The following is a 53401-nucleotide window of genomic DNA, read 5'->3' as shown; positions in this document are numbered from 1 at the left end:
ATGTGAAATAGGTGCCTCCTCGGAGCGGCTGGTGCTGGTTTCGTGTTTTTCGGCTTTTTTTTCTTTTTTTTTTTTTTTTCCCAGAACCGAAAATTGCTGTCAAAACAATTCCAAGTATTTTCACTGTCTCCTACACGTGGTTGGGTAGTGCAGGATGATTTGTAGCAAGAAAGCTCTCGCCACACCTTGGGTGCCAAATATGCTTAGGTGAGTTTTGCTGGAGCCAGAGTCCGGTTTAGATCAACATTATTTAAGAATGCAACAGCGTTAATAAGCAACGGTGTGGGGAAAGGCTAGCACCTCGCTGATGCTCATTGATGTATAAAGTAAATGTAAGAAAGTTACCTCCAACACTGCCAAACCTTCCACTTCACTTGGAGAGAAGCGACCTCATTCCAAATCAGGGGAGGTTCAAAGGAAGGCTATGGACAAATGAAAGGAGCATAACAGAAAAGGTGATATCATTGAGCTGTCTGTATCCCCACCCCTTGCTGTCCTCAATATCAGAACAAGGAAGTGGCAGGTTGGAATGAAAAATGCAAATATTTGCCTGCCAGGATTAAGATATGGCTCCAAGAAGACAGCCCAAAGGAATATGTTAAGCCAGTGAAGATCAGCATAGACAGGGATGAGTGAGCACAGATCAGAAAGAATAATTAAAACATGGAGCACCTCCACTTTGGTATCCATCAGAACCAGGAAAAGAATGTAGTTTTTGGGGATTATGATGCACAAAAGGTATTTGATGGCAGTGCCAGAAGCATGGTTCTAGAGAGGACCACAGCTGTAGAAACACAGACTGTCTATAGTACTTTTGTTTGTTTATTTGTTATTTTTCTCCTTGGCAGGGTTCAGTTTTGCTTGCCAAGACGAGGAATCAAACACAGCAAGACTTTAGCATCACAGAGAATACATTTCTGAAATAAAGAGGAAAATAGTGTATATGGCTGAAAAGGGAAGGGATGATATGCCAGAAGAGGGGGATGTGATCCTTCTCCTTTACTCTGTACTGCTCAAGCCACACCTGGAGGGCTGAGTCCAGTTCTGGGCTTCCCAGTACAAGAGAGACATGGAAAAAGCCCATCAAATGGTCACTAATATTTTTTAGAGACTAGAGCACCTCCCCTGTGAGGAGAGACAGAGAGCTAGGACTGTTCAGCCCAAAGAAGAGAAGGCTCAGAGACATCTTACCAATTCATAAAAATATTTGAAAGGAGAGGGTGAAAGGAGGACAAAGCTAGTATCTTTCAGTGGAATCCAGTGACAGGAACAGAGGCAGGGGGAACAGACTGAAATACAGGAGGTTCCCTCTGAACATCAGGGAAATTTTTGCTGTGAGAGTGAGTGAACGCTGTCAGAGGTTGTCTGTGGAGGCTGTGGAGTCTCCACCCTTGAAGGTACTCCATGGCCATCTAGATGTGATCCTGGGAATGTGGTTGTAGGCAGCCATGCTTGAGCAGAGAGATTGGACAAGTGACCCCCAAAGCTACCTTGCCAACCTCAGCCATGGCGTGATTATGCTGAAAAGCCAATCACACCACCCCTCCTCAATTAAAAAAACAAAACCCACAAAATAACCAAACCCAACCCCAAAACACCCACCCATTTTCATGAGTCTATCAGCGAAGCTTCCTTATATCACCTAAAGAAGTAAGTACTCATTCTGTGCCAGCTGAAGGTAATACAACCCTTTTGGTTTTTTCTAATCTGCTTTGGGCAGTCTGCCATTACTTGTAGGCAGCTTCATGAATGCCTTTAATTAACCTCAGCTTGTCTGCAAGGATCTCAGGGTCTCTCTCATTGCCGATCCTGCTGTGGAGCTGTGTGAGGTGGCTGTCCCTGGTCAGCACCTCTGACCAGCACAGCCTGACAGGGCAGGGAGGTGGCTGGGCAGGTGTGCAACTCGCAGGGCCGCAAACTTCAAACCAGTAAATTCTGGAAATTATTAACAGGCAATGCCAGCCAACAAGCGCAGCCGTTGTGGCGCTTCCTTTGGAGGGCACTTTAATGGATTTAACAGCGAGTGAATTGCATCATGTACACTTTTCCAGGGCTTTTAAAGATGAAATCCATAAAGCCTGGTCTGCTAGCAATATAATCTCAAAAAGTAGCAAAGGCATTCTCATAGAGAGTGGGAGAGCCTTCCCCAAACATGTTCAAATGCCAAACACTAAGTACTAGCAGCTTTTGGAAACACTAAGTACCAAGAAAAGCCAGGAATTCAGTTTCACAGTTTCCCTCCCCAGGCTGTCTGCACTTTGCAGCAAATTTGCGCCTTGGGGCTGATTTAAATTTTTGTTTTGTCTTTCTTTACAACAGAAATAACAATTCTTAATTGTTATTAATTATCCATTACATAGTATTAGACCATGCTGGCATTCTAATTAACTTGTAAAATTCAGTCCAGAATACTCAAGCAAGTAATTTAATAGGATTCACAAAACACACACCACAGACTCGTAAGGAGATCATTCCTTCCATTCCAGTGTAATGCAGCCAATGACGATTTTCTTCCTATGCAGTTTAAAGAAAATATGGTAATCTGCCTACTTATTTCAGCTTACAAACCCATCACAAAGTTTAACATTCTGCTGCTAATGCACTTGGCATCAGGTACAGAAGTGCTATTATCCCCAGCAGGCAAGTCAGGAAATAGAGACAGAGACGCTGAAATTAAATTCACAAAGGAAGCATGTGGCAAAGCAGGGAATTTGGACTCCATGTCTCCAGACCAGCATATTAATCACAAAATTAATGCTAGTTTTTTTTACTCTCATCTCTCCCTTTGAGACCAGAGTAAAATGCAGTTTTAAGTAGACATATGCTTTTGATGTTCTGTTTCCTGACTACTTTACATTTTCCATCACTGTTGAAATACCAAACTTACTGCAGCTGGCAGTGACACTTAAGTGACATGGACTCAGCAGTGCCAGGTTAACAACTGGACTCTTTGATCTTTGAGGTCTTCTTCAACCTAAATGATTCTGTCACTCTAAAGTGACAGCACAGAGCCTTTACCTATTCAGAGCTAAATTCATGATCAGCTTTGCTGACATTGAACAAGCATTATTGGCCATTATTGTAGGCCTGGGGAAGAAGTGAGAAAGGAAGGGTTATTGAGGACAGATGATAAGGCAGCTGCTTGGTCAAAGAATTTGACTGCCTGTCTCCAATCACAAATATCAGCATCTTTACATCAAGTTCTTTTTCTGGAAATGAAAAAGTATTTTGTAAGTAACTTCTGAGTATGGTATTTGCTCGAGCTTTTGCTTTCTTCCAACTTCACGCAACTGCAGATGGTAGATTCATAAAATAGTTTGTGTGGTAAGGGACCTTAAAGATCATGTAGTTCCAACCCCCCTGCCACAGGCAGGGATGTCCTGTACTAGACCAGGTTACTGAGAGCCCCATCCGACCTGGCTTTGAATGCTTCAAGGGATGGGACATCCACAGCTTTTCTGGGCAACTGTTCCAGGGCCTCACCACCCTCACAGTAAAGAATTTATTTCTAATATCCAATCTAAGCCTATTCTGACTCTGAGAGCCTGTTAGCAGAGCAGCCCCATGATTGTTTACCTTAATATAATCAATGGATTTAAATTGTAAACTGTGTCAGTGTGCATGTCACACCTCCAAAGCTATGAAGCTAAAGCAACAGGGAAGGAAACTTTGACCATGTAAGTAGGAATAATTTTTAAACATGGTGTGTCTAGCTAAATATTCTTAGCAAAGCTGTTAATGGATTAATGGGTGAAAAATTATGTTTCACATATTTGTTCATTATTAACTCCACTAATCAATTCAATAAATAAGTTTTGACCACTATTTGATATCACTAAAAGACATTGCTATTATTCATAAAAATATGTCGTTTGCTCAGAACATCAGAAGACATCTTAGTGATCATTCTGACATCCATATAAAAGAAGTCAGATTTTTGCTTCATGCATTTTAGACACACCTAGTATATTTGGCATCACTTTTTCTTGGAAGACGGAAGGAGACTGCAAAACCAAGGATATAAATTTTATTGATCAATCTCAAACTTCTGGAAAATTGATCAATAAAATTCCATATTTAGCAGCATAAATTTCTGCTTCATGACAAGATCAGTACTTGTGCAGACACAGAAATGGCCAAAGTAGAAACTTACAGCAGCACCACAAAACAAGTACTTTAAGAAATAATGACTCTCGGAGATCATGGTATTACTCTCACATTTTTTATAGTAAAAGTGTGTAATTTTTCTATTTCAAGATTTTGTCACTGCAATTCCCATCTTTCCCAGAATGTTATAAACTTATCCTTAGCTTTTCTGCATTTTCTGAAAATCCTCTTCCTGCAAGATTTCCACTACCCCCCACCACTGCAATCAACTGGTTTAACCAGTTTCCAAGAGAAAGGCTGGTGGGTAGTCAGGGCAGGGACAGAGAGCTGCCACGTCAACAACAGGAATTGTTTAGGGTTTTATCACCACCATCTGCTTTTCTCCCTGTTGCAGAGGCTGCAGCCCTCTGCCCCTGGAGCAGAGGGAGCACCCACCTGGTCCCTTGCAAAGGTGGGCAGCTTCACCTGGAGTGCTACAGCTGCAGGTTTAAGCCAATGCTGTGACTGGATGTGAGAGGAGCATTAACTACTCTGTATAAATATGTGGATGTTAAAGCCAAAATGATGCGACTGGCCTTCTCCCTTGGCAAGGGTAATGCTGAGCATCAGCAACTTAACTCCACAAAGGGGAGTAATAACAGTAACAGCATTTGGGTAGAAGCCTTTTTCTGAAGCTCTGTAATGGCTTCTATGCTTTTTATTTTTGAGATGCTCTGCATGCTGCAAAGGGCAAGAGAGCCAAGAGCTAATATGTACCTCCCCTCCGGAAACAGCCTGAGTGTTCTCAGAACAAGCTTCGATTTTCAGGCACTGAAACAATAAACCCCACTTAAATCCTCTGCTCGTACAGAGCTGCTATCCAGTGTCTATCAATTTAAAACACTTTCAAAGGCTGCTCTGGGAGGACTGGGACTGTGCCCATGCCCAAAAGAGCACACTGTTTTTGACACTGATTACATTTACCTTGGATTCTTAAGAAGCCTTTGGGCTGACAGCATTAAAAAAAAAAAAAAAAAATTGCCAATACCAAGGCATGCTGATTTGTTGGAGCAGCAACTGATCATTTCCATACTTGTTTTACTATTCTCAATCTTCACTATTCAATCCAGCCTGAATCCTCAGAATGAGCCTGAGAAACACAGGACCGGAAGCAAAGGCAAGATGTTTCTGAATCTAAGATGCATCTTCTCATCCTTTCAGAACCATATGATAAATTTTAATCAAATTCATTTAAAAAGTGGTCAGGTTATTATTTCCCTTTCCCATAGCATATATAAACTTATGTGAAAGCTGTTATGTGAAAGTTGACTGCAGGTATCAGGCTCTCTTTTTTGACCCTTATATCCATTTATTATGTTTTCTTTTCACAGCTTATGATCCCCTCTCTGACCACGTATTTGTGTAAGAAGCATGGTCTAAGAAAAATGGTTGGCAAGAAAATAAAGACACCAAACTCTTGCTTTAATCAAACCAAGCATCTCTTCATCCACTGAGCTTGTAATCTTTGCACTAGGACAATTATGCAGATAAAGAAAAATTATCACAGCCTATTAGGGAAGAGGTAATGATGGCCATTTGAAAGTTGAGTGCAATTAGAAATGCGTGCTGATTTGTAAGGTAGTTAGTCCTCAAACACACTAAGTGCAATCCTGCTAACAAGGCCATTAACAGCTTCTGCAACCCTCCTCTCCTTCATGTCTAATATTGTCAGATTGCTGGTGACAATCTAGTAACACATTTGAAGTCATTTATATGAGCTTTTAAATTTTTTTTTTAAAAAACCCTAGAACAAACCAATTTCTTTTCTGTTCACCCAGAAGAATCCATTGCTGTAGTTGCCTTCCAAAGTACAGGCTGTGTATACTACATCAGATCCATAAAATCTCTTCAGTACAATGGTAGGCAGTCCTTGTTTTCTACCTTGCACCTGAGTACCATTTTCTCAGGTAAGAACAGGCATTTATGGAAAAAAAAGTCACTCTGTTGAGTAAAGGTGAATTTTATTGAAGTGATGGCCACATGAAAAGGCCACCAAAACCATATTTCCAAACAAAATACTTATCTATCCAGACTAGCAATTCTGAAATTACTACAACAAATATATGTTTATCTCTTCATACATTTGGTTTCTCAGCTTGTGAGTGGAGACTGCTATTTGTAAGACTTCTAAGTGAGATATTTTCACAGTACCAACAATAGTACAACTAGCAGGCAGTTTAGGAGGTATTGGTGCACTGGGTGAAGCTAAGGCATAAGCCAAATGAAGCATGTATGTTTAATCTGGCTTCAAAGTCACTTAGTACAAAGTAAGGAGAATTTTTAGGCATTCCTCCACAATTTCATAATAGATTATCTCTTATCACAGCAAATAGATGGAGGGAGATAGATAAAGAAGATTTAAATCTAGAAAATAATATAAGCCTGTATTCTCACAGTTCTACTTTGGGGAAGGAGAGTCATGAAAGAAAAAAAGCAACCTTACTCTCCAGTGTATAATTTTTAACATGGTTCCCTTTGGCTATCCTGAACCCCACATTCAACTGGCCACATCTATACAACAGCCTGACAAGTTCTGATGTTCCTGTCTTTCATCTTTCAGATGAGTCTCCCTTCCGGATAAAGGCAAAATGAAAGACATAAAACCCATTTCTAAGTCAGCATTAGAGAGCTGAAAATTCAGCCACAGTGCAGGTTTGGGAACGCTGAATCACTCCCATTTTTGGTTTTTACTTAATATATAATCTGTATAGTGACAGCAGAATTACTATTATTATTATTATTATTTTTATTATTATGCTCTCCTAATGCTTGGGCTGAAGGAAGGCTGTTAAAAGATAAAAAATGGTCCTAAGCTCATAAAGATTTTGGGCAAGGCTGATATTTTCTGTGAAACATTCTAATAAATGTGGCACTGTAAAGAAAACAAAAGGAACCAGAAAGCAAAGTCAGCACAGTGCTCTTCCAAAAAAGAGCACCACAGTATATCAAGAAGCAGCAGTACTAGTTAAAACTTTAAACTGTTTTTTGAAAGCAAATCACAGCTACAATGCTGTACATTAAAATGCATATATCTGACATATAAAAAGTTCTCTATGCAAAAAAATCCTGTTTCCAGTTCACATGCTTCTATGCCATTTACTCAACTGTCTTTTAAACTTTATTTTCTTACAGTCAGTTTACTGCCATATAGGTAAGTTCTGGCAATCTTAGCTACAGAAAACAGTTTAGTAACAATTATTAAAATATTTTTATACTAATTAAGATCTCTCTTTCATTGTAAAAAATATATTAATGCAAGTTGTTCACTCCATTCGTAAGTACGGTACTCAAGTTTTACTAAAAACAGTGAGCATGCAGCTCAGACTTGAAAGAAGTGAATAAGCAACTGGTATTTCATACAGCCAGTGATACATGTTACTTGCACACCTTTATTCACAGCTTACAATGTTCAATAATTTACAGTTCTGAAATATGTGCATTTTAAGAGGAACTTGTCACAACTCTTAAGCAATAGCAGAGACTAAATCAGGTCAGCAGCAAACGGAGTGTGAACTGAGACAAAGCCATTCCCTTCTACTCATGTGCTTCCATTGTTAAAGTCACAGCAGGAAGATGACTAGCACTTATTTTTATACATGTTTTAAATCTCTCCTGTTGCTGTTTTGGCATTCTTCTGAGTGACATTACCAAATCCAGCTGAATAAGGAGCTGGAATCCAGCATCCAAGATCTGGTCCAAATCATTCCAAAGGCAAATGCAAGAAAGCCTAAACACAGCCTCCTGCTTGCTACCTACAGACACCTGAAAGACTTGTCCCTCACACTACTGTTGATCAGTTCTATGTTCTGAAAGTTCCCAGAGGATGCTTTCCCCAGCAGCACAAACCATAAAGGTTCCAGTTAAAATATATATTGGAAGGGAAGAAAATAGAAGTGCCTAAAACAGTGGAAAGGAATTAAAATACCTAAATAAAGCCTGTTTGCTTTGTTGATTGTGTACTGAAATATATGCAACAAGCAAAAAATTAAACCAAAAGCAAACTCACTGAACAGTTTATTCTCAACATGTTGTTGCCATTCAGCTGTTCATATGTTCAGATTAATCTCAGTCTGAAATAAGGCAATATTAAAGGAACAAGCATCTTTTCCTCAGAGCTAAGGTAGATAGGAAAGGAAGAGCCCTATTTAGTATTTGTATGGGTACCAGGGAAAGACTCTCTGTAAAACAACAGAGAATATGAAAATATGAGTGAAAAAGAGAGAAAAACTCTGGTTTAAACATAAGCAGGATTCAAACATGTGTATGCTTTTTAAAACCTTACAAATAAATTAAGATGGAGAAAGGCATTATGGACTATATAAGGGAACAGACAACTGAAGGTAAAAAGAGGCGCTGTGTTGATAATAGAAGAAGAGATGGTAGAAATTTATTTTTCTTGGGAAAAACCTATAACATTCTGTTGAGTAACCTGGAACAGAGACCATCTCATCTGTGCAAATATCTGCGCAAACAATGTACACACACAGGTAATGGAGAGAGTAAGATCTTCAATCATTAGAACATTTGAAAAATGCATCTATTGACAAAAGCTTCATTCTTTTCCCTCAGAAGTTGATGTTATGACCTGTGGGCTCAGATGCATTCTTTAGTGTCTTCACTATGACTAAGTCAGTGTGAGTAGTCTTGTCATCCAATTAGAGACATTGTTACAGTAATGGAACATTTTTTCCTGGTCTTTTCCACAAACTTCCAAGCTCAGATTAAAATGCCCTAGCTCAAGCCCTTTCTCATAAAGCTTCAGCTCACTTAGGACCTCTAAGTCTTGGAGTACTATCCTAAGGCCTCCATAGACGCCATTAATCTCTGTTATAGTACCATGCCCAAGTGTGACAAGCACTGTATTTCATACAGATTTTTGCACCCTCTACATTTTGTGAACGGTTGCCTTCATGTTCTGCAAAAGCAAAATAATTTAAGAAAGACAACAACTTTAAAGCAGAAAATGCCCTGTTTCTTAAATATCTTACATTTTGTAGCCTTCACAAGAGAGGAAATAATTTTAAATTTCTTAAATGTGCAGAGAGTAACACTAACCATATAGATTAGCTAGCTGACAGTGATATGTGAAAGCAACTGTAAACACTTTTAAATGCTTAAAATCTAAACTCTAGTTATTCCAGTTAATATAAGGTCAAACTTTTTAACTGATATCAAAAGAACTATCACAGGTTGACAAATTCTGTTTCCAAACTATTTGCAATGAATTTGTCACTTCTCATAGTTCTTATTATCTGTTTTAATATTTTCAAGAAAAATAGTTCACTGTTGCCAGAGCATAACATAGGACCATCTTTCAGAGCTACTGCAGGCTTCTTTCTTAGTGGAGCCTAAAAAGCTGAAAAAAACCACACAAAAATAAAACCCTGTAGTTCAATGATACAACACCAACAGATCTACAGTAAGATTTCTCAGTTTTGCAGTTGTGGAATGTTTTTAAAGATGCAGTGTTTCCACTGTTTTATCGAAGTCCTGACCAGCTGTGGAGGTACGAAGCCCACCCAGAAGGCCGTGAGGTACTCTCTTCTTCACCTGCAGGAGGAAGAAAAACATACTTTATATTATGTTAGACATTTATTATGTCAGACAGTACATCATTTAGTTACACATCCTTGCCCCCTTTCCTTGCCTTCATCCTTTTTCAAATGCTGCCCTCAAGCTTGGTGAGAAAGGAATTCACTCTTGGGCTGCCATAGACATGGATTGTACCACCAAATCCACTTGACTTTGAGTACTTAAGAATGTCTGAAAAAGGTAATTTATCACTGTTCTCCAGAAAAATCCAATCAGTCTTCATTAGAGGGCCAGAACAACATCAACATGCTTTTAACTTAACTTACATCTTGTTTTTCCAAATGCACAGCCTATCATGGGATGCAATACTTGAACACTTCCCTTTTTAATGTGATTTTGTTCACAAGTTTTAAGTTCTGATATGTACATGCGTTGCTTACTGTTTATATTAATTCTAAGATAAGGTATAGGTCAGTTGCTAATGAAGTACAAGAAGCTACAGTTACTGTCATTGAGAAGTGACAAACAATACCTTAAAGAGCATTTAAGAGAAAAAATGCTGCTGAAAGTGTCTGAAGCAGAAACAGAACACTACTGTACACACAAATCCAGTGTTTATTTCTTGCAAATGCCTATTTTATGTCCTTCCCTAATTCCTTTATTTCTTCAATGAAGAGCATATTTTAAGATATTTTTAAATGTATTATATTGAAACTAATAATATATCTGCAGTACTGCCTTGAGAGGACCACTTTAGTTATCTGTTTAGAACATCTGCAAAGAAAATAATTCAACTATATAAACCTCTATTTTGAGAATTTTTTTAAACTCTATTCAAAACATGAACACATTAAAATTTTCAACTTACCACTGTCTTCCTAAATGTGAATGTTTCAGAAGAAATTATATTTTATGTCAATTTTATGGTACTTGTTCTGTTTATTGAAAACTGAATAGTAACTTCCTGACAAAGAGAATGGTTTTATGACTGGTTCATTGGCATTATGATACTAAGTTTTGTTTTTTCTCAAAGGTCTACGCAACAGACAGCACAGAACTATATCTTTCCCTTTTCACTTTTCCTCTTTTATGTGACAATATTTTGAACATCACCTACCTTGGGCAATTGCAACCAACTTCCCCTTCTCTTCAGGGCTGAGCTGCAACATGGTGTCTATAACTGGGAGCAGCCGTTCCTTCTCGCTTCCTGATTTCAGAAATATGAACTGCAGTAGAACATTCTTCAAGTATTCTAGATTAGCCACAGACTTCTCTCTCTCTTGATTTCTTTCCAATCTTCTTATTTCATTCTTAAGAAGCTGCAGATGAGAAAAAAAAAAAGTAATAGTGCTTGCCTCACTTAATGAGTAATTGAACAAAGGTCTTTTAAAAAGCTAAAAAATGAATTGTGCAGCTTGCTTCAAAAAGAATAATGCATGTTTAGCAACATATTCAGGACAAAAATTCAGTGAAAATAAAATATGTGATAATGTTGTAAGAAATAACTTATTGACTAAAAATACCCTTTTGGGATAAAGTTTGTGCAGTATAGAGATACAGTATCAGTGATAAAATAGTAGTAACAATGGAACCATTGAATAACTCAGAAATCTGATTATATTAATTTAAAAGCATATTACAAAAGAAAGCTTAGTACATATACAAATGTCTTCAGAAAGCTCACTCATACATTAGTTCATGTGTCTTCTTTTAACTTAAGACAGCTAAACAGGCTACAAGAACAGGAACCAGACAATGCTTTACTTGGGAATTTCTGCTTTTATCTAAGAGAAAATAGTACAGACCCTTTACTTCCCAACTCAAGAAGTTTTTTGTAGAAGCTTTTACTCCTACACACTTCTCTCCCACTTCCCCTCAGCCAACTAGAAACTGTGGTGGAAAAAACCCCAAAAAACTGAAGTATACTCTAGAAGCACTAATTAGACCTGTGGAATAAAAGGCCCTCTCAAATTAAATTATACATCACCAAATTTTATACACTGGGATTTTCTGACAGATATTTGGTCTAAGAAAGAGACCATGGAAATTAGAGCTGTCCTCACACCTCTTGTGTGTCTGCTAACCTTTATTTGTTCCATTAGGATTGCATTGGTTGCTTCTGATTCACGGAGTAATTCATTCAAGTGATCAGCACTCTTAGTTGTTGTGTTTAGTTTCTGAATCAGCTCATCCTTGCTGAGATCTGCTTGCCACTGAGATGGTTCTGCAATTAATTGGAAAAGAAAACTAAGAGAAGGAAAAAGCACTTGCATCGACTTCATACTAACTTAACACAACTTGATTAATGCAGTTTCTTATGAACAGAATTCATGCAAAGTCAGAGTGCAGACTTAACAGGCACCAGTGCTGCTGCTGCATGCTTATTTTCTGATCTATTTCTGTTTATATATTAGAAGGAGGCTGGTAAAATAGTGCTAGAGTACCTTGAGATATCTGGTTTAAACTTATTCCTTATTTTCTACCCATAAATGGAGATTTTCAATATTTATCCATGAAGTATTCAGCAGACTTTTAAAATATGATTATATGCTACCATGTATTTTTCCAGTTTTTGAGGACTCCTAAAACATTATTTTTCATGCTGGATTTCACTTTCCTAGGAAAAAAAAACTTATGAATAAAGTACTGTTCTAATAAGCCTCATTAAGATAAAGAGAAATTTTATCCTTTCACTAACAGGGTCAAATCAGCACTTAACTGTCCCTAGTAGAGACTTATCCAGAATACAAAAATTTCTGTAACAATTCACTGACTTGCTCACCAGTCTTTTCCCTTTAAAAGCACAGAAATTCGACATCTTTAAATCTCTAAAACCTGTAGAAATGTCCTACTGTAAGTCCTTAATCAATGACAAAACTCCTACAAAAGTTCAGGACAGTGTAAACTCAGTGGCACTTGACTAGGCTTGTCTTGCACCTACAATCATGAGAACACAATGATCTAAAAGATTTTGAGGTCATGAGCTTCTGCCACCTATGTAGGCAAGCACTCCTGACAGCCACGTCCTACCTACCAGGCTTTGCTTCTGGTGAGTTCAGCAGTTGCTCCAAGGACTGCACATAGGTGCTGGCTGAGGACACAGACTCTGTGTCTGTTGTTTCCATACCTTCTCCCTCTTCCCTAGCCACAGTGTGCACATCGAGCACAGGAAGGTCAGTGCTCCGCCGCTCTCTCAAGGTCTTCGTTGCTGGATTTGAAACAGCTGGACCTGAAAGATACTTACTGATGTTCATATCAGAATGAAATTGAGAGGGCTATTTCCTAGGTGTGACTGTCAGGGATTGAGAGTGGTACATAAAATAGTCTTCAAAATGCCTGGGAAGGTGAAGCCAAAAGAAAAAGCCAGCTATGCACATAACATTTGTAATAGTAAAATACAGCCTTTCACCTCTGAATGGCCATTCCAATCAAAGTCTAGTTCTAAACTTGACTAGCAATTTTTATTTCACTGACTGTGAAACCTTCATGCACATCTGCCTGAAGATGTGTTTTAGTTACTGTAAGAGTAACAAGTATCTTTAATGGAAAACAATTTGCTTTTGTTTCAACCAGTCCTGTGGGAAGTGTAAATTCTTCTGTTTTATTACTGTGTGCATGACCCCTCTACTTCAGTAATAACAGAGCAACTTCTTAAACTGCTACTGCTGCTTGGCAAATGCCCAACTACATCCTGATTAGTGACTATACAGATACGAAAACAGCACTTGAGATTAAAGATAGTAAAATCTTAAACTGGAAGAAGGATCAAATAGCAAGTATAATAAAGAGCATGTATACAAATAAAATTCTTAAAACAGCTTCCAAAACACTTTTCTTTAGCTTTACACTTCATACTTGAGGCAGATGTCCAGCATGCTCCAAAACCTGAAACATGACAAGAATACCAAATATTTTCAAAGTAGTTTCCCTCCATGTGTCTGATACTGCAGAACAGGTATCAGCAGTGCAGATTCTAGAACAGAATTAGTTCCAGTTGGAAGTGACCTACAACAAGTATCTAGTCCAACTGCCTGACCGTGTCAAAAGTTTAAACATTATCAAAGGCATTGTCAAAATGCCTCTGTTTCAGGCATCAATCAAATCAATCAATGGGAAGCCTGTTCCAGAGGATGACCACCCTCTCAGTAAGAAAATGCTTCCTAATGCCCAGTCTGAACCTCCCCATGGCAGCTCTGAACCAATCCCACATGTCCTACCACTGAATACCAGGGAGAAGAGCTCAGCACTTCCCTCCTCACTTCCCCCACTCAGGAATCTGTAAGACAGCCATGAGGTTGCCCTCAGCCTGCTTTCCTCTAAATTAGACCAACCCAGAGTCCTCAGCTGCTCCTCATAGGACACTCCTTCCTGCCCTTAACACCACATTTGTTGACCTCCTCTGGATGTATTTAAGGACCTTAGGATTCTGAAGCAACAGTAAATAATAACAAAGATGTATTCCTGACTTGGTATCTGTGGACTGATAGGACATGCTGCAGATTTCCCAGAAAAAGTCGCTGGTGATTTCACAGAAGCAAACACTGTAGGCACATTTTAGTTTCAGACTGAGGTACACAAATTGGTAACTAACCCATGAAAACCTGGTATTCTGCCGGGAAGTTACCTCTAGTGCTTGGTTCACTCTTGAGTTGGAAGAGCTGAGCTTCTACTCTGGAGAGTTGCTGCTGAAGTGTCTCTACTGTCTTCCTGTGTTCTTCTTGCAGGTTCCTGACCTGATCTCTGAAGTTGTTCCGGAGAGCTTCATTCTGGGCTGTCAGCTGACTCAACGCCTGGGCGTGCTCTGTTTTGATGACCATGTTCTCAGACTGTATTGTGCAGAGCCTGGAAACAGTGCATGCACAAACAGTAAGACACAAGCAGCAAAACACAGTAAGTTTTACATTTCAAAATTTTTACAGTTTGAGGCAGTTTTCAATTTTCATGCATATGGTTATCTTAGAACGACTATGTGTGCAACTTTTTTTCATTTAAAGTCCTCTTTTTAAAGGGAAAATCTGAGACTGAAAAACCTACACATTACTTATTATATGAATGCACTGTGCTATATCAACTTGACTTCTATTTCAGAACAAAAAATTCAGACATCTTTGGGAAATAATGAAAGAATTAAGAGACACTGTGGTCTAAACATTCTTAAATTTTAAAACTGCATCATGACTGTTTATAGTATCATACAGGGCATGTCACTTATACTCCACTTCCTACAACATTTATTTACCAAGCACTTGGGACTTCTAAAAACACAGGTTTCTAAGGAGGTAAGTTTATTTTTTCTAAACCTCAACTTTTAGTGCAGAGGAGTGTAACTGTTAGCAAGAAAAATGTCAGTAACTCATCAGTTGTACTTGGTTTGGAGGCACTCCAGAAGCAAACCAAGATTGTCACAGGCAAGTAAATACATTAAATAAATAATAATATACAATATAGACATGATATATACTAATATAGTAAATAAAGTCACAAGCAATTAAATTTATGGAAAAACTAAGCCCAGGACTTACCCTTATAAGCATACAGACTTAAACAGAGCCAGAGCCGTGTTTAGGTATAAAGGGAACCTATTGTGAAATGGGTTGTTTCCAGAAAAATGCAGAACATAATTTGGTTGACTACAATGAATTGTTATGTAGCTATCAGGAACAGATAAAACTGTACAAAGACAGTGACAAGTCAACAGTTCCTAACATCAATCAGTAATTTCTAATCAATACTTCATGTGACAATCTCTGTACCCTAAATAGAGAAGACAATGATAGACTCTTTTTTTGGAGCTCAAGTATTAGGTACTCATGTGATTTTACAAGGAGTGATACAGATTAAACAGATTCCATTCATTTTGAAAGAAAAATTGGGCAAATTAAGCCTCTGGCGAGCATAAACCTAAAGTACAGTACTTTCTGTAAGAAAGGGGCTTGGTGGACAAGAAGTGGGTATTTTGTCAGTGAACTTGTTTGCTTTCCATATAATTACCTTATTTTTTTAAATAGGAAACATCCATAAAATTTAGTAAAGTGGTACAACACAAATGTGGTGCTGGGCATTAGACTTAAAAATAGTCAGTGTGCTTAAAAAATGTTAATTTTTAGGTCTGATAGTTAAGAGGTAGAAGGTTTGCAGAAAGCTCAAATTCCCCTATCAGCTACTATCTCACTGTCATTGTGGAAGCTTCTGATGGCTTGTGAAAAACAGCAAACAATCCTTTTGAAATCCCTTTAACTTTCTCAACAACATGCCTATTTTTTGTGAAGTACAGTTATAGGCTTCTGCATGTTAAGACCTCAAAATTCAAACAAAATAAAATATCTCTATCTTTTCATCAGCAGACCATACTTTTCACGGAGTTCTGCTTCTTTTGCAACAGTCTCTTGCAGCATCTTATTGTGCCTTTCCAGCAGGGTGTCGTGTTCAGACTGCAATGCCTGGAGTTCAGAGGCATTCATCTGTGAATTATGCTGAGCATCTTGCAGCTTAACTTTAAGCTGATCTATCACCATTTCCAACTGTTCCCTGCATGTGGAAGAAAAAGGAATACACAATATGCATTTAAAATAATTATTTCAGAACTTATATGATATCCACAACATTTTGGATAGCTCATCCAATTTGCATATTTATTAATAAATCAACACAGCACTAAGACCAAAATAATTTCAGAATGTGGCTACAGCAGAAACAATCAGATTTTGTTTCAACATAGATACAAATAAGTTTGCCACATCCCATCTGAACTGCTGGGAATGCAACTATTAGGGTAGGAAGCATGACTGATAGCACTTTCTACTTCAAGGAGGGACAAGACAGAAGGAAAATAATATATGGGGATCAAATGGGAGGAAAAATTTCTTCTTGAAAGTGGTGAGGCTTTTTTTTCATTTGTTTAGTAAATGCACATCAGTTCAATAAGACCAAATACAGGGGACAAATGGTTGGAGTAGATTTTGAGCAAATTACTAGAAAGCAACATCAAGTCCATAACACATAAACTCAGCTGGTCAGAAACAATTCAAAATCAGAAATATCAGGAAGAAAAAAAATCTTAAGTCACATGCATTCTTTTTCTACTGATTTCTGTGTTTATATATGCAGACCCCTCCATTATCTAATGAACTGTATATCTCACTAATCCTTAGGGTTGACACTTGTAAATAATTTCTTTGGGAACCGTTTGTCATCTGTTTATTGTTTATCCAATTTGTTTTCAAGATGATTCTCTCTCACAAAAAAAATTATCAATACCAGAACTTCTTAAAATTCTGCAAATAAGAGAGTCAAAGAAATGCAGCTCTTACAGTTTGGATGCTTCAAAAGCAAGAATGTTTCAAAAACCCCAAACCAGCCCTAAATCCGAGTCCTCCAACCAGGCACCAGTCGCCCTCTGGTGGATGTTTGGCCGCAATTGCCGGCACCGAATGCGGGTCTGTGTCAGAAACGAATCCTGGCATTGCACACATGAACGCCCAGTCTGTCACCAAGGGCAGCCATGGGTGACTAATAAAAATAACCTGCACAAATTGATTGACTTCTGCAGTGAGTTGAGACATTTTCTGAAGGGAATATGAATCTACCTGGCTTATGACTGTACTTAAAGGATTTTCAGGGAACTTCTGGAAGTGTAATTCTTTCCTTCCAAGTCTTTCCTTGTATGATACAATATATAGGATTTCATAAATATGCAGTAAATGATGACTGAATTGGCTTTACCTACAGCTAACCACTCACTCCTGAAAAAGTTCAACGCGAGCTCAGCTGAACTAAACCAATCTGCTCTTTACCTCTTTGGTGCAAATGGCACTTGGCTACTTCACATTAGAGAAAACCATGTGCCAAGTCTACACAGAATGTGCAAGCTAACTTCTGCTCATGAGAGTCATAAAAAACTTCCTAAGATCTTACTTCTCCTTCCAACTGTAACAATAGGTGATCTACACAAAAATAATGGCTAAAAAGACAAATCCAGCTATTAGAAACTAATATAGCACCATTACAGTAGGAACTGACAATACTTCTTCTGTTCAGTCAGGCAGTGCCACAGTCAGATTACAGATCAAGTACAAATATTAGTTTTACCTTTCTTGTTTGGCTCCTTCAGATTCTGTCCGAGCAGTAGATTTACTCTTTTGCTGTTTTAGCACATTATGAACACGAACTTTGTAGCTTTCAAATTCAGATGTAACAGATGCTTGTTCAGCCTATCACACAGAAAACATAGCTATAAGTTATACTATTGACTATTGCTCCCTTACTTCTCTATAATGAAATGCATCTTACAGGGAAAAAAATTCAAACCACCTGCTTAATTTCCTTCTTTAAAATAGATAATTAAAACAGCGACCACCATAACAAGTTTCTTTAGATTTTAACTGAGTATTATGTAATGTGAAACTTGAGACACTGATTTTCAACATATCAGTATTAAAAGAAAGAATACTTGAAAATTCAAAAACTGCATTCAACTGAGAGATTCATAAGCCAGGGGATCTATGAACAGCTTTGAATGAAAGCAAAGGTGACAGAAAATACAAGAGGTGTAATTCTGTTTCTCTCCAATACTACAAGGGTGACAAAAATTCTAACGTGCCATAAAGTTATGCATAATTCTGAGGAGTTAAGTCAGTCTTGCAATGGTATTACACAGCACCAGATATAATATTCTAGTTGACTGTAAAGGTGTTTGGTCTGTGTTTTCGTCTAAATTCAGCTATTGCCTGAGTTTCTGTGGACATACAGAAAGCTGCCTCACATCACAGTAGCTTCATCCTTGACTGTACACTATACAGCAAAGATTATTGCCACCCTTCCAGTACTCATGTTGCATATTCCTCTTAAAAAACAAAACAAAACAGCACTGGCACAGATTTTCTTTCCTGGATCTAAGGACAAGCTCATGGATTCATTAATTACTCCCATTTACAGGTAACTAAAATGTTCTCATCTCCAAGAGGAGGATTTTGGAAACTCCCTTCAGCTGAAGTGGTGACTGAAATTCTACAGAACTGAATCTGAATAGCCACTGGTCCAGATTTTCAGTCTGTACATTTTGTAGCCACTTTTTTTAGATTAATCCTTTGCTTTTCTTCCTGTCAAACTGTGTGAATATTCCTCAGGTACACATCCTTAAATGTCAGCATGATTTCTGTTTTGTACTACCTGCTTTGATATCCACATTGCCTTTAGAGGGAATTTTCCTTTGCTAATAACCTTGGAATAATATCTATTTTCCATATGTAGGGCATCTAAATAGGAAAGCTAATCCTCCAAGAGGTTCAAGCCATGCCAATATGGAAGATCTACAACTTTGCTGATTTCACAGCATCACAGAGCAAACCATCCCAGACAGGTATTGTAAGCACCCAGGTATGAAGAATACATTTGTGAAACCATGGTCCATGTGTACCAGCACAACTAAGGCAAACCTCCTGTAGCAGCAATCACAAAGTTTGTCCATTTCAGTTCAGCTTTTTAAAATGTAGAAGTTCTTTTGAGAGGCTGCATTCAGCTGTTGCTTACCTGCAGGATGCACCAACCACCACACCTACCATACAACAGTGCCACAGAGTAGTGCAGTAATCCCCATAAGGGTGGTTTGAGCATAAGAGTCCTACTATATTTTGAATCTCTTTGTCTCCAATGCAAACATTGCATTCCAGGACCAAACAGGGTTATATGAGCAAAAAATTCCCAGAAATAATAATAATAAACTTCAGCAACAGTGTCAGTTTTCCATGAACTTCAGCTGCCAATTAAGAAACTGCTCATATTTCAGCATATTAAAAGGTGCTTGTAAATATATTTTTCACAGCTTTTTTTTTCGTTACAGTGGTATCTGTGTTAACTGGTTATATATGAAGCAAGATATATTCATTTTTTTCCTTTTTCCTCTTTTCTTTAAAGACTCTTCCCTGAGTGTACACTTACTGAGCATCTTAAATAAACCCTGGGTCCCCACTACCACAAGTTTTTCCCTACTGTAAATAGCAGTATGCAAGTCCAGATGTTCCACCCCAAGTGATACACATCAACCAGGACAGTCTGGCCTGTCCTTCACACCACCACTCAATACTGGGGTAATTCACAATTCCTGACAGACAAAACGAGAAGAGTGAAAAATCTGCAAAATTTTTTTGAAGAAGCAAAGAGCGCAGGTAATCTCCCTTCTTACACCTCTAGGATTAATTCTTCCACTGGAATACCTGGGCTGCTCTGCACTCCTCTTGCAGGGTTGCAATTTTTTGCTGGCAAGCACTCATTGTCCGCTGGTGCTGCTCCGAGGATGTTCTCAGCTGCTCCTGAACTTTGTGCTTTTCTGATGTCAGCACAGCCACTTGAATCTGAAAAAGTCAGTTGCAAATTTCACTATCATGAAAACTTTTCTTACTTCTCCAAGGGAACTGAGAACCTAGGACTCTACTACAGTAATTCCTGCACTGGTAAATACAAAATTAAAATCCAATAAAAATAGAATAAAAAAAATAGACATGGGTTACCATGTAATAATTTTTAAAAAGTGATGCTGTTTAAATAGAGAATTGAAGACATAATTACAATGCTGGGGTGGAAGCATTTAAGAAAGCCAACCTCTCTCCCTTGTCTGCTTCTTTCATTACATTCTAATCCATTTCTGTTCTGTATACAGATGGACAACACTTAAGATTTTTGCTGACAATGTTGTGCTCTTCTGTTCTTAAACTGAGAAACTTCCACTTTTAAAGAAACATTAAAAAATATATTCCAGTTACAAGCTTCAAACTCCACAGTCCTCTCCTTTGGTGGAAAGGGAAACCAGAAAAAGACAAGGTAAATCTACTTAATAAAAATCATAGGAAAAAATATTTGGGGAAAGCAGCAAACAGACAAAACTCATTTACGAAAAAGAACCAGTAACCTAAAAGTAAAACCAGCACCTCTTTATTCTTCAGCCTATATTCCATGTGCCCACTACAAATCACACTCTCACTACTTAAATGAGAAGACTCATACTAACAAAAAGTGAAGTTTCTTGCCTTATAAGCTTCCACTTGCTGTTGGCTTGCTTCCAGTTCCCCTTTCAATGATGCCTGCAACATTAGGTGGTCATTTTCCTGCAAGACAAAATTACCTGGAGATTAAAAAAACCCCTCCAAACCTCAGTAACCTAAAAATTCAGCTACCAGCTGTTTTTTAAAATCTAGTTTAAAAATAGAATACAGTCATTAGCATATGGACTTACAGCTTGTTTTGAATCAGCCAGCTCTTTTTTGGTTTTCACCAGGAGTTGTTTTATCTTGGCATTTCTTTCCTCATCCTGTTGCATAGTTGACTGAAGTGACTCTAAGGCAGAGAAAAACAATTATATGCAAAGGAAACTTCCCCTGTTATATTTCCATAAAAATGCTGGAAAATATTTTTAAAAATTCCAACAGATTCCTTAAGAGCTGTGGACAAGTAATTTACACTAACTTTAGTAAACTTTTCCTAAGTTATCACAAAGACCTTATAATAAGTGAAATGTTTTTACATTTGAGCATAGGAAGAAATGGAATTTTCACATGGTAATCAGTAAAGTTTTATGAGTGTGGTATATCTGAATGAAACCCTTGTCAGTCATCAATATTTAGAACTTATGAATAACTTTATCAGGTAATCAGTCATCAATATTTAGAACTTATTCATAACTTTATCAGGTAATAAACACAGTAGGACAGGCAGGTAAATTGGCTTTTAAGTGCTGAACACTGGATTAAGTGATTGATAACCTAGTAAAGGTTCCTCTAAGACAAAATTGCTTTCCTAATGCAACTGTTTAGTATTCCCTGCAAAGTTTACCCTCACTTGCTGACTTGAGAAGTTGTCTCTGAATTGTATCTTTTACCACTGCTATCTATACCATAGTGACTCTTCTGTTTATAGTTTACTTACTTATTTCTTCCTGTAGGGTCTCTTGTTTCTGTTTCTGAATCCCTGTTTCTTGCTCAAGATCTTCTATTCTGTTGTCTTTATCAGTAATCTTCTGATTAAGTTCTTTTACTAGCCTTTCATAATCAGCTATTTCCATATCCATCAGTGTACTCTTTTGAGCATCCTGCAAGGCACACAAAATGAAGTTAGAGCTTACAATTTGCCTTGCCTGCTAAGACGTTTGTAATTCTGTAAAAAACTACATTGCCCATCAGACAAAGATTTTGTCTCTACCCATATCCACAAACATCATCTATCCACTGGGTTTCCACATCCTCAGTAAATAATCTGTTTTCAAACAAGAATCGAAAGCTTTGAAACCTGTGGCTAGTTCTATCATTAGGTATTTTGTATGTATTAGTTTTTGTCATCTTCAGTCCTTACAACCAAGGCAATTTCTTAACAGTGCACTATACATGTACTCCAGACATCTGAATTCTATTCTTATTTCTACTCATTAAAGGCCACATAACCCAAGCTAAACAAACAAAAAATAAAACCAAAACCAATTCCAAAAGTACATTTCAGCTCTTCAAGCACACAACCAGGGGCAAAAGCCCTTACATTCTCTCTTTTGCAAACCTCCAGCTTTAAAAACCTCAGAACAGAAAGGGAGGCATTCAACACAGCCAGATGGGCCCAAATCTTTGGTAGCCCATTAATCACTAACATGGATAGCAACTCTACCTTTCTGGCCAGCTCTAGTTCTTGCATAGTTTTCTGCAGATGTTTCTTTTCCTTCTGAAGTTGCATCTGAAGCTCCTCCATTTCTCGGAGAGCACCACTATGTTCCTGAAATTTAAGCAGTTGTCAATTATGCAGTCCAGTTTCAAAATAGATGCCAACTTTCTATACTTAGACACACACACACACACACACTTGTGTTGTACAAAGATAGCTGATCCCTTTCTTAGAAAATCACTGTGAACCAGAGAAAAACCAACAATACTATGAAGTGGTTTTCATATTCTGTATAACTACCCCTAACCTGAACTGACAGCCTTGCAAAGTTCTTTCAATGAACAGACCAAGTTTTCGAAAACGTCAAGTAACACAGAGGGAAAATGCAGAACCTGGTCTATGCAAACACAGTTTACAAAGGTTTAACAGAAATCACATCCATTGAAAGTATTGCTTCAGCCCATTTACCATCTCTATGAAGTACTACCTTTGTTTTCTGCTCTCTTAGAAGTTTTTCAGCCTCTAGTTCTTTGTCAGCCTTTGCTTTGGCCCTTTGTATCTCCAGTATCTGAGTTTCCAGCAGCTTAGCATTATTTTGCACTGTTTCAACACGAGCCAGGAGGTCTTCATTAGCAGAACATAACTGATCATGCTGAAATTAGCACAGTAGAACGGTAAAAACATAAGCTGAATTTATGTGCAATGTTAACAGATAAAATGTTTTCTGTATTTAAAAAAAATACCCAACACTGATTTCTATCCAAATCCCTTACAAACAACACTCCTACAGATGAGTCTTGTCCAGCTTAATTCTTTTAAACCACATTAATAAACAGGTGAAATTAAAGCCATTAGCACATTTTGGTTATTTTGTTCAGTTAATTTGCCCAGCTTTCTATAAAATGGCAAGAATCAAAATAAATATGAAAAAAATACTCAAAAACTTATGCTTTCTGCATTATCACCTTCTCCTTGCAACAATACAGTATTTCAAATACACACTTTAAATAGAGCTGCTGTATTTATAAACAAATTATCATACTATTAACTCCTAAAAGAGGCTGAACTGCAAACTTTGAACCACCAAGTCTTCCACCAGAACAGAGTGAGAACTCTACTGCATCAGGCATACTTTTGCAATGCCTTTAACAGATTTAATTTTGACATTTTCAGTGATGTATCCTATTCTTTATTTTGCCTCTTAAGAATGAGGTAAAAGTGAAAGATGTCAACTACCTAAACAGTGTTTTATTTACAAATTCTTTACAACAAACTTGAAAAATGCAAAGCCTACATAATCAGCAGAATATATACGATTATTTCTTACTTCTTCCTATTTAGTAGGAAGAAATTTACTACTGCTTTTTACTACTGGCTTGTGTTTATAAGGAAACAGTGGCCTAGGTGGATCTCTGGTGTATGGAGCCTGGGAGTTTAAATCCTAAATACCAAACCCATTGCAGTTAGCTTTGGAAAAATGTGTCTCACAGCCCCTTAATTACTATTTTAGACTCTTCTGAATGCCACTATAGTACTCTACAATGCATCTTAAAGTCTAATCCTTGTGAAAAATATGAAATTCATAACAAATTTAGTATATTTAAACGTTTTGTTGAGTAAATAAAAAAATAAAAAACCCAAAGCCAAATTTTGTTGAAGAAATAGAAGAAAAAATGTCTCAGTTAAAGGTTACTGCACTTTATGAGAAGTGTAGGTGTGCAGTCAGGAGAAACACTGCAAGTTTGATACTTGCAGCAGAGCTGTAGGTCCAAAATCAATCCAGAGATGATCTGCTCTTTTCTGTGAGTTCACCTGGGATAAATTAAACTCTTTCTATTGAAAAAGTCAGACATTCTAGATATAGTTATCTATGTCATGGCCCAGATGTTGAAAAGGAACAAACAAACCACTCTGAATTTCAAGTTACTACTTAAAACACATGTAGGCTATGAAACTAGAGTAACAACCACATGATTAGGACTTGCCCCCAGTAGGCAGAATTAATTTTTATACAAATTATCAACTTATCAACTGATCAGACCCAAATACAGAACTGACCTGCTCAGATGACACCTGTAGCTGTCTTGTGAGGTCCTCTATCTGACGTTCAAGGTTATTTGCTCTGCCTTTTTCAGAATCCAGCTGCTCTCCTTGCTTGTCGTACTCCATCAGAAGATTCTTAACACAAACACAAAGGCAAAATTTTTCACAAGATGTATTGCATAAGCACATTCTATACCTCTGAGGTGTGTTTACCTAGTATTACATTACATGAGTTGTCTTACTGCAACATCAGAAATATCAGAATGAAATTAAAGCTATCATTCCATTACAGGCTCTGGGAGAAAACCCTTTGAGTTCATGACATTCTAGAATAATTCAGGTTGGAAGACAGCTCAGCAGGTGTCACCCTCCTGCTTAAAGAAAGGTCAGCAGTGAGATGAGGCCAGGATGCTCAGAGCTTTGTCCAATCATGTCTTTCCAAGGACCTGCCTCCAAGATTGGAGATGGCTACTCCACTAAGCAATCTATTCCAAAGCTTAACCATTCTCATAGCATGAAAATGTTTATTCATATAAACAGTTGGAATCTCTCCTTTCAATTGAGGACTACTGTCTTATCTTGCACCACCATTAATAACCTGACCCTCTTCCCTTCATAATGCCTTTGTAGGTACTGGAAGACTCCTATCAGGCTCCCTCAAAGTTTTCTGCAGGCTCAGCAGCTTCTCATCACTTATTCCAGTCTCTTGACCAACCTGTCATCCTTCCACTGAAATCACTTCAAGTTATCAATGTCTTTCTTGTACTTGGGGAGAGAAGGAGGAACAAGAGTCGATGTAATACTCTCAATGATGTCACAGAATAATTTAGATGGGAGATGACCTTTAAGATCATTGAATCCAACTGTAAACCCAGCACTGCCAAATCCACCACTAACATATGTCCTTAAGTGCTGTGTTTACTTCATATACTTGTATATAAAGTGCTTGCTGTGTTTACTTATCGTACCTTAAATATCATCAGGGAGGGTGTCTCCTTTTCTTCTGACAACAGCTGCACGGTTCCCTTAGGAGAACCTTACACTTCTTGATTCTGGTACTCAAATGCACTGACACAATTTCTTTTGCCAAACATAATTGTGCAAGTAAATAGCAATGTATATCCAGGCTAGGCTTCAAACAAAGTATTTTCTGGTTTCTTTATTATCTGGTTCTGACAGATTACTGTCTTTTGTGAATGCAGCACTTATAGCTTTCTTACCTTATAGCTTTCAGCTCCTTGAATGACATCTTTCATTGAAGCAGACAATTGATCTTTTTCTGATCGAACCAACTCCAACTCTTCCTTCAGAGTCTGCACCTTATTAGAAAGAAATGTGTGCCATTAAAACAAAGCCCCCCCATGCAAAATCTTCTTCATATTAGGAATTAGTCAGGGTACCTCTTTTCGGCTGGCATCTAATTCTTTCTTGGCTTTCACAGCAACCACTTTAATTTTATTTAGCTTCTCTCCTTTTTCAGCAGATTCTTTTTCGAGCATCCCTAAAAGAAATACATAAGGAAGTTAAAAATTACACCCTTCCATTTCTTCCCAAGAAATGAAATTAAATGAAATTCAATCAAAACACAAACATCAGCATGGCTTTAAAACCAAACAAAATATAAAGCATGGGATGGTGTTGAAGTGTTTCATTCAGTCAAACATTTAATTTGAAGCTAAAACATCCAGACATAGAGAGAACTTAGGGGCAATTTTCCCTGGACAATCTTTCCCTGTTTCAGAAGCTTCCATCACAGTTAGGAGTGATATTCCTGTCTACTTCTACATAAATTTAACAACTCAGAAGCATTTTCCTGCTCTTGTGTTGGGATAACTGCAATAAAACAACAGAAGATTTGGCACTGTTGCTTCCCTTTCCTTCTGGTAGCCTTGGGGATTCTTACTGATAAATTTCCCACATTAAAAAATAAAGATTAAATCCACTACACTGTTTATAGACAGAAAAAGAAAAAGCCTTAAAATATCAAATCATATCCAACTTAAAAATTCTAACATTTTAAATTCCCAATGGAAGGAATAGTGTAGGAAGATGCATTAATATCCACTTCCCCATCTTCCTTGACTTGTGGAAATACAAGGCAATCATGCAAAGAAAGAAAAAGTAACAATCCAAAGAAGCCAGATCATTTATATAAAAGAAAAAAAGTGAGAAAGATACCAATTTTCTCTTGAAGCTCTGCTACTGAAGATTGCTCATCAGTTTTCTCAGTCATTGTTTCCATTAAATTCTGTATTATAAACAAAGATATAAGAAGTATTACAAACATTTCTTTGTGCTAGCTGTTTTGTCCCTAACAAGCCACCAGAAGTTTCAGCTACAGCTCAAACTGTCCATGTTCTTACATGGAAGAACATGGACCAGGAAAGCCTTTGTGAGCAGCTTTGTATCAGCTTGATGAAAGTACAGCTATGCTGAAAGCAGAACATTCCAATCTTTTAAGAGCTGCTTTCCATCCTGTCCAATGATAAAAAAGGGGAGACACCCTCATTCTGCAACTGTCAGCTTTACAAAACCAGCAATTCCCAAGACCTGAAGCTAATGCAGATGAAGAAGTTTTGTTTGAGATGGAACCACAGAAAGCTAGAGGTGAAAGATTATGAGGTTAGGTAGTCCATCTAGTCAGTTGATTTTTTCAAGGGATATTGATAGGAATAAAGGTTCAAGTACAAGCAACTTTTGTCAAAAAAGCATTATGATTGGTTTTGTTCCATTTTTTTTTTCCTGGGGGGAAGAAGGGAATTCTGAGGTGCTAGAAAACTCAGAAATATGTGCTTTCTACAAGGGAGACTCACTTTCAGGCCAAGGGAAAAAAAAGGAAAAAAAAAAAACAGAAAAGAGAGAATTGAAAGTATTTTTTGAACCTTAATTTTGAAGACTTTAGAGGTTTAGTCTTTATACTTCAATAACAAAATATAACCTTTAGAGAACTCAGTTCGTCTTTCACATTTCTAAGCTCAGTTTCCTTTTGTTCCAGAATGAAATTTAAGTCGTCTTGCTTTTCAGATCCTTTTTGCTGTTCTTGTATTTGATTTTCATAAAGAGCAAGTTTTTGACTCATCTCTTCAGTATTAGCTAAAAGATCTTGATTTTCAATCCTTGTTTTTTCACTGGCATTTCTCAACTCCTGGATATCACGTTGAAGTGCTTCTTTTTCAGACAACACTCCTTCCAGCTCTTCTCTCAAAAGATTCTTTTCTTTTTCAAAATCCTGAATCAGGGATCTATGTTCTCTATGTTGAGCCGCATTTTCTTCCTCTAGTCTCTCAACTTCTCGCTGCAAACTAATTACTTCCTCCTCTTTTTCATGAGCAAGGCACTGCTCTTCTTTAATTTTTGACAAGCATTCATTTGCAATTTTTAACAAGTTAAGAGAATCATTTTCTTCATTAGAATCTGAAATGCTGAACCCCACTTGCTCAAGTAAGTGGTATAGCTGAGTTCTTACAAGGGATGTGTGCACTTGTTCATTTTCAAGTAATGTTGATATATGGTCTTTTTCTGCAGTCATCATTTGTAGTTTCTTTTCTAAGTTTTCAGACTGCTCTTTCAATAGTGAACAACTATCTTTTTCAGACGTAGTCTTTCCCAGCTCTTCACTTAATTCACCTTTTTCCTGAATGAGTTTCTTATTTTCCTCATGCAGAGTGTGCACTTCAGATGAAAGCTGCTCTTTTTCACGCACCAGAGATTCAATCTGTTTTTCTAATTGTTCTAGCATTTGAGCATTTTCACCCTTAGAAATGAAAGCTTCACTCAGTCTCTCTGTTAATTCCTCTACCTTTTGCTTCAGGTCATTATTGTCCTGGTTAGCACAATCTACTTCTTGCTGAAGTTCCTGCATTTTAACTTGGTTTTGCTTGCATGTTTCCTGAAGGGTTTCTCTCTCTTCACTCAAGCACTTTACATCATTTAAAATATCCCTGTTTTGATCAGTAAGAGCAGTGATTTTCTCTTCCAGTTTTCTTACAGTAATCTCTTTTTGGTCAACGGAGCTTGCCATTGCACTATTGTCCTCCTGAAGACTAACGATTTTACATTTAAGTTCTTCTGTCTCTTCTGAAAATTTTTTTACTTTTTCCTGGAGGTGATTTACATTTTCAAGAAGAACATCCCTTTCACTGAAAGCAGCCCGGAGTTTCTGTTGCAGTTGACTGACATCAGAAGCTTGCTGTTGTTTCATTGATTCCAACTCCTGGCTGATCTTTCCAGCAGATTCACCTAGCTCAGCCTGTAGAGTTTCCATTGTTTCTCTCAGGCTGTTGTAATTGGACACTGCTTCTTCTTTCTCCTGAGTTACCTTCTCAAGTTGTTCTCTAAGTTCCTGCATTTCAAAAACTAATGCCATCTGTTCTTTTTCGGAACCAGATAATAAAGTTTCATTTAGTTCAGAAATTTCTCTCTGGTGCTGATCTTTCAGAGTCTGAACCTCTAATTTGTGCTCTTTTGCAGCAGTTTCATAGTGCTGTCCTGCTGCTTGAAGCTCCAATTTCAGTTTTTCAATTACACAGCAGTAATCTTCTTTAGTAAGCTGCAATTCATTGATCTTAAAATCCAAGTCTTCCCGCTCATGAAAGTACTCATCCTTCATACGATGGATTTCCTCTTCCAGTTTTGTCTTGACATTGCTCATATAAGTCAACTCATCTTTTAATATACTATGTTGGGACTGGAGTTCTTCTAAACTATGCTCCAGGTACCTAACTTTTTCCTCCATTTTTGCTTTTACACAAGGTTCTTCTTGTGTATCTGCAACATCTATTTTGTTTTCTAAATTTTTATGTAGCACTTCTCTCAGCTGCTCCAAGTCATATTCACGCTGGTCAGTCTGAGCATGCATTTCATCCTTGGCATTTTTCTCTGCCAAATTATGCTGCAACTGATTGATTTGATTTTGCTTTTCTTCATTTTCTTTAGATGATATTTCAATCCGATGCATTAGTTCTGACACCTCTTCCTGATGAGCAGTTTTTAATTTTTTAAGCTCTTCATTCAGATTTTTTATTTCATTATGGTAACACTGAGAGGTGCTTTTAATAGTTTCTTGCAGATTTGTCACTTCTTTGTTTTTGTCTTCATTCACAGCTTCCAACTGCTTGTTCAGACACAAAATTTGCTCTTCATAAGTAGATTTAATTCTTTGGACATCATCTTGTAATCTTTTAACTTCTTTTTGACTATCATTGTAACATTCAACCTGTTCCACCAGCTCCATTTGTTTCTTCACTTGTTCATCTAATTCCATCTTCAGCTTTTTTAAATCCTCATTGTGCTTGCATTGTGCATTTGCTAATTCACTCTTCAGAGCTTTTATTTCTTCCAGAGAGTCAATTCTTGATTGTTCCAGTTGCTTCTCTAATTCTTCTGTTTTAGCCACTGCAGCCTAAAGAAACAAGGAAATTATTAAAAACTGGTAATTTAGCACACAATATTTGCAAGTAAACTGTTTACAATGATGAATTAGAAAATGTAGTAGTCCACAGTTTAAAAAACTATTATAGCTTTTAAATATCTAACTGTATCAGGACAACTCAATTCAGAAGACACTACACATGAGAACATTTGCAAAATGAGAAAGGAAAACTAAGTCCTAGATCATGTTTACCAGCATAATTTCACAAAATGGTCACGACACACTTCAGCTTTAGCAACTATTCTGATAATGCATTAAAGATCAGATTAATTTTAGAGCATCAAATCCAGGTATCTGGAATATAACAATATCCATCAATTGCAAGCAATTCAGTCTTCACTTTATCATTAATTGAGATTATTGATATAATCTCAATATAATATAGGTGCCTTGGCTGACAGGCCCTTTCTTATGAATATCTAAAGGTAAGCCTCACATGAATATCTAAAGGTTTACCTTGTAAAGGTAAACTCGTGCTCCCATGGAAAGACAGAGCTGACTGACTGAAGCCTATGTAGGCTTTTAATGCACAGACTGAATTCTTCTTGCAGCTGTGGATCTAGACAGCAGATACAAGATTTTTTTAATTTATTACTATAAACTAGGGGGTACAGAGAAAATATGCTTTAATATATACAGCCTTTAGATTTTTAAAGACTTTTTAAAGATACAGAACACAGGTAAGTGAAGAAAAAGATTAAAATTTGATACACAACAAGCAAATGTAGAAAATAAATAAAATTCTGAAATATTTCAGTAATGTTCTATGGCTCATTTCAGTACCTCTGCTTCTTGCTTTATTTGAACATTTTCTTTTTTCAGAGCTATGCACTGCTGCTGACTTTCAGCTTTTTCCAGAAGCACCACATCCAGCCTTTCTGTGAGAGCCTAATATTAAATGAAAAAGAACACTGAAAGAAGGGTTTCTTAATGATGGAAACAGTGTAGAAACTCACATATAGATTATGACACTTTTTGTAAAATAAACACATCAGTCAGCAATTTAAAAATTGCTTTCAGCCCAAATAAAACTGATATGAAATAGGGAGACTAAAACAATGATTTTGGGTTCTTTTAAAAATTGTACTTGTGATCAGCAAACTTTTTATTACCAGGTGATGGTGGTGAAGTTTCCTTTCTGTATAAAAGAAATCTCCATCCACATTATTCAAAACAATTCTCCAATTGAGAAATTCCTCCTCACTACCAATTTTTCCTCTGATATGCTATGACCCTTATTTTGAGAAAAACAGATCCTAAAAGTATTTCTTGTGACATACAACTGGAATTATGTGTTTCTAATCTCATCAAAAAATTGATTCAGAACTTTTCTAAATGGCTAAAGTCTTTCTGCAATGGTCACTCCAAAATAAACAAAAGCTGGTCTAACCAGCCAAACAAGGAAAAGTCTTGCTGGGGACATTTGCAGAGTCACACAATAGTTTGGGTGGGTGGGGACCTTTAAAGGCCATCTAGTCTAACCCCCCTGCAGTGATCAGGGACATCTTCCACTCCATCAGGTGGCTCAGAACCCCATTCAACCTGATCTTGAATACTTCCAAGGGTGGGGAATCTACCACCTCTCTGAGCAACCTCTTCCAATGTTTCACTGCCCTCTCTGTAAAAAAATAAAATCTTACTTATATCTGATCTAAATCAACCCTCTTTTTGTTTAAAACCCCTTTATCCCTTGTTCTGTTGTAACAGGCCCTTCTGAAGTTTGTCCACATCTTATAAGCTCCCTTCAAGTACTGTAGTGCTGTGGTAAGCTCTGTCTGGAAAGTGTACTTTGTACTATTCCTCACAAAATCAAGAGTGTTTGCTGGCAAGTGGAGTAAGGATGTGAAGGGAGAAGGGAAAAAAAAGGTTTTAGGAAGTGTCTTGGACTCTTGCAGATTGATTCCATTCAATTTGAATAATGGTTTTCAAGCTATTGACTTTTTACCTAATTATTTCTGTGGATTTATTTCAGCTAACTTTACATAATACAATAGAAAAAAATCACATATTCCTACCTGAATAATATCATCACCTCCTGCAGTGGCTGCTTTAGATCTGAGTTCTTCAATTTCTTTCTCCAGTTCTTAAAATGTAAAGAAACATTACAGTATGAATTGATGCTGCATCACAGTAGCAAATTTTAGTAAATCCTGTGCCTGACAACACTTCTATTCAAAACAAAGAAGTCTTCTACTTCACCAATTTTTGTTTGTTACTCAGTGATAGACAGGACAAACAGAGAGAGAACAAATATTCAGTTCTACTTCTCCAGTCCTGACACCGAGCAGGGTTTCCTGAGGAAGCAAAACTTCCTGGCTTGGATAGAGGGACAACAGATAGAAATTCTTCTGAAGATCATCCATCTTACCTTCTATTTCATAATCAATTTAAATCAGAGGAAAGATACTCAGTTTCTACTGTTTCTCGAAAAATAGGCAGCAAGCAGAAGAACAAGATCTTATGAATAACCACACTGAGGAAAAGCCTGGTACAGCCCATTCTGTATCCTTATTGTTTTCAGAGGGCAGCTACCAGCAGTCAGCATAACTGTCATTCCAAACAAGGGGAAGTGACACCAGTCCAAGTAGTGGGCCACTGGAGGAAAAGAGACTGCAGAGTGGGCAAGGACAGCACATGAGAGCACAGACTTACAGGTACTTTTAGATGTTAAGCATAAAAATTTGATATATTTTACAATATCTTGTAAAAGCAATAAATGATATAAAGTAGCAATCTATCAAAGAAGTCATTGTACTCTACAACAAAGTAAACTCTATTAATTATGCAAAAAAATTACCAGACATTCCTCCTCCCATTTGCTTCCTGAAAATCAACCTGCACCGATACGGGGAAGAGACAATGACAAATCCCACTTCAACTTTTCCACAAGCTACACTGTCATGCCATACTGTCAGACCAAAATTAATTTAATACCTGACAAAAGCAATGCTTCTTTTCTCTTTCTTAATCAAATTACTTTGGTCCTTATCCTCCCACCATAAAAAGCAAAATTGAAGAAAAATAAAATCTTGTATTTTTGCCTAGAATTTAAATCTACTTATCAAAATCACACTGTGATATTTGAAAAGGTCAGGTAGTGCCAAGCATTAAGGCAGAAATTGCACTCTCCAGTAAGATACCTGCACATCTTGACTTCACTTTCTGTATAAGCATCATTTGCTTTTTTGCAAACTTGATGAGGTCTTCCTTGGGCAATGTGTCCAGCTGTAAAGAAAGTATAGATCAGAGAAACCAGTTTCCTCCAACCCAGAGGGAAATAGAAACAAGGTCTTTTATCATAAGACTTCCAAAAAGCTGAATTTTAGGACAAGAAACTCTTAACATACATTTGCAAGAAGTGTAACATTTCAAAGAAGAATAACAGTCCAAGCTACTGATGCTCTGTTATCCAATTCTGTTATTTCAATTACAGTAACAGAAACTACTCCTCATTCTGTACTTTTCTGAAACAATTCTGAAGCACACAATTGGGCAGCACTGGTTAGGAAAACTCAGTTAGGAAGGATTATAGTTCAGTAATACAATTTGAACAATATTTTGAAAAGTGCATGCTGACCTAACATTATCATTGTTTAAATTTACTTCCACGGTATGCAAAGATGTCTGTGTCCATTATGAAAAAGACTGCTGCCAAAACTGGATGCTATTAATAATTTATCAAATATAACAGGAAGCGAACATATAAAAAAGAGACTTTTTTTCCTCATGGTTTCCAAAACACTTTATCTTAATGTTTATAAGTTAATTTTTCCTGTCTAGAAGAAATGTTAAAAATATCTTTGTCTTCCTATTAGTCACAGCTTGCATGCTAACCCTTGCAACTACTGCTGTCCAAGTAAATTAGGTTTGTGAGGACTGATTACCTTTGATTTGCCTGATCCTGGTGTGCCAGAAGATGCCACCATCTCCTGCCCAGCATCTTGAACCTACAACAAAATAAAGTTCAATCTGCAGTAACAGACTTTTTGGTGTAAAACTACCAAAAGAACTAATTGAAAGTCTCCAAACAGAGAGGAACTGAATATAGTGAAAGCACAAGAAAAAAAGCAAAACAAAATTTTTAAAACAAAATGTTTTAAAAATTTTGTTTTGTTGTTTAAAACAACACTCATGTAGGATGAGTCAGAAACATAGCGGAAAAAGATCTACTGTCATTATTAGAACAGCAGAATGGAAAGCTCCCAATGTCCAAACCATGATTTTATGATTCCATTACTGAATGGACATCTAGAGCTCATATAGTATTGCAAATTAATTTTATTTACAAGCAGTTTCAAAAGCATGACTCACTATCTTGTCCTTAAAAGAGCCATTAAAAAAAAAAAAGAAAGAACAAAAACAACACGACCAAAACAAAAAAACAAACAAAACACCCAACCCCCCCAGCAACAATAAAAAAAACCACCCAAAAAAACTTGTAGAGGAGTTGCAGTTCAATCAAACCTTGAGAACTTTTGAACCAGATAAGCTCCTAATATTTTTTAGTTTCCTTCTTAAACACACTGGTTTATCTCTACAATTGTTAGCCTATCAAATATATTCCAAAAGATTCAGCAAAGTCAGGGCTCATTTGGACAAACTATAACCCTTCTCTTCCTTTTTTTTTAAAACATGCAAGTCCTCACTAGGATTGCTGGCATGACAAACATATCTGAAAAGGCTTTGCAAATTCTGGGCTCTCTATCTGTAAAATAAACGCAAAATGCCTTCTGCTGTAAACTTTCACAGATCTAATCTGTGAATTGCTTTACAGTGGTTTAGATGGGATATGCTTATGTATAATCAGGAACACAAAGAAATGTATGCAGCCACAATGCTGCAAAGGAAACGGGAACAGACACTTCCAAAATATCAGGAATAGCATTTCCAAGCCTTCACCTTTACCCTACTTTTTTCTTCATACCATATGTGCATGAGTATAAGAGTGAAGAGGTAAATATATAAATATTTGTACTTTTATATATCTAGATGTTTGTGTGTGTGTGTGTGTGTGTGTGTGTGTGTGTGTGTGTATACACACCTACCCTCACTTTCATTCTGCTACTTTCTTCATTCTGCCAAAAAAATCAAAACCCTTATGGTAGAAACTAAGGAAGAACCAAACTGGATCTGAGCACTACGAGTGAGAATGGACAATCACTAATAATTTGGACAGAACAGGTGATACAGATAACAAAAAGCATCACCTTTAGAAATATGAGTTCAAGTACAGACCAAGGACAAAGGCAGTTATAGTAATCTATGTCACATATGCTACATGTTTGAGTTTTTTTTTTTCAAGACGGCAAAAAGAAACTTATTAGGAAAAAATGTGCTGTACAGCATTAGGGAAAAAAGCTATGAAGTTTCAGATTTTCTTAGGATGTAACTTTGTCAACATTTACACTCCTAATATTTTAGCACTTGGACTGCATAATGAATTATAACAAAACTGCATGTACTGTTCAGAAAATGACAGCTCACCACTCTCCATACTACAGCAAGGTCAGATGGATTTTCTTCTCACAATACTTTTACTCCTTTAAGCTAATACATACAGAAGCAGAATCGCACACTGCGTAAAACAATGCATCCAGTTTTGCTGTTCTGGTAACTCAACCCAGAGGCAGCTCATGTAGAGGGCTTCACCCCCTTGAGTTAGAAGAAAAATTATGAAGATGAGCTACCAAAAAACCCTGAACGTTTCACTGATTAGCTGCATCCGAGCTGTGAGCCAGCAGCTACTAAGTATGCTTTTAAGTCCAATACAATCCTGCATGGTTTCTGGTCCACCATTCTGATTTCTGGATGCTTCCACAGTTTACTGAGATACACACACACACACACACACACACACATTCTTTTTTTAGATTTTATTTAAAGCCTACTTTACCCCCTACACCAAGGGGTTTCCACGCCACATTTCAAGATGTTCTTGGTATTTTAACTGGTATCTATCCCTTACTCTTGCTTAGAAAGCCTAACCAATGCATAAATGCAATATACCAGCCTTTTCTGTGAACTGTGGCAGTAGTGGTCATCATGAACAACAATTTTCTGAGCAGCGTGCAAGTATTAGACATCACCAACCCTAAGTGTACCAAGTCACATCAAAACTCATTTTGACTTGTGATTGCTTCAACCAACAGTGGCATTGAACCTCTATCAGAATGTGGCACACGAGCAGCACAGACACTACTAGGAGAGTTAATTTAATGTGTGAACTTAAAATTCGTCAATGTTGCCTTTGCGTTTGCCTTGGTTTTTATAAAAGCTACACTAGATACAGACGCCTCAGTGCTTTTATTTGTTTGCGTTGGTAGGTGTTTCACAGCGGACGTCCTGTTAACACGTCGATCGCGTCATCTCAGTGGAGAAGGAACCCTTGTTCGCCCGTGGGTGCTGTCATACAGTAACCACGCGAAGCCCTGGCCGTGTGTCCGTCACCCGAGTGTCGCTGCCCTGCAGTCAGCGCTGCCCGCTCTCCCCAGCCCGTGCCCACAGGGCGACGTCCTCACCTCCCAAGCACGAGGGGCACTGAACGAGCCCCTCGCAGCCCGCACCGGCGCTGGCATTTCCGCAGGGCAGGGACAGCGGCAGAGGCAGGGCCCCCTTCCCACCCCCGGCCTCCCTCACAGCTGCGCCACCCGCGGGGGCTGCGAGGCGCCGGCCAAGGGCGCCCAGTGCCCCACGGGCTTCACCGCCCGTCACCGCAGGAAGGGACAGGAACCCGCGGCGTAGGAGGGGCCGGTCCGCACCTCCCCGCTCCGCCGCGCTCCGTGCCAAGGTCACGCACCGCCCCCTCCGCACCCGCCCCGGCTGCGCTGACCCCGAGGGCTCCGCAGCCCCTCTGCCCAAGCCCGCCGCGTTACCTCCATGGCGGGGCCGGCCGGCTGCAGGGGCGGGGAGATCGCGGCGCCACAGCCGCTGCCAGCGCCGCTACATCCTCCCCGAGCCGCTTCCGCCTCCGTCATCCCGGCACGCCGGGCTCGGCCTGTCCGTCACGGAGCACCGCCCCGGGGCCGGGCGGGGCTGAACCAAGCTGAACTGAGAGCCCGCGGGCTCGGCGGGTGAGCCCACCTGGGACGGGCTGTGGGTCGGGGAGTCGGTGTTGCTGCCGACCTCGTGTTGTCCGCCTTATGAAAAGGGGAAGGGGTACGGCTGCAACACGAGTGCAGCCCGCTATTCCCTGTTCCTGAAGGGCGCCGAAGGGCAAAGCAGTGCTGCAGGCGCGTCTCTCACTGCCGCCATAAGGAGAGTGTGAGGTGAAGGGTGACGTGCTCGGGCAGAAACGGAGCGATTTAAGACCCCGTTTTTAATACCTTGATGGGAGCACAAATTGATTTAAATTATTTATCAAATAAATGCGGCCTGTGCCAGTAGGATGGTGCCAGACTTTGCGTCAGCATCCAGCGACAGGACAAGGAGTAGTAGCCTTAAATAAAACCACAAGAAGTTTCACCTCAACATGAGAAAGAATTTCCTTACTTAAGGGTGGCAGAGCACTGGCACAGCTGCCCAGGGCTCTTGTGGAGTCTCCCTCTGGAGACATTCAAACCCCACCTGGACCCATTCTTTGGCACCTGCTCTAGGTGACCCTGCCTTGGCTCGGGGGTTGGATGAGATGATCACCAGAGCTCCCTTCCAACCCTAACAATTCCATGATTCTGCAAATTCAGAAATGGATGTGAAGGACTACCAGAGCAAATAGCAGAACCTAGGTGTTACGGCTTGTGATTGCATGTTCTTAAAGAGACTTTTTATGCCTGTTTGTTTGAGGGCTACAATGCCTACTTTAAAGGGCACACATTTTTCATTGTAACCATGCATGCACTTTGGTAGTGCCTGAATAATTTTTCACATTTCATGATAAGTAATTGATTTTTAATGAAAAGTTGCCTGGGAAAAACAATTTAAGCATATTATTCAGTTTGTGGTTCACTGGGTGAATACTGAATATCACCGAATTAATTATATTGTCATGAGAGAATATGTAGTTTAATAAAAAGGAGAGTAGTTTGTTGAAATGCTTGTCTCAGAAGAATAATTGTGTTTTTCCAAGTCTGCTTACTGTCCTTCTTGTAAAATTCAAATGGCAAATAGTGACAAAAAGCAGAAAGCTTCTTCACATATACCTAAGAAAGTGTTTTTTTTCCCACCTCCAAGGCATTCACTGTCCATTACATATATTAATATATATCTACTTATGCAGCTACACAACAGTAGCAGAAGCACATGGTTCCATGCTCACAGAGGTTGCTGGCAAGAAGCACATGTCCCTAACCGAAAAGCATGACAGTGTTTTTTCATTACTTCTATTATTATACTTTTTAGAAGCTTCAGAGGAAATTAAACAGATTTATTCTTTCCTTCCCCTTTCATAGTGGGGTACTCTGAACTGGTTACCTATGCCTGTGTTGCTCTGGTCTAAGGTGGGGATTTCATACAATTTCAATAAGAGCTTTTTGAGATAGAGACCTTCCAACACCATTCCAGAGCAGAAGCTTTTCACCCCAAACTATGCCATACTGCACAGCTCAGTGCTTTGAGGTCAGCCTCCAACTGAATTTGAATATTTGGGAAGAACGCTGTAGGAAACTAACCTTCTCTTTTGAGAAACCACAGAGAGAACAATGTTTCATGCACATTTGTTCCTTCTGCCTATCTTCAGATGGTATGTATTGTGTACCAACTCTTGGGTCATCTCATTATTTAACCTACAAGGGAATTGATTTTGGAGCTCATCCAAGGCAGACACAAAAGAGTTTTCAGAGGTGTTAGTACTGAAGACAGTGAGGTAGAGGTACCAGCTCACTCATTGCAGGCTTTCTGTAGCTGATTCTTGCTAGGGACCACTCAGCCCTCCCTCCATTTTATGTAACAGAGTTTAGGCATATTATACATTTGAGATTGTCTTAACAGTCTTTCATTCTGGTCCTGAATTGCAACAGCAATTGCAAAGAATCCTGGTTAGGGAGTGGTAGAAGAATTTTAAAATTTTCTAGAATAACTAAAAAAGGTTGAGGATTTTGTCTCTTGATTGTTTCAGTTTCTTACAATAAAGTGCAAGTTGCTCTGAATTTTTCAGGGGAAAATGTTGATTCGTACCTGCAATAGTCTGATAAAATTTTCCTAAACAATTTAAGAATTGTGTCTTGCCTATCTAGAAGGAGACAGTAAGCTGATAGATAATAATAAATGCATCTAACTCGAGACAAGATACGTGAGAAAAACAAGAATAATTTACATAGTCCATATATCTCATGATTTTATTATCTTTGTAAAAGATAATTAATTCATATTTTTAAATAGCATTGTCTATGTAAAACAAGATTGCCAAGAGATTTATGGGATGTGTTGAGGCAAAGCATAACAAATTTTCAATTCTGCTTTCATTGAGAAGCCAGGTCTCACAGGGCTGTAATTAGTCTTTACATCAAGGTAGGGTACAAATGATTGTTCACTATCATTGGAATTATTAGACCTGCAAGAATTATCTAAAGAGCACAGAATGAGAAAATACCTGTAATTTTACTACTGGAGAATGTGTTTTCAGCATAAAGGAGCAGATGCTTTAAACACTTGCCACTGTATTTTGCAGCAAGTTCTGAGGATTGCAGACTCTTAGTTTTGACCCATGCTGGGCCAGTCAGAGTTCTTGCTTTGAGCTGCTTCTATGCCTTTTTTACATGCCAGGTTAATATAAAGGAAAATAACACATGCATTTATAGTATGTTAAGTATTCTCCTCTGTTTGGAAACTTAAAGCACACCCCCCTGTGCAGATGAACTGCAAATTATTTGGCTGACTATGGCCATTTTGTTGGGTTGAGGTTCAGTAGTCTCCCACAGGAGTGGAAGGGTACAGTGAAAAAAGAATTATTTATCTCAGTACTATTTTGTGTATGAAGGATTTGGTTAGATGTTAAAAAATTAGACTGTATATACAGTCCTTAATTCTAGTCTTAAAATGTCATAAGAAACAGAGGTGGGTAGTTTGTTGTTCTCACGAGCAAAAGCCAGCAAGCCTTCTGATAGATTCATGTAAAACTCACACAAGGAAACATTTTTTTCACACCTGGTATGAGACCTGGCTACAAAAGTCTGTTCTATTGTTAACAGCACATGGAGGACATTTAATTGCACACAGAGATAGTAGCAAATGTTGCTGAGTGATATTGGTACAATAACAAATTACTGTGAATCAAAAGACCCAACTTTAACAAATAAAAAAAATCAGTTACCTTAATTTTTAGGTGCCTGACCTAAGATTCTACCTGTATTTATATTGCCTGTACCAGAGCAGGACCCAGGGTAGCTTGCTTTTGACATGATGCCTCTGTCTCCACAGTGATGGTAGATGGATATGATTCTACTGGGAGCCTTCAGTTCAGAAGGCACTCAGCTCACACAGCTGATAGATACCAAGTGCCCTTGCAGCAGCCAATGCCAAAGCCCTTCTGCAAAAGAATCCATGAGTAATTTGCTTCTTTCCCATTAACCACAGGGTGCTGCTGAATGATTGCTTTCCTGATCTACCTACACAGTGCTTGGTCTGGAGGGCAGGCAGAGCCTTGTTTTTTATCCAGCCTAAGCCCATTACTTTCAGTCTGGTAGCACAGTTTGGCTGCATCTTAGAAGTATGAAAGGCTTAGCTCTCACTCTCTGTGTGCCTCTAGGCTCACCTTCAGCCTACACTGAGACCTTGCAGCATTCACTGAGAATGTGAGGGAAATGAAACCTTCAGTCTAGGCTTAAAATATGTTAATGCACTTCTGAAAAATGCCATAATTAATAATTAACCTTGTTGTCAGGGTAAAACACTTTATGAACATGTTGATGTAAACCATTAATATAAAGTATGATTCCATATCCAGTATGGATAGGGCAAATTACATAAAATCTTCTTCCTCTTCATGGTCTGTTTTCCTAACCAGAGAAACAGAGACTTTCAGTTCAAGTGTGAAGCAGATCATCTATAGTTAGATTACTGGGAAGCCAAGCACTGTCCCTCTGTCTTTGAATGCTAGCTAGGATGATCGAACAGCTCACTTGTCTGTTTCTTTCTGTAATTTTTTGGAGCTCTGTGCTTCTTTCATTCTTTTTCACAAATTACCTTCACATTCCATGTGAAGGTAAAATGTCTCCCGTAGCTGCTATTGACAGCCAAGCTCAAGGAGGAATACAACTAATCTAGAATTAATACAGCAGTGTCTTTTAAATAGTCAGCATTGAAGCAGGAATCTTTGGTCATTCCCAAGGGAGGATTTGTTTTGACTGTTGTTAATGCAGAGCTGCAAAACAGAAGCACATGAACAATTAACATGTATTAATCAACACTGACCCTGAAACATTTTTAGAGATGAATAACAAAGTTTCTGTACTATCAAAACCCAGCAGGGACACTTTCTTATAGAAGAAGAAACAAGCAACATCAAAGAAGTTGCTGTGGGATTGCATTAGCTAAACTGACTCAAGTCTTGTTAAACTGACATTGAAGATGTTGCATCTGAGAAGGTAAGCAAAGCTGTGCATCTAGCTAACTGGATGAAAATAAAGCATGGATGTATTTTTAGGACTTAAGTCTAATGTATTTCTGTACAGTTTTATCTCCACAGTAAACAGAGTCATGTGTTTCCATCAGAAGTGTGACAATAGTTTAAGTTATTTGAAATAATGTGGCTGTACACATACAATCTCCTTCTGCAAGTGATCATTGATTTACAGTATTTTACATAAAAATATATTAAATCTCTTACCAACTTTTGTTGGTATTAGTAAAAAAATCACCATATACAAACACATCATTTAAAGCTCTTCTGTACATAGCAACTGTCAGACCTAAAGACATGGAATTTAAAGGCACTCTAGATGAGGGCACCCTCCAGGCATATGCCCAGAAGCATATGCACAATTCTATTGACATAAAGTCAAAATAGACACCAAACCATGGTAGAATCTATGGTCTTTGAGGGATGCATACAATCCATTAACCTTTTTCCCAAATTTTCTTCATAACTACAGGTCAAATAATTTTCACTGGTAACAATAAACTACTCCCTGTAGTTTTACATTAGTAAATATTTTGCAAATCATGATTGAATCTGTAAATTGATCTCTCAGCTATGGTGGCTTGAGAAGGCATAAAAAGCAGAAAGTCTCCACTTTTCTATCCTCCTGCCAGCTATATTTTGTCAAAATAGTTGAGATTCCTGTCTCTGAATATATAGAAAGATAATATCAATAGCACATGAAAAGCCACTTCTTATGTAGCCACACATCAAGTGTTTGTTTCTCCCCTGTTGTATTCTAGGACTGCAGTCTGACCTGTGGTACTCCTTATCTGTTGTTTATAGCAGCTGAATTGCAGCTGGGTGAAAAGTTACCTAAGGAAGTGAGAGCAAAGGTGACTTTCCAGTGTGATTCTAGTCCCTTATAATATGGTGCCTCTATCCTTGCAGTTGCTATGCAACTCCCTTTTCAAATAAGGCTTCAGCCACTGTCAGTATTTTGCTTTTCTGGTAGTTTTGAGATTTCAAGGGAGGAGCAAACAGGTCATCTGTGTGACCTTTTGTACAGCACTGCTCATAAAATGTCACCAAGCTCCTGAGTTAAGCATGTTTTCCATTTACTGATACCTCTTGTGGCACTGAATGAGGATTACATTGACAAACTGTGCTGACTCACGAAGTTTCATAGAGCAACCCAAGACAGTGGAAATATCTGAAAGAGCAGGCAACACCTTTTCTTCATACTAGTGAGACAGTAAATCAAGTTAATCATAAACAAAACCCAAACAAGTAGTAGAAAGCTCCTCAAGCTGGTATTTAGCCTTGCTCTTGCTGTGATGAACAGCAGTGCTCTGACAGATAATTTTTTCTTGGGTAGTCATTTTACAGAGACATCCTTTGTTTGTGGGCAGGAATCTGTGGACCTGAAGTTAAAAAAAAAAAAAATTACACCAATGTAGTAAATACATGCTTCCACTTTCAGTGATTCCAGCATTTTTGGGGAAAACTCTGTGGGCCAGGACAATGTAACTCCTACATTTACCAGGCAACTTTTTGTTTGTTTTCAAATTGATGCAAGATATTGCTGCCCTTCATGACTGCATTCACTTTAGATATGTGCTGCCCTTTGTGGCTGCATTAATGGCTGCAATATGGGTATTAAATAAGTAGCCTGAAATGAGCTTTGCATTTGGCAGCTGCTCATATTGCTACAGCTTTTTAGCTTACTTTTAACTCTCCATGAGCCAAAGAGAAAATATCCCTGGCAAACATTTTGTATTAAACTTGACTAAACTAGGATAAATGAGACTAAGGCATACTTTTCTTTAGCTGCTGTAATCTACATTCTGTTCCCTCCAACATTCAGAGTGCAAACTCAGTTAAGCAGGAAGTGGCCTTTTTTGCATGCCAACTCCATGGTGGCACTTTAAATCCAAAAGTGGATTAGTAACAGTTGCTTGTAATTAAATGAGTTATGAGTTGCTTTAGTTAATTTTGCACAAGCTCAAAGCAAGCCTGTAGTTATGGTACTAATGCTGAAGCAGAACTGGTTTTTATTTTCCAGTATCTACCAGGCCCTATTGCAACTAAGAGCCTCAACAAGCTGTTTATATATTTGATTGGTAAGGCAAAGGAGAAGGCAATGACGTGAAGTATCTGATGAACACTTTTACAACAGTGAAGAGGGAGATGGCATTTGCAGCATTGACTCTTCACCTGGTTCACACCAACTCAGAATTTTCCAAATGTCATGAGAACATTATAATGTCCAGTTCAGAAGGCAAATGTGAGATGCAATAAGGACTACTGTGCCCATGGCTAGACTGTAAATACATGCCTCTATATAGCCCTTCAGCAGTTTTTATCTAAGGAAGTAATGGGTTTTTGGTGTTTTTGGAAATGTTGCTTTCATTTCAACAGCATTTCTTATGTCCAACTTAAAAATGAGAGAAAATGAAATTTATTCTACATTGTGCACTTCTGTTCCTCTCTTTATACTTTACCACCTTTAAATTTATATATTGTTATTGATTGATTAATGTTCATACAATCTGTTGCATTCTTTTAACACCTTTTTCCTGTTGGCTCCTAGTTTCTGTTAGAGTTTGATTTGAAAATGCCAGCAATATCAACTGCAGTTTTACAAAGGTCAAAACCCACAGCATCTTTGAAATATTTTTATTAATGCTGAAAGTGACTGTTGTGGGGGTGACTGAGAATTGTCCAGTGGAGTTATTTTCTTGAGGGAGATTTAAACTTTGGCATAATTTGGGCACTCTCCCAGTAATGAAAAATCAGTGATGTGTGAAAGGAAGATCTTAGGGACGCTGGCATTTTGTGAAAGAAAAGCAAAATATGTAACATGGGAAAAGCTGAAGATCATAAATTTCAACTGCAAGTAATTACAGTTCCATGCGAAAAACAAGAGAGGTATCAGACATTTTCTTCTTATAATCTTCATCAAATTTCTCATTCTGTGCCACAGTGAAATGATTCTTCCAGTCTGCAACAGTGCCTAAGAAATTACAAAGCAAAAAAAGAGAAAAGATTGATTTACCAGTAATCCACAACTTATTGGATACTTGTACTTCAATGCTTATTTCAAAATGACAGAATGACAACCAGACAGGGTTGATGTCAGTAACAAACCTCAGTACCTTTTCTCATGAATGGAGAAATGGAATGATCCATTATTCCTTGAAAGTCTTTAGTGTAGTTTGCCATGGGGTTTTCCTTCATTACCTCAAATGAGGTGCTATGGACTATTTTGTTTAGAACCTCCTCACTCAGATCCTTCTCCAGGAACTTTGCAATCTTCTGAATTTCTCGCTTTGGATTCTGCAAAAACAATTACATGGGATAAGACACAGAGCTAGGAAAAAGCAAAGAAATCAAAGGTCATGTGAGAGCTGCAATCCTCACACAGAGAAGATCAGGTTACTGTATTTACTGATACTGGCATTATAATATAAAACTGTTGCTTGTAGTTAGTTTCTGCTAGACTTACAGATTTCAGAGCTCTATAAACATATGTTCAGCCTTTTACCTCCTTCATGTCTTCATAGAAGAGATAGAGTATACGGTGCTTATCTTTTGCCTTCCACCATCCTTTTACGTGGTCATACCAGGAACCCCAGAGGACTGAAAAAGAAGTAACATCAGCAGCTATAAATGCTGATTGTGTCTTTAACACATGTGGCGCTCATGTTTGCCTCTTAACCAGTACCTGTGAATTTCTGACCTGGTTTTGAATCAGTATGGCTGTGATAATAAGCACTGCTGTGCTCTGTGCTTGCTACAGCATTTTTGCTATTAATGCCTCAGGTTTATGGATGCTCAGAACAGGACTCATGTGTAACTTTCAAGGGCAGCAAATGCAGATGCATTATAGTCAATGAAAACACACAATTCCAGTATTCATTTGATCATCTGGACAAGGCTTGTCTTAATTAGCCCTGCTTTGAGCAGGGCAGGGGTTGGGAATGTATGGGCAACAGAAATCCATTCCAGCTTGCATGATTCTATGATTCTACCTGGTTTCGATATTTGCCATGCTATCAGAAATGCCTACTTCTCTCAAGCAAGTGCCAAAATGATTAGCTAAGACAGAAGTAAATATGTTCTATACTGCATGTCTGCTCTGGGACATAGCTCCCAAGCTCAGCTGGTCAAACACAAGGCATAAGGCCTCCTTTGAGGTGTGACTCTCATGCTGGTTCAGACAGTGGTATCTCTAGGCCTACATGGTGGCAAAAATATTAATGACCTAAGGAAGCTTTAGTGACTCAAACTGTAAACTGCCATCCACTTGACCAAACTTTGTTTCTTGGATATCCTGTGATATCAGCACCTCTTTTAGAAAGGGAGGAATCTGCTTCTAGGGTTGCCTGCCCTTAGAGAACTGTCTTTTTTCCAACACCTGATTTTTATATACATTAATTTAGGTTCAAAGACTTCCTTATCTCAATTTCACACTGCACAATTTCTATCCAAATTAACTCTCCACTTCTTTTTTAAATTTTAAATTTTATCAGTTTATAGTAAGACCAGTTAAACCATTGTTCCTTTTCAAATGGCTTATTTTAATCTCAGAGAGAAGAGATGAAGCCTGAAAATTGTGATATATGTTTCTGAATTATAACAGAATAAAGATTAGTGTTTATATTTTTTCTCAAAATGGAAGCATAAAGATAGATTTAATTCTTTAGGTAGTAATAAAAATTTGTGAATGAAGAAAAATTATGACTGAAACACCTTCAGCAGATATCCTTCCACAGTGTCTGCACAGGATTTCAAACCATAACCAAAATTAAAAAACCAATGCCATGCATTCTTAAAATGATCAAAGTCTCATATACAAGTGATTGCAGTTAATCACCTTTTCCAGTCACGAATTTCTCCACAAATTCCTCCCAGGTTCCTGGATCAGGCAACCCTTTATTCATTCTGTGGAAATGGTAGTATGACACCAGGTTGTCTTTTGCATTTCTTGCCACGTAGATTATCTTTATTGATATGAAAAGAGAGAGAGAAAGAAATTAACTTGCATATACAAATATAGATATTGAGCATCTCCTGGAGTTTTCTCTTAGAGCCTGCTGGTAGAGATTTAAGAGGTTTTGCTTTCAAGCTGCCATTTTCTACAATCCAGCTCAGGTAACCTAGTTGTGACTTTAGATTCCCACAGACTTCACACATTAAAGGGAAAATATTTTTTAAGACCTTTTGATTTCCTAGCAATTCTGGAAAACATATTCCAACATATTCTTCCAGAAGAATATGTTGGTTTATGTCACTTTCTTTGCTGTGAGGTAGAACAGGGCTCTTCAGCCTTACCTTACAATTTTGTTCCCAGAAGGATGGAGGCAGCAGCTGCACGGGCAGATGAGTTTTTATTGTCCGTGGAGATGGCATGGCTTCAGCTAACTCCACACCTGTGGGATGTTTAATTATGAAAAGTTGTTCTCTAAATTGAACTAGCACTTCTTTCCTATGCTCACTCGTGATTGTGACTGTGACTTTCCAGCAGTTCACCTTGCATTGATCACTCATCTCCAAAGCGCTTACTAGCAGGGTAACATATACAACATTACTTAAGCATCTTCAATGTTTCTAGAGAAATTTGACCTGTGTATTTGAGCAGAAAAGATTTATATATTTTTGCTTTCTTGGGCCCATACTTTCTTTCAAAGGGATTATGATAAATACTGATTTCTATTTATCAAACCAAAGCTTTTCCTTTGCAATATTTGGTGGTCTCCTTCCACCTTAGAGGTAAGAAATATTAGTTTCTTTCTAGGATACAAGAATATGATGGCTGATTAGACTTTGTGGGTGGCACATAAAGAGAAAGGAGGAGAATGACGGTGGATTTTCAGCAGCTATGGATATATGGGACTACTTGGGAATATCAGATGATATTTGGAGATGTGTTATCTCCTCCCATTTCCCTTTTAGACATCTATCATGACCTCCATAATTTTTTTCCCTGTCATCATGTATCATCCTCTGTTATCTATCATTTTTTGTCTCTCTCTCTGAGTCAACACAGTCTAGTTTAGAAGAGAAAAACTAGCACTTCTGCAGACCTAGTCAAGCTTTTTAGCTTCAGATATGAGAGTCTGACTTAATGATTTGTGTGGAAATGGAGCCCTTACTGAGGGAGATTTTTGTAAGAAGCTGCAAGCCAGTGAAACCTGCTGGTTGCCTGAATGTTCCATAGTTTGTTTAGATGACTAGACCCTAGAACTGAGCAGCAGTTACTTGAAACAGTAGCAAAACCACTAAAAACATTATGCCCCTCTCAGAAAGAAGTCCATGACATATGTTTCTCTTCCATACAGCCTGTAATCTCCGAATGGCATTCAATTGCCTCCATGCCTCATTCAATTGCCATTATATACATATCTGCTGCTGGTTTAGATACTGTGGAGTATCAAACACAGCTTCAGATACTACTACAAATATCATGTCTTCAGTAGCACCTGAAGCAATCCCATCTGCCAGCCTTGCAGCACCTTGAGTAGCACTAGATGTTTATGTTAAAGCACCTGAACTGGTCCTTAAGAGCCAAAAAGGTGCTCAGTTCAAGAACAAAGCAAGTGGGACATTTTCCAGGACACTTGTGGCATCAGCACTATGAGCTTGTTTTGTTTAATTTTGTTTAAAATACAGATGATATTCACCTGAGTAATGTGCAGACGGAGGCTCTGCCAAAAACCACTCGAGGAAAGGGTGGCGTTTGTAAGTAGTCTCACGTTTGCACTTCTCAGTATCTCCATTTTGTTGAATCATATCCACTATCTCCTGGGTCCATGTGGTACCTGAAAATATCAAGTGTTTAGATGTTTCCCTCCAGGATAGCCAAGAGTTTCTTCTATTAGGGCACTGAAAGCCAGAAGGATGGACTCTGTGCTAATGGGGGAAAGAATAGCATAGAAAATAGTAGACAAAATGGAAAAAGAGTACAATACAATACAGGCAAAATGCCTAATTGAGCAACAAAGGTAATTCTCAAAGCTCAATTCCATTTTAGACAGACTTCTTGCCTAAAGAAATAAGTCCCCACACCAGCACTGAAAAAAACACTGGGATAAACTCACTATTATTGGTAGAATATTATTTGCAGAGGATTGAAACTTCCTTCTTTAATCCCTAACAAAAATTCAGCTATTTTGTTTTCATACTGAATTTGAGTAAAAAAATGTGATATCTGAACTTAAAGTGAGTTAAAATTTCATACAGTTTGAAAATATTAAAAAGTTGAAGTATTTGTAAAGTTTCCCTTTGAACCATGTTAATGAAAGTCTGTGCATTTCATCTGCCTGAGTGACTGCAACATTTGTGAGAGTTACAGTATAGTGTATCTCATGTGTCACTTTTCTTTTATAGCTGTCATCTCTGTGTCAGCCACATCTCCTCTGAGGTACTGTGGCAGGTCAGCTAGAGAACAGGTTAAGGGATAAATAGGAAAGCAATTTAGGCAGGAGATTCAGCCCTTCTTAAGATGCTTGTGTGGTGCATCTCACACAGATATGACATAATGTCAAATGGAATCCTAACTTTATTTATTTTCAGTTCAGTGGCTGGAAGGTTTTAATCCCAACTGGCTTAAATAATGTGGTTTTGCCTTTAGTATACAGGTAGTAAATCAAAAGCCTTCAGGTTTTACAAAACTAATGGTGGATTTCTTTGTTAAAAACATTTTTCCCCTACTGACAAAAAAAAAAAGCCCTAAAAATTCTTGCTAATTAAAATAATTATTTTTTATGATGATCAAATTCTCCCATATCTGTTCCTGAATCTCCAAAACTGTATGTTTTTATTCATACAGAATTCATATTGATGCTTGTTATTAATTTTTTTCTTGTGTAGTAAGTATAAGGGGTTTGATGAAGAGGAGAAATATTGTCCAGTCACTGAGTAAAATGCCAGATAGCTAATAATAATGGTGGTATTTTTCTTTCTTGGTTTGTTGACCAAAATTATTAAATTAATTTGGTTATTTTAAATAATTAATCAATTTTCAGAAATCACTACTTGTTTACACAAAAAATCATTCTCCAAATACATAATATGTTTCATAGTCATACGGTTAGTTTCTATTATTTCTTAGTAATGATCACTTGTTTCTAGGCGCTGTTAAATCCCTACATATTGGTGGAAAACTCCTATTGTCACCATTAATATAAATGTCTATAATCTCAGTTAAAGGTAACAGTTTTAGGTCGTTAGACTTTGGGTGTTTGTACTTCAGTAGTAACAGGTATTTGTTGCCTCTGCCAAAGAAGTCAGGAGTTACTAGTCACAGCTGACACAACTTCATGTCTTTAAAATATGTCTAGCTTGGAGTTAAACAAATATTAGTCACAAAAAAAATAAATCTCAATCCCATCAATAAGCATGATGCCAAACTTTTCTATTCTGCTTCCTACCCACACCAACCTGCTTTTGCATAGGTTGCAATGAGCACATCATCAGGCTTGGCTTTGAACTTCCACACTTGGTCCCAAATGCTAGCAATTGGTTCTGTGAGGATAACACCATCCAATTCAAGTAACCCAGGTCGAATCATTGTCTCTCCCAGACTCAAATCTTTCATTTTATTCATGGCAATGAGAACTGCATGAAGAAAGGCTTAGAATTAACATGGCTGCTCTGAAAAAAAATCTGAATTACTCATCTTGAGGTCTCTCTTATTGACAAAATTCCACGTCCTCTGATTTCTTTTTGCCATGATTTGGTCTATCTGGATATATATAGACGCCTTAAAGCTGGATCTCATTTTCAGAAATGCATGGTGTATTGCTAGCGGTAATTTTCTGTGTCTCTAAAAATCACTTTGTTTACTCAGATACAAGAAGAGAAAAAAGTCATTATTCTCATATCAAACACATTCATGTAAAATTCGGATGATTGGTATGAAGCCTTCTAAAGGCAAAAAAAAAAATAGTAATCAGAGGTGTGATTCAAAAGAAGGCAGAGAATAACAGCAGGTAATGAAATCAGCACACAGAACCCAGCCCTTCCTCTGTGAAGAAAATAAACAGAAACTCCTGCTAACACCCTTTGTGCCTTAAACTCACAAAAATATTTACAGACCTTTTCTGTGTTTCGTTCCTGGATCTTGGCACTCCTGGAACTCTTTGCTGTGTTTTGAAATATGTTGCCCGTAAATAACCTAAATTTGATTGATCATTAACTAAAGGTTGTTAGACTTTAATTATGTGAATCAATCTGGTTTATAATAACTAGTTATTGATTTCTCAATTTCTCCCAGGAAGACCTCTTAAGCATAACTTTCAGAGCTCCAGAGTCTGGTCAGAAGAAAGCTGTGCTTAAAGGGAGGCTATAGAAATAATCTCAACTAAAAATATCATCCAGAAAAGAAGACATTTCAATCCCAACAGCAAATATTGCTAGAATATTTTCTTTAGTTTTCTTGTTTACTCACAGCAATTTCCTACAGATTCAGCTGAGCAAAGATGTTGGATTGGTGGCTGGGCAGTCACTAAAGAATTTTTTTTAAAAAAGAAGGAAAAAGAAACTTGCCTGAGAATTTTTGCTGCTTAAATGTCTTCAGTCCTTGGCTGTATTGACAACTACGCAAGAACTTAAATCTTCAGGCACAAGTAGGTTGAAAACTTATGTGGGTGGAGATTCCATTCTTCCTATCAGTATGAGGAGAGTAAAGGAGGAAGTGCAGCAGCAACCAACAGCTGAGCACTTTTTCTGGCATGGTTTCTGAAATCTGTTTGAATCCTGTGAAAGAAAAACACTTGGAATTCTCATGTAAAGAATGATTCTTTACTGGCAACAACATAAAATATCAGTCAATAGCTCCAGCAAGGTTATTAATTTGTCTCTCTCATTGTCAGCAGTCTTGGAATAATTAATTTTCTTCCTAATATCTAATGTAAATTGCAGAGATCCTGTGTGTACAGGCAAAGGTATAAACATCCCAAAAATTTTATTCTCTACTTCCCATCAGCAGGTGATCCAGCCACCTCCCAGAAAGCAGGGCTTCAGTCCACAGGTGGTTGCTGTATGTAAGCCTACTGCACTTATACTTACTAGCACTGTGGGAGTGCTATGGGGAAAATAAACTCCATCTTATGCATGGGGCATTTCTACTTTCTGTGGGCAGCCTGTTCTACTGTCTCACTACCCTCACAGTTAAGAATTTCTCCCTAACAACTAATCTAAAGCTACTCTCTTTCAGTTTGAAGCCCCCTTGTCCTGTCATTCTATGCCGTTGTCCAAAGTCTCTCTCCATCTTTCTTGTAGATTCGCTTCAGCTACTTCATGGCCACAGTTTGGTCACCCTAAAGCCTTCTCTTCTCCAGGCAGAGCAATTCCAGTTCCCTCAGCCTTTCCTTATAGGAGAGGTGCTCCATCCCTCTGATTGTCTTGGTGGCCTCCTCTGGACTCACTCCATCAGGTCCATGTCCTTCCCGTGCTGGGACCCCAGAGCTGGATGCAGCATTCCTGGTGGAGTCTCACCAGTGCAGAGAAGAGAGGCAGAATCACCTCCCTGAATGCACTTCCCAGCCTCCTCTGGATGCAGCCCAGGACACATTTGGCTTTCTGGGCTGCAGGTGGACATTGCTGGGTCATGTCCAGGCTCTCATCCATCAGCAGCCCCCAAGTTCTTCTGCCCAGGACTACTCTCCATTAGCCAGTTCTGTTAGGATTCTGGGATGTAGCTCTTTGGGTCCCATAGACTTTAGGTTCAGGTTCCTAAGATAATCATGGACCTGATTTTTCCTTACAGTGCAAGGGACTTTGTTCCCTCAGTTCCTATCCTACGGTCCATAGGCTTAAGAGAGTGGCAAGAGAAGTTGCCATTGGAGACAGAGGCAGAAGTCTTTGAGCACCTCAGCTTTCTCCTGCTCCATTGTTACCAGCTTTCCATCACTGTTTATTGTTGCAAGTTTAGCTTCTATAACCTTCTTTTTCTGGTTAACATGCCTAGAGAAGCCCTTGTTACTCTTTGTGTTGTTTGCCATGTTCAGTTCCAGATTTACCTTGGCCTTCCTCACCCCATCCCCATACAACCTGACTATCTCAATAATCTTGCCAGGTTACCTATACTTTTCTCCACTATCTGCAGACTTCCTTCTTTCCCTTTAGTCTGATCAGCAGTTTTTTACTCATTCCTGCTGGTCTCTTGCCTTCTCTGTTTGATTTCTTGCTCCTGGGGATTGATACCAGATTCCATAAGCTCCATAATATGCTGACAATGTAAATTATTAGTATGAAAGCTCATGTGAGGGTGAACAAGGACTATTCTTTTCTCCACTATCTGTGGACTTCCTTCTTTCCCTTCAGTCTGATCAGCAGTTTTTTACTCATTCCTGCTGGTCTTTTGCCTTCTCTGTTTGATTTCTTGCTCCTGGGGATTGATACCAGATTCCATAAGCTCCATAATATGCTGACAATGTAAATTATTAGTATGAAAGCTCATGTAAGGGTGAATAAGGACCTTGTGAGCCTGACTAATAAACCATCCAGATCAGTGCCAGATAGGAGAGATGAATTCCCTCATTGTCCCCACAATGCAGATACAGGACAGCAAAGCCAGCAATTCCAGGGCAAAACACAGAGACATTATTTCTATTAACATGTTCACAAAATAAGCAGAAAAGCAGCACAGCCAACAAGCTGTGACCTGCACAGGAGCTTGCCATGTAATACCTGCTATAGCTACAGCACACTTAATACAAAACTGCTGTTATCTTGAGCCCCATGTTGGGTGCCAAAAACGACTGTGGTGAGTTGACTTTGGATACCAGCTGCCCACCACATTCCAACATCACTCCCCTACTCAGCAGAACAGTGGGAAAGAAAATAAGAGGAAAAAACACCTTCTGTGTTGAGATCATGCAGTTTGCTAAAGCAAAAGCAAGGGTCATGTATGTGAAAACTGAAAGATTTTATTCTCTACTTCCCCTCAGCACGTTTTGTATGGCACTTCCTGGGAATCAGGGCTTCAGGACATGTAGTGGTTGCTCTGAAAGGCAAGCAGTGTAAATTAGGAATGCCTCTCTTCCTCCTCCTTTCTCTTAGCTTTTATTGCTGAGTAGACATCATATGTTATGGAA

At 38.2% G+C, this 53401-nt stretch overlaps 2 protein-coding genes across 2 annotated transcripts; both read right to left on the bottom strand.

Annotated features, from left to right (window-relative positions):
- Positions 1 to 8516: 8516 nt before the first annotated feature.
- Positions 8517 to 36762, bottom strand: GCC2 (GRIP and coiled-coil domain containing 2). Its single transcript, XM_054271517.1, has 23 exons — positions 36661 to 36762; positions 33673 to 33735; positions 32929 to 33013; positions 31804 to 31871; positions 30572 to 30676; positions 27296 to 29758; positions 26536 to 26605; positions 25758 to 25858; positions 25578 to 25676; positions 24373 to 24492; positions 22802 to 22966; positions 22321 to 22425; positions 21595 to 21757; positions 20906 to 21006; positions 20700 to 20777; positions 19890 to 20027; positions 17767 to 17888; positions 16030 to 16206; positions 14303 to 14520; positions 12713 to 12907; positions 11763 to 11902; positions 10796 to 10997; positions 8517 to 9696 (listed from the first exon to the last, which is right to left on the bottom strand). Exons 1-23 carry the CDS (start codon positions 36760 to 36762, stop codon positions 9626 to 9628), a joined length of 5151 nt encoding a protein of 1716 aa, XP_054127492.1. The 3' UTR covers positions 8517 to 9625.
- Positions 36763 to 44200: 7438 nt separating this feature from the next.
- SULT1C4 (sulfotransferase family 1C member 4) lies at positions 44201 to 49908 on the bottom strand. Its single transcript, XM_054271839.1, has 7 exons — positions 49743 to 49908; positions 47984 to 48121; positions 46635 to 46732; positions 46177 to 46303; positions 44845 to 44939; positions 44456 to 44636; positions 44201 to 44313 (listed from the first exon to the last, which is right to left on the bottom strand). The coding sequence occupies exons 1-7, from the start codon at positions 49906 to 49908 to the stop codon at positions 44201 to 44203; spliced, it is 918 nt and encodes a 305-aa protein (XP_054127814.1).
- Positions 49909 to 53401: the final 3493 nt, after the last annotated feature.

Source organism: Melozone crissalis, unplaced genomic scaffold (genome assembly GCF_028551555.1).
Source record: "Melozone crissalis strain CALT ecotype California unplaced genomic scaffold, PUWL_Pcris_2 ptg000013l_1, whole genome shotgun sequence".
Classification (NCBI taxonomy): Eukaryota; Metazoa; Chordata; class Aves; order Passeriformes; family Passerellidae; genus Melozone; species Melozone crissalis.
The sequence above is the reverse complement of the archived record's forward strand: the minus strand, read 5'-3'. Positions and strand labels throughout refer to the sequence as shown.

Coding starts and splice junctions, on each gene's coding strand:
- GCC2 (XM_054271517.1), bottom strand. CDS start 36,762: ATGACGGAGGCGGAAGCGGCTCGGGGAGGATGTAGCGGCGCTGGCAGC. Junction 33,736..36,660: donor CGGCCGGCCCCGCCATGGAG/GTAACGCGGCGG, acceptor ATTTTGTTGTAG/GTTCAAGATGCTGGGCAGGA. Junction 16,207..17,766: donor GAAGGAGCCAAACAAGAAAG/GTAAAACTAATA, acceptor TTCCACATGCAG/GGAACAGTTGGAAATGGTGA.
- SULT1C4 (XM_054271839.1), bottom strand. CDS start 49,908: ATGAATAAAATGAAAGATTTGAGTCTGGGAGAGACAATGATTCGACCT. Junction 46,733..47,983: donor TCCGTCTGCACATTACTCAG/GTGAATATCATC, acceptor AACATCCCACAG/GTGTGGAGTTAGCTGAAGCC. Junction 44,940..46,176: donor GAAATTCGTGACTGGAAAAG/GTGATTAACTGC, acceptor CTTCTTTTTCAG/TCCTCTGGGGTTCCTGGTAT.